The sequence below is a fragment of the Photinus pyralis genome, unplaced genomic scaffold, assembly GCF_008802855.1.
Source record: "Photinus pyralis isolate 1611_PpyrPB1 unplaced genomic scaffold, Ppyr1.3 Ppyr1.4_LG2, whole genome shotgun sequence".
Lineage (NCBI taxonomy): Eukaryota > Metazoa > Arthropoda > Insecta > Coleoptera > Lampyridae > Photinus > Photinus pyralis.
Genome location: NW_022170403.1, coordinates 2,038,783 through 2,103,785, shown reverse-complemented (window position 1 = coordinate 2,103,785; position 65,003 = coordinate 2,038,783). Strand labels below are relative to the sequence as shown.

Sequence of the window (65,003 nt, the reverse complement as noted above, 5' to 3'; positions counted from 1 at the left end):
TTGTATAATGCAGAAAATTGATTTTTCATGAATTGTAAACGTATGCCTATCGTTTAACAAATGTAAATATGTAACTGCGCACAATGAAATGTTTCTGAGTTCAAACCCTAGTGTGGTAAATATCATGATTCATGAAGATAAGATTTTTCCGTTAAATTGATATAAGATTACTACTCGATTGTAAAAGCCTGGAACTTGGAAACCAACCTTTCGCATTATAGACCTCTTTCATTACAGGCATCTTTGATCTTGAGAACCGAAGGTCACATTAGGTTCAATGGATGCGAGTTGTTAGAGGAGGCGACACCCTGGCGAAACTTGTTCTTGAATTCATTTGAATATGCTAATACTGGAACATGATTGAGTTAAACCCCGACAATACATAATCAAAAATGACAAAGAGGCGTGACATTACACTTGATATGGTACTGGCTATGCCCACTTTGAATTTCATGCAATTCAGTTCATAAATGACCTTATGTGAAATTGAAGGGACTTGTATTTGGCTGCAATTTTGACGTTTTGTGATTAAGTACTGTATCAACCGCTGTGAATCGTAAGTTCAATATTGTGGCTTTAATTAGACAGCTTCAGCCAATTAATCTGTGAAATTTAGCAGTTATATGATGGATGCCGGCTTACCAGTTACCACACCACCAGAGCGATGAGTTAAAAAGCTCGAGGCCGATAGGCCCGAGAGTTTTTTAGTCGTCCGAGAGTATAAACATCATTTTATGCCCGTGGTACAATACAAAATTTTGTCTTACAAATAGTTTTCTTCGTCAAAGTAAATATTCATTTACAAAACAATTCATTATGTTTGATCAAGTATGCGTGGTTCAAATTTGTTAAGGTGATTGAAACCATCCAAACGTCAAACGCAATTTTAAATAATTCAGTTCATCATGAATGAGGAAGTAGTTCCAGAAACTATTCGAAATAAGGCCAATCTTGTTAGTTAGTAGGTATTGACATTTAACAATCTTCAATCTTCAATGAATGTTTGTTTTGTCATTAAGTATAAATAAGTTACTATGGTGATACTTAATGCTCTGGGGCATAAAATGGTACTTTATGCCCGCATATCACAGATATAAAATGTGCTATGATATGTTAGTAAGACATAAATAAATATTTAAATGGGTACCTAATTGTAATTTTGCGCCTAGGTCATTTTAGTGAATGACTGGTGCTATGAGAGGAAGTTCTTTATTAATTTTCAAAGGGAAAAATGTACTGGTCAGGTCATTGGAATAGACAAAATTGGAAAAATTTCATTCAAATTTGTCAGTCCAAAATATGATTCGTAACACTGCTACTAAAAACAGTGTCATGGTACCAAACGTAGAAGTTAACAACCCGTTTCTGTGATTAAAATGTTAGTTCCATAAAAAGTTACTTTGTTATATGTATAGTCACATATCTCTGTGGTATAGTCATAGAAAAAGTATAGTGTGTAACACGTGCGTGAAGGATTTTTTACACTTACTTTTTACTCCACGCTCGTGTAAAAAACCTCACTTCACGCACTTGCTGCACAATATACTATATGTTTCATTATATTTATTACTGTATAGATTTGATTAAATAATTTAAGTGATAACGTTACATCACATATGGTAACAGTTTATTTGTTTGGTAAATGTTTGTTAATGCTATATTGAAGGTGATGCTTGTAACTACGCCTAACTCTTTGACGAGGGAGTTGTAAAACACTGATCTACACACTCATATAGTTTTACCCTTTTTCGTTAAATTGAACTTTAGACATTCGGCGTTGTGTTCATATTCGCCAGTACCTTGGTTATTAAACCATGTACCTACATAATTTCAAGTTTGTAAGATACTTTAGCAAGATATAGCAGCGCAGCGAACTTTCTGGTCATTGATCATCGTATTATCGGGCGACTGTAGTCCATAGTAGAAACTTTTAAAGAGATCTCAATCAGGGTGGATTTTGATCCACATTGCATGTACTCAATATTGCAATAAAATTACAACAAAAAAACTCGCTGGACAATGCATATGTAACCTTGACCTATACTGTTAGTTTTAATTTATTTATAAGTGATGGCGAAATCGATGTAAAAATAAAATTGTTGCAGATAGCATCTACAATTCATCGCATAATATCGTGAGAAATATTTAATCAACGATAAATGATAACCATTGACGTCAAAAGCGAACTCATTCCATAGGTGTTGAAACTTTTTAAGGGGACGTAATCGATATAATCAATTAAATAAAAGAAGAGTGCTCACAGTTAATACATTTATCACAAGTACTGAATTAATATTTACGTAAATTATAAAGTCAGTCGGTGACTAACTGTTATCAAACTCGTACAGTTTACAGTTTTACCTATCATTAAAATGTTCATTAATAAAATGAATGTATTAACCCCGTTCTTTTTCGCATTAAACTATTTATAGCATTAGTGTAATTGTACGTTTTAGTGCAGTTTTAATTAAACGCGTCCAAGATGGGTGGAAAGTATTATAGTGATGTACAAATAGATTTAAAATCCCACAAACTATTAATGGAAAGTGAAAGCGAGAGGCTACCCCTCTTGGGAAACTCTACCGAAAAGTATTACGAAAAACCCTCATGTTTGTCGAATTGTAGTTCCTCGTCGCTATTTGTGGTTTATTTGTTCGGATTCTGTGTCTTTTTAATTAGTGGTGCTGCAATTTTTAGTATTTTGGAATCACCGGCCGAAGAACGTTTCGTTGAGAGACTACGGATGGCTAGGCAAAACTTCCTGGACACTCATCCTTCTGTATCTGGTATTTTCTTTTTTTAAATATTTTTTGTGTGTTTTCATAAAATTGCTATATTTACGCGGTTTACGATGGACTTCAAATTACGAGATACCTGTAGTCATTATAACGTAAACTGATAACAGTCAACTGGGTTAGATTTGCATTACTGGCGGGTCAATTAAAATTAATAATTAATTTCAGTTGCCCTCTGGCAATTTTGAGCAGCATAAGTCAATTTGATTTATTCATCATCGATCACCTAAATATGAAAGGTTCGTACATTCTCTTATAGTGACAGAATATTGATTTGCTCGTTAATATTAATGTATAGGTACTTACGTATAGGTAGGTACAATAGATTTGAGGTCGTATTGAATAATATTAGTTGTCCGTATTTCGGCCGACAGTTGTTTGAATAATTTTGGATGTTACACAATCGGAGAAGTGCTAATTACATTTCCTGCTAGCACATCATAACTCTCAGCCGCCACTGCATTGAAAATTGAAAATCGTCTTTAATTATTAATTATGGATTACGGGGATATTTGAAATAGATCGTTAATATAAGTTTAAGAACAATTCTCCCTCAAATCAATTTCTTTTTCTTCGATTATGTACTCTGGTTCCGGAAAATGATAAACAAATAGTATCCGATGCAGATGCAGCACTACATTCTCTAAAAAAACATTACCCCATAGACGCTTTTTCTTGCATCGCCGTCGGTTAGTTGAAACAGAATTAAATATCAAAATCGTTCGACGTCAAACAACGATAACTTAAATGCGATGCGCTTCTAGTTTGTTGAAAGATTCCAAAGCACCACTGATTTATAAAAATGTAATTTTTTATTATGTCGATTTCTACGGTTTTGAAAAATGGAAAATATTAACTAATAGTATGAACAGATTCAGTATTTTTTTTCTCTAAAAGAAACGTATTTAGACTTTTGCTCTAAAATAATTAGGGGAGCTAGTAATTGACTATACAGAAATTACCATTGAAATCCCTATGCTGCGTCGCGCTAGCCACCACACTCTTTGGGGCGGATGATAAAAACGCTAAAAAAAGTGGATCATTACTGTTCTGTTCTTGGTGTTATTAATTGTTACCTTAACGGGCACCAGAGCAACATTTGTTACATGTATACGGCTGCCTGTGTCGCTTTGCAAAATGCACTCTTTTTTGAAGGTGCACATTGCACAACTGCCCCAAAAGGTAAAAGACGATAATAGGATAGAAACTAGAGATAAGAAAGAACTCACTCCATCAAGTCCTGCTATACAATAATCGTACATGGTGTACCAATAATTACCAAATTAAATCTGTAACCACTTTAAAAATAATCATACCTACTTGTGATACAATGTTAAAAATCTCCACGGCCCAATAAAATTTTTTTAGTTGGAGTAGGTGGGGCTTAGGGGTTTCATGTGGGCGAGTTGTTTCTTACGTCATTTTAAGTCATCTGTGGTTTACTACATATAGCTTATTGTATGTTTAGAAATGGTCACTGTATTACACAACTACAAAAATGAATGCCGATCTGTGCAATTTAAATAGAAATAGTCGCATGGGCACAGATTTATACACTAATATCTGCGACACAGGTACCGTACAAATAGCCAGTGGCGTACTCGGTGGCGTAGCAATGGGAATTGCATCCTCGTGTGGCTGTGGAAATCAATTTTGTTAATCAACTCATGTTCCATCCACAAAATTGTGAGATCTTAAAATCTCACGTCATCATTTTTCCACTTTTTTTAGTTCATTTAAGTTGGAAACCCTTGTACCACATTCACTCCAAGAATCAAGGTCTAGGCTCGGGTCTAGGTGCGAAAGTGTGATTTGGACAGGGTGACTAATTTTCACAGCATTGAGATCTTGATCATTCCGAAAGAAACTTAGCAGTGCGCAGTGTGCGAGGTGTTTGCCTTTACCACAAGAATCACATTGCGTAGTGGGCGCATCTCATTTTTACAATTTGCTTGTCTGTTTTCACGAGTTTTTAGTCTAAGTAGCCATGGACTATGTTTTTCTTTTATCATAGTCCATGGCTACTTAGACTAAAAACTCGTGAAAACAGAATCTTTATAATTGATTTTTTCGCGTATAAGAAGAGGTAGAATAATCGTTTCACATGATTTAGATGCAGAATTTAATCTCTATAACTTTTATTTGAAGTATTTTTGCGTAAAATAATTAGGAAACGTTTGCGCAAAGAAAAAGTAATTTCCCATGTGAAACGCCAATGTTGCACTTTTCGATTTACACCCTGTACAAAATGATTTCCAATGGTATAAATATAAATTATAATTGTACAGGTACAGGTACAAGTATCAATAAATGCCAAATTCAATATTTAACAATTCTATAAACATACCCTACCTGTGATTTATTTATTTATTTATTTATTATCCCTCTCTTGTTCTGGGCCTAATTACAGAGTGACCCGCATAATGCTTTTTAGAGGTGCCTCTGCAGAAGGTCTTAAGTTGTTCTATACTACTCCGGTATTTACCTTACGAATTAGGAAAACTGCAGGAAAACCTAATTGGGAGTAGCCGGCAGAATGTTCGAAACTGGTCTAAAGTAATTCCCATTTTTACCACAGATGAAAAATTCAACCCAGGTTCGAACACCCGACCTCCGGATTTATAGTCCAAGGCTCTACCACTGAACCATAAAGCCGGCTTTATATAAGTTAATCAGCTAGAGGGGATCTTTGCCTTTTGCATCTTTTATCTTTGGTATTTTAACCGAAACGTAAAATCTTTTTGCTAGTCTTAAGTACATTAATTTATCGAGCTAATTTTTACGAAACCGTACCGCCCAAAGTTATAAAGCAAACGATATTTCTCTCTGCTTTCTGTTCTTTCGCATGCTACTTTTTGTAAGCACCGCAGTAAGTACCTATACCTATATAGGTATATAGATCGAGGTCCACCATACCTACCGTTTCTGAGCTATTTCATCTGATCCAACATCTCAAAGCACCGTATCTTCGGAAGCAATTGCCATAGTAAGTTTCCGGATGAGATAGGTTCAAATAAGTAGCTCTTTGTTAATCCCAATTCTTTGTGATACAATGTTAAAAAGCATTAAGGGCACATAATACCTTATTTTCAATGAGAAGTGCCCGTAAATACAATTTGTAAAAAACTTTAATTTGCCGTTTTGACAACTCAATTTGTAAAACTAAAAATGGTAAAAACTAAATTATGAACAGTAGGGAACGCACCGCCGCGCCGCTCACTTGCTTCTCATCGCTCAAATAGGACGGAGGGTTAAAAGCCTGACAGCGTTCGCTGCTTCATTATTGTTTGCTGTATGAACTATTTTATTTCATTTTTTGGTACTCTCGGACTATCTTGTGTTATGGATATACAATACCTACGTCTACTACGAGGTCTACTACCTCGCAGCAATTCGTTCAAATGTGAATAGAAACACTTCCAACTGTGAAATTTTCATTTAGTTGCCCCCAAGTGTAGGGTTGCCAGATCTCCTATGTTGAGTTTTATAGTTTTTAAATGAATTATCTACTGTAATTGAAACATAGGATACTGTGGCCTATAGAAACACGAAAAAAGTAAATAACAGTAACTTAGATCGTCGTTAATATTTTTTTTATACTTTAAATAAAACCCCCATCTTTTTCAATAATCTGTGATGCCATGGAATTTGATAATACAAAAACTACGCCAATATCGGTCATGCCATGGAATGTCTGCTATAAAACAAATCCAATTTTATGATAATAGTACATTATATATCAAGGTAGAGAAGTCCATTATTATTGCCTGAGCACCAAGATTACGTCTCGAGGCGCTTGCGCCGAGGGGTGTAAGGTGCGAAGGCAATAATAGACTTCTCTACCGTGGTATATATACTATTTTTGTCACTACTGGCACTTGAAATCCTCTAAATTAACATATATTGATAAGAGAGTTAACGGTTGGACAGAATTGTTTGTTTCTTAATTTAACTTGTCAATCAAGTACGTGGAAGTACAAGTCAAACAGGCCGTATTTTGTTCTGTCATTGAGATTTTTCAAAGAGTAATTTCGTTCGAATTTTTTCAAAATATGATAATTTTAGGTATGTAATTTCTCTGGAAATTGCGAATGGTGGCAATTATTCGTTTTAGAGAACTTGTCTAAACGTTCATTGAGCGAAATTTCGGGTTGTGTTTTCTAAAAGTGACAGCGTGACAGTTCTCATTATTGACTACTAGTTAATAATAAAAAATTATTAACCACTTTGAACAAATGCCGAGAAAGCCTACTTTACAAGTGGAAAAAAGGTTAATAATCATGTCATCAGACGCTAGTAGTGAAAAATGTATTATAACGGGCGATCCAAAATGAGTTGCTGTCGAGTCGCCTTTGGAAGTTCAAGTTAAATACGATTTCTATGTAAACAAAAGTTCCAAAGGTGACTCGACAGCAACTCATTTTTGATCGCACAGTGTTTAGAACAGCGAATTCAACATAAAGAAAGGCCAAATTACTAAAAACGGTTTCCTAATATAACAATTAACACTAAATGTTCGAATAAGTCTCCACTCGCTTCCGAAATCTATACCTACGCTTGAAGTCGCAAAAAAACTACCCTACATATGTATTCATTAAAATTAAATTCCATATGTCAATATTCTAATGATCTAGAGTTAATAGGGTTATCAAATATCTGGCATCCCTACTCAAATGATAGGTATGAATTATCATGAATTACTTTCAACATTCCTATATTGAATCTTATCAATGATAGGTAGTTAAAATACGAATGTTAAAAATGTCAATAAATGCACATGGAAAGGTGCGTTGAAAATTAGCAGATCCCAATGAACTATCTAACCTTTCACTTGATTGATGATAACCTTATGCTTTTTTAGTCGTCAACTTCGATTCGCATGCATGTGACGTTGACACTGATTAGATCGTGACTCAGTTGATGAAATATTAAACAAAAATTGTTTTCTTTTTCACACGTGCTATAATAATGAGACATGATTAATTGGTTTATTTTATTCTTTGACCGTGTAATAAAAAGGGCAATGTTGTTTTAAGGTAACAACCGACACCGACCAACTAAAATTTACAAAAGAACGAATTTAGTCTTTTTTCCTTCACTGGCTTCACTTGAGGTAATTTATGAAATTGAGAAGAAAAAAAAGGAGGGGAAACATGACGTAACGCAACTTACAAGATGTCCAACTGCCGACCAAGACTTCTTGGGCAAATCAACTGTTGAGTCCAATAAATTCCCGTCGGCGTTTAAGGGAATATCAGAATTTTGCGTCGATATTTTGGACATTCGGCGTTTTGTCGACACGTGTATTACAAATGACGAAAAATAAGTCAGTACAATTGACTTGGCTGGTGAAAGGCCTGTCCAAAATAGTCGGCGGGGTGTGTTTCTGCCATACGTAAGTACTACCTACACTTTACCTGAAAATAAAAATTCCATTGCGGATAAATTCTTTCGTCTAAAACAAGGTAAACAATCGTAGGTACTTATTCTAACTGCACCCAATCTCGAAAGTAAATGATGAACCATGAACGCTTTTCTTATGTAGGTAGGTATATTTTACTTCAATTTAATTAGCCTTGACATCTTCCTCACTTTACAACGCAACAAGATAATTTTCTCAATTCCTAGATAAGTTTGAACGAATCGGAAAGCGGAGTAGGTAACAATTAAATCTTATGTTAATTTTAATTCTAAACTAGAAATAATAGTGAAAACAAAAACATATTGACGTAAAGGTTTGATTGTAATAATCTGTGTAGGTAAGTGATTGATAAACTGTTGGAAAAAATACGCTAGATAATATCGAACAAATTTAAAAATAGTGTTTTCTATCTAAATACGATATAAATTGCCGGTGGAGCTTCTGCAATTTCATTTCGATAGTAATTCCTAGTACGCTTTTAGTACCTAAATCATAATCCTATATTTGGGTGAATGTACGAATGGTGAGTAAAATTTCGAGTAAATTTTTCCAAGCAAATAAGATAAACATATCATATGAATTGGTAAAAAAAGATACCTAATCATTGAAAGGTTTGAAGTTTTGGGATGTCCCTTTATTATTAATTTTGGTTCAGGAAAAACTTCTAGTATCTGATTATCTTATGAATATAAGAAACATCATCTTCCTTGCCTCACTTAAATGTACTACGATTATACAATCAGGTAATTATTGGAAAAAGGCTACTTGGATTTCACCACCTTGAAAATCTATTTGACAGAAACTTTTTTGTTAACACTTTTTAGTGCTAGTATTTACCTAATATTTTTAGACACGAATTTTTTTGCAAAAAATTATCTTGAAGCATTTCGAAATTTTTATACCTTTAAATATAATATTTAAAGAACCAAAAAATCAACAAGTCAGATTGTTGAGTTGGGTTTATTGATTTTTTGGCTCTTTAAATATTATATTTAAAGGTATAAAAATTTCGAAATGCTTCAAGATCATTTTTTGCAAAAAAATTCGTGTCTAAAAATATAAGGTAAATACTAGCACTAAAAAGTGTTAACAAAAAAGTTTCTGTCAAATAGATTTTCAAGGTGGTGAAATCCAAGTAGCCTACACTTCGCCAGGCGCTTGTCAAGCTTGAAACAATCATTGTTTTAGATGACGAAAAGTATTTCACTTTCAGTAATTCTGAAATGAAGCGAAACGAAACGATGGATTTTTACGGATAACGTGGAGGAATGCCCTAACAATAACAATGGTAGATACAAACAAAGCGAAATTTGCAGATAAAATCCTTGTCTGGTGCGCAATTTCTAACAGGGCTGTAACCCAACCTTTTGTGGGAAGAGTGGGGGGTGAAGCTTTGCATAGTCAGAGCTATATAACTGCCTTTCCAAATTCTAGCGGCTTAGTTACATTTATAAGGGTTGGAAACCCCACCATTTGTATAAAATGAATTTCAACCTCTACGCAACGGTAAAAATTTTACTGTAATTTTTTGGTAACGAAATAGATAATACCACGGCTAGCTCAGTAATGATGACTCTTAACTTGCGATAAGTTAGTTCTTTATTTCCTGCACTTATACTCTGAAAATTAAAACTCGATGCTCGAGTTTGATCATTGAAATAAATACTTACGTCAATTAAAGTGCTTGAATATATTAATGGTAATATCGTTCCAACTCCACTCTCCTTTACATCGTCTGTGGTATTTTGACTCTTATTCGCTTGTACACTCGTTGCTTACCGGAAAGCTGATTCTCTCACATAACATTTTCTATACCGGCAATTTTGTAAAATTTAAAACCAAAGTTTGTTAAGCCCAAAGCGACCACCAGATCTAGCTAATAAGAGGAAAATCATCCTCTGAATCTTCACAGGAAAGAAATCCGGTGTCAAAAGGATTACAAAAATCTATACGCACAAGACATGAAACACTTTTCAACTAAGCTTGTTGTATAAAAGTATAAACGTTAAATACAAAAAAATACAACAGCAATACAATCTAATTAATTCAAAATGTAACTTAAAATTGTAGATAACGGTCTCGGACCAAGCCTCGGTAACTTCAAAAACGAATTTACAAAGCAATGTAACTAATATCAACAAACAAAATTAATATAAAGATATGGAACGTAGTTAAGCAAATTACAAGATCGATAATCTCCAAATGGTTTCGTTACATACTTGCGGTTAAGACTATATTGTAATCTCCAGGTATAAACTTCGAGTAGGTAGTAATGCTGATAGGATGAGGTAGAAGTCAGTAATGTAGAAATTCATCCATCGCCATTCGCCAATATCAACCCTAATAAGATAGTCCAGTCGAATTACGGTTTGGGCTGGATGTTGTCATGTCACTCAATGAAACCAAGTGTATTCTATGTAAAAAAAAAATCCACTGAATCCGAAAATCATACCTAGTCCCCCTGGCCGGAAACTCCCGGAACATATTGTTATAAATAAAAAACGAAGAAAAAACGGAAAAATGACGTTTCTTTTCGCATTTGACTTTAATTATTTCGTTAAACTATTGCTCTGAGCGAAAAAATGAATGATCCAGGAGATGCGTATGATTCTAATAAAAAATCTCCATGGCTGTTTGCTTCTTTGATAGACGATAGTTCTTGGAATTCTCCTTCCCTTTTTTTCTTATTTGACGTTGTTCTTTGGGAGTCATGTCTTCAACGCTTACTTTAGATTTAAATAAAACCCAAAGGGGCCTCGTACTTCAATATTTCCTCGCCAGCAATGTGTCATTTTCCTGACTTATGTAAATAACTTTTTCCTATACGTCAAATTAATTTTCATTTTAATTAAAGTAGAAACACGGTCCTACCTCTCATGTATGGAAGTATGTAATTACATGACCCATAATTATTAATTTCCTCCACTTTATGGAGACTAATTGCTTATATTGATTAAGTACTTCGAAAGTAAACATCCTGAAAATAGCATTTACCTTAGACACACTGTTGTGAGAGTTTCAGTTTATAATGAAATTTTCCTATTACCTTGCAGGTATACAACCGTAACACCAAAATTGCGTTTCCCTTTATTATCGATGATGATTCAATTACCAAGTTCAATGAATTAGTTTCCGCATTATGAACTATTGAAAATAGTAAGTGATTTCGTTTCATTAAACAGTATAAAGCGTGGATTAAATATAGATAGTGGACTTCCTTGGGCTAAAAATTGACTACTTCATTTTTCAAAATTCTTCTAGGTAAATTAAAATATGTACGGGGAGATACTTTTAGGAAAAATTTTTTATGTCCACCTTCAGTGTTGAAACTGTCTTGACTTGCTTGTGGGAAATGTGTTTTAAGCTTGGAGAAATGGGCGAAGGTCGTTGTTCCGCGCCACTTTTGGTCAAAACTATGTTCTTGGTTACCGTTCAATTGTTCGCGGAGGCCCGGACCATGGGCGAAGGGACTTTGGCACATTTGTGTGTAGCAGATCACTATTATATTAGCTAGTTTTGACTCTGTAGGCGGAAACAAAATCAATTTTGACTTTAAAGTTTTGGCTATACATACAGTTGTTTTGCGTTGTTGTTGACTAAAAATCGGTAAAGGGAGTTTCGTTCAACAGAATTTTATTTCATGTGCAAAAGAACGAGTATGTATCTGAATTGCTCAACGGCAGAAGTAAATCTTTGCTCATTTGAAAAAATTACTAAGTTTAATACATTCTTACGGTCAAAGGTGAAAAAAGTATGAGAAATAAAAATAAGGGATGATTTTGTACCGTGTCTGAGGTATCTTGTCGGTCTATATTCAAGTGTTCTTTATGCAGATAATTCTCAATTGCAACTTTATCATTTTGATTGTGTGAAGTTATTCAAGATTGCTCAAATCTCTAATGCGATCTAGATAACGTTGTTAATCTTTTCAGAAGTACAATGCTGGATAGAAACAAAACCTCTTTATAGATAGGTAGTGGATATATAAATCTTTCGATGTTACTAAGTTTTCTAATTATAACGTTTACACACAAACTTCAATTTTTCTTTTATTTTTTATCTTTTGAGAAAATTTTAATTCCGAACGTAGCCAAGCCGAGTGCATTTATTTATATTTCAATCATATGGTATAATTTGAAGATCCTTTTACGACAATAAACGAATCTAATTCTGCTGATGGATCGTTTAGTTAATAGTGATAAACACCTACGCAGTGTGACCATCTTCAACATTCCGTTTCCTTTCGTCGTTACGCTACATTGTTACGGTTAAATTATAAAATTGTGTTATACATGCACCCTTTCGATACATTTTACCGTTACCTTGTCTTTGTTTCTATCTGATTTATAAATAAAAAGTTAAAAAGTAATCGTAAACGATTTACATAAAGCGCATTTCCACTTGCATTCATTTCCCATTTGTAAGATGCAACTTCTGTTAAAATCGTAAAAATCCGGCCACAAATATGAAAGATAGCGTTGCACATGGGCAATCCATTTTTGACGTGCTACTTCAATTTCAGTTTATGAGAAGAATTTCATTTCAATGCTTTTCTAAATAAGAAAGTTGGAACTGCGCATGCGCAAACCTAAATTTTAAAACTAATGTTAGATTTTCCTTTGTTCCAAGCGCCTAAGTATCAAATTTCACTTAAATAGTTCCATAGATAAAAAAGTTGGCACTGCGCATGCGCAAAATAAAATTTTGAAACTGGCGCTAGATTTTCCTTTATTCCAAGTGCCTATGTATCACATTTCATTTAAATTCTTCCACAAATAAAAAAGTTGGCACTGCGCATGCGCAAAGCCAAATTTTGAAACTGGCGTTTGATTTTCCTTATCCCAAGTGCCTATGTATCAAATTTCGTTTAAATTCTTCCATAAATAAAAAAGTTGGCACTGCGCATGCGCAAAACCAAATTTTGAAATTGGCGTTTGATTTTCCTTTATCCCAAGTGCCTATGTATCAAATTTCGTTTAAATTCTTCCATAAATAAAAAAGTTGGCACTGCGCATGCGCAAAACCAAATTTTGAAATTGGCGTTTGATTTTCCTTTATCCCAAGTGCCTATGTATCAAATTTCGTTTAAATTCTTCCATAAATAAAAAAGTTGGCACTGCGCATGCGCAAAACCAAATTTTGAAATTGGCGTTTGATTTTCCTTTATTCCAAGTGCCTATGTATCAAATTTCATTCAAATACTTTTATAAGTAAAAAAGTTTGCAATTCGGTTTATAAATGGTCGAGATGCGAAAAGGGCACTGTGAATTTTGAATCGATTCGATTCAACTTTTGGCATTGCGTATTATATGGCTAAAGCTATGCCCATATTGAATTTCATGCAATTCAGTTCATAACTAACGGAGATGTAAAAGCGATCGAACATTTCTAAACAAAGTTATCGTTCACACGGACAGATAGATGGACAGACAGACAAAGGAACAGACGGAGAGACCAACCGGCAGGCGACAGATAGCAATGCAAAATTATAAAACGATCTCTAGGATCGTTAATAAACGGCAAAAGTGTAAAATTATGGAACATGTAAAAAACGGTTTTTTGTTTTTTTTTACAATAACTTTTTTTGTAAGCGGTACAGAAAAAATTCCTTCCTTGGTACAAGACTCGACACCATAACGAACCAAATAGCGAAAAAAGTAGAACAATAGCTCTTAAGATAAAGAACTAGTAGCGTCGCAAAACGAGCGGACGGACGGACGGACGGACAAAGTGGCCACAATAGCGCATTTTTTTTTTATTTTTGTGGAAATGCGCTAAAAAGGAAATCAGTAATTTACACGGAATTAAAACAACTCACACATGTTGGCATAAAAAACTAGCTCACATCCATCCATCGAGGGGAAAAAGAAATGGCATTCCTCTAACGCTAAAAAATGCATGGTTATAACCCAAAGAATGTAGGGTATTGCGGTATTGGTCGAAAAGAAAGAACTTGTAGAGTTCAAAAAACCGCGAAACCCTCGAAGCCTCTTTAACAAGGGCAAAGAGTTTAAAATCGCATCAGATACGGAGCATAATTAATGAAAAATAAAGGTACCTACATCAGTAAATGCACGTTGTATAGCCGTTTAAAATAAAGAGCTTTTTGTGTAACACATTTCCTGTTTTCTCATGCGAAAATTTGAAATTATGGGGGAAACGTGAGCAACAGGTTTCTTTCAGGAAGTATATATTACAGCCGAAAATTACACCTAGTTCAAGTTCTCAAACTTCTAAATAAACGTAAAGCTCATTATATTTAATTCATAATACCTAGCTACGATTTGGTATCGATATTCTTTGCGCGTATTGATGTATTATTTATGCTAGTAAAAACAACTGATACAATTCTGGGGCTACTGAAAAGTAACGTACCTACTAAAAAGAGGAGGTTTATGTAACATTAGAAGTGAAGAAACTTCTCTTCGATGGAACACATACGTACAGTTCTCCTTTAAAGAATTTCGAACCTAATCTCTTTATTTAAATACGTTCAAATCACTACCTACAAAATACACAGAAGGGCGGTACACTTTCACGACTGCAATAGAATTCTAATTGTTTTTGTGTCTTGGATTTTCTCTCCTTATTATTTAGGTACATGCAACCACTGACTGAAAAGTTCTTTGCGCGTACCTAAGACGTACACAAATTGTCTAATGATTAAAAATCCATGAGTACAATTATCAACGCGAGTACTAGAATCTTTAAATTTAAGATTAACAAAGTAATGGGGATTTTATCATTGTTTAAGGGAGATTTTAATTAGAAAATTGCGCCCAAACACGTAGTTTCAAAATTGGAATTTCAGACGCATTTTTTTAACAAAACACCCTCCTGTCCATCGATAAAAATTTTTGCTCCTTGTTTATTTTCCACCTAATGGACGAACTTGTTTTTATCAGATAGTTACTTGTATACGTATTTTTTAGTCACAATCATTGTTCTCAAAACTTTATATGGAATGTTATTTCTGTTGTTTTGAGCAAACACCTAAATAAATAAATAAATAAATAAATATCAGTCCCATCACTAACAAACAAGGTGTCTAACTAACTGAGTGGATTACTATGTGGCAAACTAATGCAAATAGATATCTTAAAAGTTATACATTGCTGTATTCAATGACTTGTGGTCACTACACCACCTTCAAAACACCTGTCCAGATAGCTCAAAACAAATCTAAATTGAAGCTTAAGAATTATATAATCTATCCTCGTACACATCCTGCATTTCCTATACGCAAAATCCTAATACTGACCTAAATTTCTCAATTTGAGAGACTCGGTGACCTCGCTCGGCCTCCGAAACACCTAAAATAACTCTTGGGCATCAATAGAAAAGTTTCAGAGAAAAATTCTATCCGGATCGCACAATGGATTCAAATAAATACACTATTAATTGGTTGAAAATTACGAACATTTATTCCGAAACATAAAAAAGAATTAAAACAAAACTCCTGAAAGAAAAGAAAGCTTACTAAGCTTGTTTGGGCATATTACTCCGCACGCGGACGGTCGATAAATAAAATGATAAATCTTAATTAGTTTTTTTTTAATAATCCAAATAATCTGGTCAGACAAGGTTTGAGATATTCAGGCGCACTTAACTCACACACAAACGCTGAACGCTTTTTCATTTTGCTTTATAACACAGAATGTGGGTTGTTGAATTTGATGACAAATTGTCGGTAGCTGTTCGGACGGTATAAACTTTTAATAAGACAAGAAGCTAAACAAAACGCCTCATTGTACTAGGTACTACTTTTTTTTACTCGACAAAACTTTATCCGTGATCGGGCGGCACGTGTTAAACTTCCCATACAATTTTGGTTAACGTGCGTGTGCACAAATTTATTATAAAAAAGACGAACTGCGTCTTCAACAAAACAAATCGGGCTGAGTGCCTGTTATTTGACGTAAAAAAGTACACGCTTTTTAACCGTCTTAGTATTTAAAGAAGTGCCGCTTACACCATAAAATAAACGCCTTCTTTAAGGAACTTTCAAATAAAACTCCAACTCTAACGCCAAAAATAACGCGCACAGCGTAAAACACCTACATCTCTTAACAGCAATAAGAACATGGGGGTTAATTAAATTTCGTCTCAAAAAAACTCATCGCAAACGACCAGATCAAATTCCTTAAACTCCAAAAAGGTCACTTACCAAATTTTGAAGGTACTTGAAATGAAGTTTGGGCGCGGATCAACAAAATTAAACGTAATTGAGCATGAGACATTTATCTGTGTCGTTAAAGAGATCGAATAAATGCACGACTTGCACGATTTTAAATAAACAAAATTTATTCTGCGAGCACACATGAAATTAAACATAAAATCACACTTACTACATCTCGCTGAACACAAAAATACACCACCGATAACTCGGATGGCTGTCCGATTTAACCTGGACGCGATAATTTCAATGAGAAACTGCTATCCACAGAACGTATTGGATTAACTTCAACAAAACAACGAATTTACTTAGAGCAACAAACTGTTAATAACTTAGCCACCAACTCAAATGTAGACACGGGAGTCTTCTCGAATTTCAAAAACAAAATCAAATTTCGCCTCATAACGTAACGAAAAGCTATCACTTGTCAACCCCAATGTAATGAATGAACTGTAACCCATCCAGGTCTCAACACCAAGGAGTGGCACGACAAGGTTCGTTACTACTTATATTGCATTGCTATTGTAAATTCTGATCTACAGCTTTATTTTCTTTTAAGAAAACAAATTTTGAACTATTACTATAGAGAAATCAAATTCAGAAGATCATAAAGGTGTATATATTTTCTGTATTCTCATCGAAAGAAATCTCTGAGTTTGGGACCAGTCGTTACAGGCTTTTTAAGTTTTTCTGAAATGCAACCAAATTCAAATTAAAACTCATGTTGAGGAAATCAAACTTGGAAGGTTTCCACTATTTATTGCGTCAATATAAAACAAAATAAGCTGATGCTTTTGCAGTGCAAACTATTGAACCCCATAAATTTAAGAACGAGATGGCCATTTCTCCTTAGGAAGGACTCATGTCCGTGCTAGGTAGGAATTTCGGGTTTAAGTCATTTCATTAAAAATTACTATAGTCGAGGAGATGCATACTTAAGTATCCTAATATTTATATGTCTTTGTTTGTTTAATATCTTTGTTATGAATTTTTGCATTCTTTAGGTGTTGATTAATTGCAGGTCAATGTTTAGTAAATAAAGTTTTTACTATTTTCCCGGAAGCTTCAGCCTCTGTCTCACGCAACTCGCAGTTTGTTTTTTCCATGAAATTTTTTGTTTATTTTAATTTGCAGCTTCCAATAGTCACTATTGCATAAACACTTCCATTTCTAGAAACCACGATCTTCTGCCTTGATGATTATAAGCCAAGACAAGCTTGGTTAATGATTGCCAGCACATGGATACACAATCATAAGCACCCAGTATACTAGATATAATTTAAAGTTTTACTTCAACAAGGAAAAGAACCGGAAACAAACGGCAGACGCGACAACGCAAACAAATTGGAATGCACTCATAGCACATATAATAGTGCCCAGAATTTCCTTGTGATATAAGCTCTTTGTTAACAGAGTTCAGTATTCAGTTAGCGAAGCCTTTGTGTAGTCGCAACGCTGTGCCGTTAACAGAAGTTTGAAAGAATTACTGCATTTCATAATGCAATTCCACGTTTACTTATAAAGCCAGTAATGCACCTGCTTAATTTTGAATCTCATCTGAATATTATGGACGATCAATACCAAACAAAAATCGAAACTGAAATAAAATTTTGAAAGTGTAGGTATTTTTTAAGCATTTGATCCAATTATACAGAAAGTAAGTTGAAAACTTTTCATCGTCTCGGCCACGTTTATATTCGCGTTGTCTACCTGGGCATGCCTCCACAAGGCCTACAAAACCGACATGACAGAAAATCAATATAAGCCTGCTTACCTGCTCATCTCCCCGGCTGTCAAGTACGAAGTTTTGTTTATTCCTTTGTGAAATAATTACCTCTACGGGAACAATAAAACATTGGCCAGAAACTCAGTTCGCGTTTAATTGGCGTGATCGAATTTTTTTTTCCGAAATGAAATTTAGCAGACACGCCATATCAATGTCTTTATGATTGCAGCTATTTCAGTGTAATTACTGTAATGCACTGCAGATGATGACAAAATTAATATATACGTATATCATTTTTTACATGAAACAGGATCCAGAAGTTTCTCGTTATATCATGTCATCTCAAAGAGGAGAACTCTATTTGCCTTTCCGGATTCGGTCGCTTTGATGTAGGTACATAAAACCGTTAAAGAAATGTATATTAATGCCAGCATTTTCATCGGATCACCTACTATGGGCACAGAAAGATAATTGAACAAAATCAATCAAGCACAACCTTCTTTCTAGTTAGGATAAGAAAAGTAAGTTGTAAGTCGACAGTGTAGTAACAAGTAGAGTAACAACCAGCAACCCTTTCACACGGTTATAAATTTAATCAAAGGGGTAAGAGGAAAAATCCTTTTGTGTACAACGCTTTCATCCGTTTCCTGTCTCTACGTCAAAAAAGGAGAAAATAAATGTACCTAATGTCAATTTAGAAGGCACATATATCTACTGAAAATTTTGATGTTCTTGACTAAGTGCTGTGTTGTAACAGAGGTTGCATTTAGGGATGGGGGACCCTGATCGTTTTATTTAATGTTGACTGTATACGGTATTGTTAGGCTTTTGCCAAAAACATATCCACGGCTAGCTCAACTTTGCTTACCTCAATACAATCTTCTTAGTGAAATGGACTTATTTATTTCCAACCTGAAAATTCAAAATGATCTCTTCCGCCCTCGACCACCTTGAGAACCACCAGAGAATCAGTTTCATTGAAATATCCAGTACCTACCAATTTGTACTGTTTATACTATGTTTGCTATGTTAAACAACACCCTTAAATAAATAATGGAGAATTACGGATAACCGCGGCTGTAGTGTCTTCTGATTGTTAGAGTTGGCAGTACGGGGGTGACAATAAAAACATTGCGGGATAAACTACCATGTTGTTAGGCTAACAATGTTGTTAAGGCATGTGATTGGATGATTTTCCAAGGAATGATGTTAATCTTTGAAAAGACATGCATTTTAATAACATTGTTAGCCTGAAAACATAGTTAACTATGCTTTATACAACCGGACGAATATTTGTTTTTTTATGGCTTACTGATCCTATCATAGCACATTTTATATCTGTGATACGCGGACATAAAAGTACCACTTTATGCCCTAGGGCATTAAGTATCACCATAGTAACTCATTTATACTTAATGACAAAACAAACAAATATTTGCAGGTCATTGAAAATTAAAAACGGCAATTATTAATGGTCAATAGGTACCTATACTAAATCACAAGATTGGCCTTATTTCGAATAGTTTCTGAAACTTCTTCCCTTATTCAGGATGTATTGAATTATTTAAAATTACGTTTGACGTTTACGATTTACGCGACTTTGTATCTTCTACTATTAGATGCCCATACTAAACATCGGGAAAAACTCACCCTGCATTAACACACTTCCAGTACTGATTATTGAACTTGAAATAGAAACTGTTTTAACGTTCTTCTAATCGAGTTCATACGCAAATTTTAGTTACAACAGAAAAATCCTTTTGAGCGTTTCCATCTAAACTTTAAAATTCAAATTTCTTGAAAGACGCAGTCCGTAAAGAACACAAATACAAAAATTTACACTTTACCTTATTTATACGGCGTCTAAATCTACTCCTTGAGCAGTTCAACCTCGGAAAACTGGATTACCCTCTATTTAGAATTCGTGGAATTGAACCAAAAATTGCTAACATTAAACTCTGGCTCGTAGATGCTGTTTGCAAAATCCCAAGAAATACTCGATGTTGCGCAATCCAAATGAGATAAAAAGTTAGCATTGCACATGCGTTAAACCAAATTTTTGACACTGTGCATGCGAAAAACCAAAAAATATCAGTATACACGGGATTCTTGGACTAAGCCCTTTCAAATGAGCCCCATATCGCCCAAATCGGTTCAGTGGTCTAGAAGGAGTACGTGTGACGGCCGGAAGGACGGACAGATGACAGTGCAGCCAATAGCGATTTTTCATTTTGAGGAAAATACGCTAAAAACGATCAATCGAATCAAGTTCAAAACACATTTATTTTGAATCGATTTAAGATTTTTGGCTGCATATCGTGTCCACCATGATAATGGTGTTTTTACACGATCAATCACACATAACTTATTTTGAATAAATTAAACCTCGAATGCATTCAATGTTTTTGTAATATGTACTCTCCTATTAATGGTATGTTGAACTAAGGCTATTAAATATAACACGACTGCTCATGAAAAAGAGTTAATTTTAAAAATTATTGACGATAGTATGCTCCCCTTCAATATATACTCCCCTCCCCTTGCTACACACCGTTCCGTTCATTTTTTCCACCGCTGAAAGCAATGCTGGAAGTCTTCTTTTGTAAGAGCGTTTAGGAGCTCTGCCGGTTTTCCCTTCACGTCGCCCATCGACCAAAACTGGGTTCCTTTTACGGCAGGCTTAATCTTTGAAAACAGGAAAGAGTCACAAGTGATGATGTGTTCAAGTCGGCCTGACCGTTGATTATCTTTGGTGCTCTCTCGGTCTTCAGAAAATCATTTATACCACTCGAAAACACGCGCAACAGATAGAGAACTCTCACCATAGGCCTCTTTCAACAGCTTATAGCACTCAGTCGGAGTTTTTTTTTAATTTAATGAGAAATTTGATATTGATGCGTTGCTCGTGTTTTTCGTCACGCATTGTAATCCGCACGAGAAAAAAACGCGTTCGTTAGTAACCCCTATAGAAAAAATACTACCACAGTGACCAAAGCGAGTTTTCGTACTGATACTGAAATAGTAGACTGTACACTTTCAGCTAGCCAAGCCTGCATTTGTTTCTCCCACTAACCCTCTCAACGCCTTCTGCGAGTGCAGTCTCATTATTTAATAGCATCTCTTTGTGAGTGTAGCAATCGGGAGCCGCCAAAGTGAAATACTTGCTATAACAGATCCTTTGAAACTTAGAAAGATAACACATAAACAGGTGCTCAAGTAGGTACCTACTACAAATGAGTTTGAAACTTCTGAACGTTCGGAGCAGGGAATATACCATAAAATTAGTATAAAAGTCCCTATATTTTATACACTCCCTCACAATCCTGCCAGTTGGGCACACAAGTACATTGCAGAACCCACTGTCTCTGTTAAATATTATTAACTTATGATCATGTCATCTCACAAGATCGACAAGGCGTATTGCCAACATTTACCACTGAAACAGGTCTTACCGAAATTTCACATCATTAGCATTTTTCGGTAAGTAGATGGGCTGACGAAAATTAAGCGTACACAATAGTTACTTTTCCATTTGGGATAATTTAGGGACCTACTAAAAATAGTACAAGTAATAACAGTAACAAATTTATTCATTTATAGGTAATAAGAAATAATACAGCAAGGTAAACTCATTTTCAATAAATAATTTTGTACAAATAATTTTAAAATGCTTTACGTAAAGAGATTGAGCGTAAATATTTGTTGATAGTCTATATTTTACTACACATACGCTAAAAAATCATTAGATAAATTCATCACTAATACCTAATTACTAAATGATTGAAATTAAACACTTCACTGTGGAAGTCTATTCGATACACTAAACTTCGGGAAACATAAACCAAATTTAGATTCAATTCCTGAGAAGATAGGCACGGCAACTGAGTATCCTCCAATATGGTCTGGATTTGTAGGTTTCTTTGCAGCTAAGCCTACCGCTGGGATGGTTAGCTCTGAACCAGCTGGTCTCCTAGAATCATATAGTTTAAGTCCCCATAGAAAAAATTGTTTTATACTTACGTTCCTCCAAAATCAACATAGAATAACCTTTGCAGAACTTCGTATGTCAGTAAAGTAACGCCAAACTGAGGTGATGATCGACAAACTCGAGCTGCAGAGAATAATAAAAATTCGGTTAGAAAAATTTGGCTCTTCCTTATATAGCTTGCCCACATCCTCAGTTTTAAGCAAAAACGTTGCATAAAAAATCACTAATTAGATGTATCGTCCAGTTCTGGTTGCAGGAACTTGTGCAAAAATAAACATTTTTGCTTAAATGACTATTTATTGATGAATATGGATAGTCTGTAATTGATTTGATTCTTGTGTCTTTTACATAGAAAACATTGTAACATTCCAGAAAAGTTGTTGACTGCTTTTGCATCTCAGCATACAGAGGACAAATGATTTAGAATAGGTATACACAAAATGTAAAGCCAACTCCCAGATTGCCACTTACTCATAGTGAAATAGGCAAATGAGGTTTCTGCCTTAAAAAACAAGTCTATCATGCAAACACAGTGAAAAAGTCAGAGTTCCAGGTTCGGTTAATTTTTTTTGAATATCACCAAATTATGATAATTCATACTGCCTTCCTACAAATATTGATTTTCCATATGTTACTAGAAATTAAATCATTTGGAAATAACAAGACGTCAGGATAATCCAAGAATTCTATAGAAACTGCCCACCACACTTGCAACATTAGGTGTGACTGATAAAGTAACTGCAGTAAATGAATGAAAAATGGTACATACCGACCGTGCCTTTCCAGAATGCTTTGGGCCCTTCTTCTGCCATAATCTTCCTAGCTGCGTCAAATACGCCCGAATATGTAGTCTGGCCCGTTCGGGCTACAACCTGTAATCTAGTTTTTATAACGTCGGCGGGCGTAACTAAGGATGCTGCCGGAATACCAGCAATTGCACCCGCCAAAAGTAACGTTAGCGGGTGATTGTAACCATTTTCGTCTGCCAATTTTGCTTTCGTATGTGCGTAAGCGGGGAAATAAATAGCGCTAAAAGGAACATCTCTTAATAAACAAGCTTTAGCACCTTTGTATAAACCAAAAAGTCCTAGATCTTTCACAACAGCCCACGCTCTAACTTTCTCACCACCCGCAATTTCTCCTGCGACTTGCAGACGAATTTTTACTATTTCTAATGGATTGGTGAACACAACCTGAGACCCTCCGGCCTGGAAATAGTAAAATTAGCAAAATAGTAGTAAAATTGAATGCTACACGTACGCATGCGCCCGCAATTATTTCACCATGGAACGCTATATTTCCCTTTTTGTCTACAAACTTATCTCGTACTAAATCGTTTACCTGAAACAGTTCGTGCAAAACACCCCCACTGGTCTATGTAAAAACCTTACAGTCAATTTAATAGCTTTTTCGGGAGCTACACCCATTAATTGTGGCACTAAACCACGATATAAACCTAGCACACCTTCATGGCGAATAACTTTTTTGAAACAATCGATACTATTTCTGTACATCAACTCCCCAATGAAGGACCCAGACCTCTGGTTTTGCATTCTCGTTTTAACTAAATCTATTGGATAAACGGCAGTTGCTCCTACCGCTGAAACATATTTTCTTTTAATTCAATTGTCCAACAAAAACCAATCAAATACCTCCTGCAATGGAGCCTAAAGCGAAACGATATACGCTTTCCAAAATTGAAATGAACACGCTTCTATCTTCAGGTCTCTAAAATTTTGATAAAATTACTTGAACAACGCACAATTTTCCAAAACATACAGAAACTGCCTTCAATTCTGCTAATCTCATGGTAATTTGTTTAAAGTATTGTTCCGGAGCTATCGAGTACAAATCACTGTATATTATCCGCCTATAAACAAATATTAAAATTAGTAAATCAAAGATAAAAAAAGGAAAAAGGATAACCAACCCATTCCAAGCTCCCTCCTTAGACAAAAGTCTTTAGAAAGCCGCGTGTACAAAGGTTAATAAGTATTTGCTTATTAATGAACTGCATTTTCTTAATAGTTCATTGAACACTACAATGATCAAGAAAATGCCTTACATAAACTAGCAGTTGCTAAAGAAAAATGTCGCGTTCATAGCACCAAATTAGCAAACTACTGTATGGACATTAGGGACGCAACTACTTGTTCGGTTTCCAAGATGATGAATTGACATTTAAACAATGATGATCAGTACGAAAGCGACACATTTCCCTGAGCAATAATTTAGAACAGTGTATTACCCTGTTTGATGTAAAATATCACATAATTGAAACAAAATATCAACTTCCAACGGCGTCATCTGCGACATCGCTTGTGCTGAATGCATAAATTCTTCTTTAGAAACTTCTTGTTGGCGATTCCCAAAGGTGACGTTTAAATAAATTCGTTTAACCAGTTCCATGTTATTGAGTAGAGAATTAAAAGCTATAAAATATGGGAAGCTAATCCGTCTACCACCCTCTCCTCCAGATGCTACCTAAAAATATACGACTGGTTTAAAATTTCAGAATGGAGATGATTCAATACCTCAACAAGATGCGATTGAACTTGTGGTGTCAGCAGGTGACTCTTAATGCTAAGCATAATATCATGAAAATCTGTTACAGAAATAAAACCACTACCAGCTGCATCTACCCGTCTAAATCCCTCAATAGCATACTCTTCATGAAAATCGTGTAAAAATTGACTGAATTCGTTATAACTTATTACTCGTTCTTTATTTCTGCCAAAGTACAACTCGACGAATGGCGACTTCATATTGAATGGTATTCTTTTGTTCAGTTCGGTTTTGGCCATCACCTCCACAAACTCAGCTAGGATTACAATTAATATTGGATAGTATAAGACAAACCGCGCACATACCAAAACTAACCATTCCGTTTCCGTTCGTGTCGAAAAGTTGAAAAGCTGTTTTATAAAGGGCATCTGGATAACACAATAATCCTTCAAACGCTTGAAATTCTGTGTAAGATATAAGTCCATCTTTGTTCGTATCCAAAATAGCAGCCAGTAGTTTAACTGATTCAGCATTATAATTATCGGAGGGAAAAAGGCCAATATATTTCCTAAGAAAATCATCGGAAGTCATGAACCTTTCCCCATTCTTTTCTATAGATGCGTATCGATCGAACACTTCATGAAGCTGGGTAGGATTGGCTCGTTTGAGGTGACCACCACCCTGTAATTTCAAAAGAAATTATTTTAGAACTAAATAGATACTGTTGTATGTAAAACTGTAAGTAATTAAGATCCCTTTAGTTAGTTGATTGTCGAACGTCTGCGTGCGTGGTATGTGTCAACACACGCTGTTTTTCTTCCAGCGTTATTTTTTAATGTTTTTTGTTTGCCAAATAAATTTGTGTTATTGTCAATTTATTAGATGTGTCTTTAATCGAACCCATTGTACTACCCAGATAGTTTTCATGTTAGATTTTTTAAATCAAATTTTTGGGAATTGTCGAAAGTTGATCGAGGCCACTGTGTCTCCGAAAGTTAATAAAATTCAAGTCAGTATTGGGATGAAAGCCGGATGCGTACGAGGAAAATAATAAAATTGAACTTTGGTTGGTTTTGAGCTACATAGTAATTTTCTAAATATCGTTATTTGATATTTCTTCGCTGTATCTGTTACTTTCTTACTTGTGGCTCGCGGCCGGACGGTACGAGAAAGAGAGGTTCTTTAATTTGATGTTTCTGTGCATGAGTCGTTCAACTGTTTCGGTGGGGTAAGTAACATTTCCTCCATTTAAGATATTGTTTACTTGGGCGATAATGGACTTTGACATGAATACTTACTATTGGCACATGTACATACTTTCCGTGTTAAATTAATAGAAGTTAATGCTTGTAGTAGAGCAACGATTTTGATGTTTTTTTTTTTGTACATGCAATTTATCATTTTACGAGGTATACATGTGTTTTTGTATTAAATTGATTTATCATGTTTTCCACTGTGTGGTGTCTTGTGTGTGTTTTTTTATGAATTTGTTTAACTGTATTTGATTCAATTCGATTTTATTCGATTTATTTCCTAGACCCTAGATGCGTAACGAAAATAGTAGATGTGCAAATAATTAAAAAAATTGTGGTTATTCGGAATGAAATTTTTTTCCTAAGCCCCACCTACGAGAATAAGTACCACTATCGCAACGTAATCCTAGACTACATTATGAAAAAAAGATTTAAAAAAACAAAGCACTTTTCTAAACATAACGAAGCATGTTGCCAAGTAGGTCAAATTATCTCAAAATGAACAGGAAGCGAACCTACAACAACGATTATTTATCTCAAGTATAATATCAACTCAAAATAAATTTGACCGTTGTCAATATTATTTATAAGTGATTATCTAAAGGTTGTCATTTTTGATAACCGAATTACAACATTTGTTAATCTCTTACAAGTATATTATGAGATTTTATAGTTTTAAATCAGTTAGGTACTGATTCTAAATGAAGCTGTGTTTAAAACATTTTGAGTTCTCGAATTTTTTTACAAATTTCAAATACGCAACCCTATATTGGATAATATAATAGGTACCATTTTTATATTAATAGTGAAAGTTAAGTGACTTCAAACAACTTCTAGACAAAGTTTAAACCGGGTATGGCATACATTTTCTTAAAATTTTAACTTGCAATTTCAATTATTAAGAAGGGAAACCTTCTTTATAAAACCATACTTTCTGTCTTCGAATGCGGAGAAAGATCTTTGAAATTGTATTCTGCAAAGGATTGCTTGAGGTTGGACGACTAGATTAGTTCATAAATGAACAAAATCCGATTGACCAAACAATTTCAAAATCATTATTTGTGCAACAAAATGTCGAAATTCACTTACAACATCTGTTTCGTCATCGAAGACTATCGAGAAGATTTTTGGTATAGGTATATCACGTCAATTTTGACAAAAAGAACCGTAAACTTGGGCGAATTAAATCAAGGTCCAAAAATTGAACATTTTCGATCAGGTACCGCAATGCCTCAAAATCGCGTGTGTAGGACTTTAATTGGGAGAACAAGCGCAGGGCAGGAGCACGTGCCTAAATTACTTTTTGTCTGTGGTTCGTTTTTTGCGCATTTTCAAAAATTAAACAGAAAAATGGTTAGGTGTCTAACATTTTTTGTAACATACAGAGTGATCAACGAGAAGAGTCGGTTTTACGATGTCTTCAAATGACATCAAATGTTAAGATTTTCAAAAATGCTTCGTTGAACTTATACAGTGCTATTTATTAAGAAGTAGAGATAGGGATTTACGCTCGGATTTACGTGTATTGTTTTTCCCTGGCTCCATTGAAGCGTTTTTAAGGATTTGGATTTGCCGAGGGATTTGCATATAAACCGAGATATAAACAGTACGAGGTATGTTAGATGATTACGCAGCATTTTTCTTAATAAGTTTTTTCAAGGCTGTACATTCCTTCAACCCTCAAGTTGTTTACCTTTCCTTCACAATTTTCTTTTAAGTTTTCATCGTTCTTTCTGTTGGATTAACCTTTACATTTGCTTTATTTTTGCTAGTGTACAAGAACACTAGCAAAATTAAAGCAAACGGGAAAAGTCGGAGTGAATATCGGGATACAAGAACTTCGATATTCCCCCCGACTCACCTTCTACTTTTCCTGATCTTGCCGTGTCCTTATGTCAAGGTAATTTGCCCAAAGTGAACGTAACAACACGATTCCTTAGTTTACCCTACCTTAATCCTTAATGTACGTCTACCGAGCCATGTAATTAACTGTAGGACGGGGCTACAAACTTGGTGGGTTTCGCGACATCTGGGCCACCTACTAACGTGGTGATTTTTCAATTTTTTTCAAATCTTGTACAGTTTTGGTTCGATTGTTTTCAAACTGGTGCCGTCGGAAAGATCTTGTAAACGCGCTCAATTCAACAATCTGTCTGCCGGAATTTTGTTTTTTTTCCTACGGCTGAAACATTTTGCCAGGCGCGCGTTGTCGAGGTGTAATCCACTTCGGGCACCCAAAAGTTACTTTCCGCTGCAAATATTAAGAAAATGGCCACCTCTATTTTTCGTGCCCCCAATAGAAGCTTGAACTATGCAAAGCACTCCAAATTGAGTACTATTTTGTGGAGGGTTTTTAGCGAAATCCATCAAAATGGCGCATTTATGTGACCGTGGGGGCGTCAGAAGTGGGTAATGACAAAGGGAATGTGGTAACCCCGGAGAAGATGTGACTGATAGTGGAGTCAAAACTTCAAACGCGATTTACGAACGAACGGACCGTCGGAAGTAGATGCCGACAAAAGGAATGTGGTGGCCTTCGACAAAATCTTATTGATGGTGGAGTTAAAACTGACTAATTGAATCCTGATCTGCCACACAAATATGCGCTGAAGTCCCTTCGGTCTCACACGAGGACTTGGATAATTTGTTTTCCCTTAAAATCTTTAACTTTGCCTTATAAGGAAAAATTTGCTGCATTAGGATTTGGGGTGGATTACATTGTATGCTCGGTTGTATGGTAGGGTTTACGGTAGGGTAGAGTAAGGAATCGTATTTGCATTTTCTCTTATTGTAGGATAGATTAAGGGATGATATTTCGTTTTTGCTTAAATTCTGTCTCAATATTTTGTTACATGATTTGCACATTTGCTCATATTTATTACTGAACGATATACTTAGGGGTTGATTTCAAGTGTTCAAGTGGTGAACAACTTATTTTAACAAACAGCTACAACGCCTACACACAGTAACCCAGTGACAACTCATATGGGCCAGGAAAGCAAACTACAGACGGAGCGAAATTTGCCATTTTTTTAATTACCTACCTTTTAATTAATATCTTAAAACTTTTCATAAATGAGTAAAATCATATGCTTTTGGTTCATTTTCTAATTGGAAAACCCTAAGACACCAAATTTTGCCCATACCGCCCTTTTTTGACATTACCACCGATGGGCACTCGTATTAATATTGTATTCACACAGATCATTCTTCTTCACATAGGATTAGGTACGCGTTTTACTTATGTTTTCAGATATGGTGTGATATCTTGGATGAGTTGAGTAGCGTCATTTTTGGATTTCCATTTACTCAAAGTAAATGCCCGGTAAAATATTTAAATTAATGCCAACAACAATTAATAACCTCCACTTAATCAACTTACACGGTCAACTTTAATAAATAAACAAAAAGATACCCACTAATCATTAAACCCTGTATCTAAACAGCCTTTTGCCTTGCTTGGGCACATAATGTTGAAAAGGCAATATCTATAAAGGTAGATAAATGAGTGGAAAAAATTTGAAGAACGAACGATCGGTCCGCAATAGCTGCTTTTTAACTAAGAACATGCTACAAAATTCATACTTACACAATTTTGATTAAAACGGTCCTGAATACCATATTTTTACCTAAGTGTGTTATGTAGGGACCTATTACTTCTGGCAAAGTTTTTCCTAAAGCAATTGCTTTAATTAAACCCATCAAAAGTTTGGACAATTCACAATTTTGGATTTCTCATCATCAAACAAAAACTATTATTTAAGGAATAATTGCCAATTAAACCGAATTTTTTGTCAATTCCATTTCATAATTTGGTGTTGGTTGTGTTTTTACCTCGAAAGCAGTAGTTAATTTTTCATAGATAGAATGTAATTTGATTCGCAAAATATAAAAGTACCTACTTATATCAGCTCTTACCTACTAAAAGTTGAAAGTATAGACATCCTAGACTTCAAAGTCATGAAACACACTGACCAAATTGTCCGGAAATTAAACTAATTCACCTGACCTAGCTTGACAATGACCAGAAATAAAAATAAATGCCCGACGTATGACCGCCAAATGTTTTCTCATTAAATGCAGACAGTTTCCCCAAAGAAAAAACATACGTTGGAAGACTTCCTTTTTGAGGGTTTCCACAGCTCCATTTTTTATATAGGTGCCGATCAACTATGAACAAATTTGAAAAAGTCAAAGGCAAGGGCGAAACCTCCAGTATACTACTAAAGCATCGCTAGTTAGGTCGTTAGAAAGAAATTAAGATCTTGAGTATACCTAATTAGACATTTCAATTGCAAAACGGCAAATGTAGAGTAATTATGTAACTTTTTTCTATGAGAATTGTGTATCTTTTTGCATACCCGACAATTTTCTCGCTTACTTTTTACTTAAGTATGTAAGATTTAAGTAGGTACCTGTTCACTGCTGGGATCTTTACGTGCACTTCCAGACTTTGTTTTAGCTTCCGACATTTATGCGCAAATGTATGAAACTATTTTCATATACCGCGAATCGCACTAAAAGAAGCGAGCGGACTGCCCCGAATTTCCTACTGGCGCACTGTTGTGAACAAAAATAAACTTTAGTTACTCGCTATAAAGTACAATGTGTAGTGTTTGAGTGTTTTTACCGATCCAGTAATTGACCACCTGCTCGTACCGTGACGGCGCTGATTTTTGAATTTTTTATTAAATTAAAGACCGCTTTGGCTGTGGTGTTGTTTGTAAGGGTCTTGGTGTGGGGCAAAATTAGGTTTTGTTTGTGCCTGAATCGACATGCCTAGGGTTTTTTTGGCGAATAACATTACAGGAAGTGAACCAATGACATTGGTTAAATCTTCGACTCCACTGGTTTCAAAAGCTTTACGTAAACTTCAGCCTAAACACCAATAGCTTAGTAAAGACACTAGCTTCTAAGGTCCTTTCAAGGTTCGGTTATATTAACCACCCTTAAACACTGCATGTCTAAAACCCTCTTGGAGACTTCGGAAATTGTCTGAAACTCTTAAAAATAAATACCTTCGAAGGGGTTCTTAAGGCTGTCTTCAAAGACTACTGCAAGACTCACGAAGATAGAATGTTAAGGATTCTCAAAACTCTTTCAAAATGTTGAGAAGTTTGCCATTCGCTTGATTAAAAATGTATAAAGGTTTTACGATTACGAACCATTTCGGATGACCAAGTAGCAATGTAGTAAACCTATTAGTGATGTATTGCCGTTGGATTAAAATAACCACACACTGATCGAAGATAACGATTGGTGTTGGGGACCCATCCTACATTTTTCTCATTAGGGCATAATAAATGATTCCGGCTCGGCTTGGAGTGACGGACATATACCCATCCATAAATTTCCTCTAGCTAGGTACTTGCCCAGATGACGTTCTTCATGTTCATTGTTAAAGTTTGCGATAAATGCAAAATCTATATAAGAAACTTTAACAAGATATTAAGAATTGCATACGATTTTCAGAAGGGGACTTTTTTAGAGACGGGCTTTGTCGATAATTTTTCTCTTCCGACCCCTCTTTCACCAGATATTCACGTTTGAAGTCGTTTCCTTACTTAGGCATGTTTGACGTTTGAGATCAATCGACCCTTATCGACCCATATTGGAAAGGGCTACTGGATATATCACTGGCAGAAAATTCTGCACTTGTGCACAACTCACTCGACTCTTGTTAAGTTATGGTTATGCGATGTTCGATATAAATTATCGATTCGTCTGTATATTTAAAAACTGTTAGGTACCTACTATAATTTCATAACAATTCTTCATACCCTCATACTTCGCGCGACCCGACCGGCAACCCCTATCCTTTGTTTTGAAAGAAAAAGATATTCCACTTATCTAGTACCTATGTAGTCAGTAGATGAGAGTGGGCTAAGATTCAAAGGTAGATATCTCACAGTGTGAGAAAAGAATTCTCCTAATCTACTCAGAACCCTCACAAAAACCCAAAAGGACACATAATCTGTGTTCGTTTTGTGCGTCAATATTAATGTAGATGCTGGGGTAACAACTTGTTGGGAAGAATGGGTAATAGATGGCGGATGGAACCAAAGCAGATTGTTCCCAAATAAATCAAGTGTTGAAATGTTTCGTTTATGAAATACGCCCACAAAATTTGCGTTTTTAATCTTTTCTCGGCAAAATTTGATGTTTTGAGGTTTTTGACCACGAACTTGAAAATTTGACACAGTTGTCCACTGCAATTCTTGTAAAGTCAACCAAAAAATCCTAATATTCCAGTTAACTCCTAGAGACGCATTGTGCTAAACAGTTTTTGATCTCGTTTGTGATATTCTAACTACTTCGTTGACCGCATTCGGATTTTTAAGAACTGATAGCTCGACTGATAGGGTATGACATTTTTTTTAAATCATAATATTGTTTCCTACTTTTGTTTAGAAATTCGCCGTTTAGGGTGTGGATGTTGGTTTGCATAATTCGTATAGAATGGTAAAGGGTTCATTCAAACCATGTAAATTTAAAAATATTTTGGGAGCTTGTCTTAGGTGAAAAAAAAATGTTTACTTTGACTCCCTCTATCGTTCCTACAAAAGATTTTATAGTTTTAATCTCGGTTTTAATGGCTTCATTTGTTGCCCAATATGACTATTCTACGCCCCTCCCCCGAGGGAGGTGTACTTAAGTAGTGGGGGGTACAAATGACTATACAAAACGTGGCTGCTGGCTGGCAGCAAATGTGGGCGCGTAGAAGAACTCTTGTAGAAAGGCAACGGGTGTACGTGTATCTACAAGGCCGTGTAATTTGTCAACCTTAAGGACAGGGCTACATGATGTGGGGTTGGCGACATCTTGGCGTCATCCTCGAGCGTAGTTTACTGACAGGAAGGTTTTTCAGTTTTTTCCTATCTTCTACTATACAGTTTTTGTCCGATTCTTTTCAAATTTGTGTCGTCGGAATGATGTTGAAAACGCGCACAACTCCTGCGTGGTGGAATTTTGTTTTTGTCCTAGGGGCGAAATTAACGAACTTTTAGAGCTTTGTGCATCCTAAAATTGTCGTGTAGCAGTCTGATCTTAAGCCCGTTGGTAACGTTCACTTATTTAGGACAAGTTTTAATCAATTTTTTAGGAACATGAAAGTTGTACGTTTTAAACAGCACTTTCGGTCATTTGTAACAGGTGGTCTCTTTAGACTTAGAAAGATTTTGTTTTGAATATAGGAAATTTTACACGTGTACCGCTTCATAGCGAAAAAGAACAGAACTGAAATGCAGTACAATGAAGCGCTTTCAGATAAGAAGCAAGTGTGCAAGCAAATAAGACCCAGTGAAGCCGGTTCTAAAGACCGTTCTTACGGAGCATGAGGGACAAATTTTCTGTTATACCTCTACATGTATAAAAAACGTGACCGAAGCGTCTGAACCTGCAAGGCGAACCTATGTAAGTCGAGCGCGGCATTTTAGATCGCGTAACATTTAAGTATTTTCAACTGAAAGTTTCCAGACAAATTCGTATAATCGAGGAATACGGAAAATTTACACAGGCGCGTAAACGTAGATGAGATTTTTCTTGCGAAAGTTAAAATTAATTGCTTTTAAATTCATTGCGAGTTACCATCATGAGTAAAACTAATATAGAGTGGCGTATTAATTTACATAAGCCAACATTTTCGTTTTGTTGCAATGTGATAAGCAGGATAGCGCTTAAATAAATTTTACCACGAAAGCATTGTGGTCAAAAGTAGAGAACGTTTCATTGCGTTTATACTGGGAGTGGTTAGTTACGATTAAAAATAAGTTTACTAACCAAATGTGTGCACCTCTCGTGTTTATACGGGGTGATAATAACGTTCTAATTTAAACTTAACCGGTAACAAGTTTAAAGACGATTAAGTAATTAGTGTGTTTGCTGGCTGTTCAAATCATAAGTATACAAGAAGAAAAAAATTCGTTAAGTGCACTTTCAAGTTTGTTTTTTCGATTTTAATAGCCCTTATAAACATTTCATGCCGTAACGAAAATACAAACCTTAAATTAATAATTTTTAATTTCTAATCGAATGACACCAATACCAAGTCTGTAAGTGGTGTAGTTCCGGATCCTTTGTGACTCAGACAGACAGACAGACAGACATGAAGAGCGCAAAAGTGCACTTTTTATTTTTTGAAAGTGAAAGTGCACTAAAAGTTGACATTTCCATACTGCGGAACTACTAAATTTCAAGAAACCTGAAGATCAGTTTGCTCCTGATTCAAATCGTCACCTGTCAAAATTCACTTCCAACGAGTAGTCAAACTTACCCTCGAACTTACCAGGCGATACATAAGGTCCAATTCTATTGCACAAGACGTTCCACCATCCAATTTTCCGAATTGCTGCTACCTTTTAATGAATCCAAATGTTCCTGACAAGAGAGAATCCATCTCCATCTCCATATCTTGGTGTAAAATGTACAAATCTGTGGTCTGTGATATGTGCACTTCGCTTGCAATAACTTAAACTTTAATTCTTCGATCTGTCAACATCATTTTTTCTTTATTCTCCTGTTTATTGCCTCATTGGATCATCTTGTATGGATTTTCGACCTGAATTTTACTTGATAATGTGATGTAGCATTCTCACCATATTCATCATTCGTTCGTGGACAATTTTTGGGTCACAGATGCAATCATGCAATAATGCTTTTGTGTTTTACATCGCCCATTTTCCAACCGCTACCAAAATTACAAACATTTTGCATTTTACACTTATAAATGCTGAAGCTGTTTGACGGTCAAAAATCATTGTGTTTCGTCATCACCGAATACCTCGCCGAATACATAAAAAACTCCCCTCGTATGTCACGACTAGGGCTGGGCGATTACGGGTTTGAATAATCGATAATCGATTATGAAAAATAATCGATTACACTGATTAATCGATTAATCAAATAATCGATTAATCACCTAATCGTTTAATCAAAAGTCGATTGTCACATACAAGGAGTGATAAATATCTGTATGCATTAATACGTTAATTATTTAATAATAAAAATAAAAATAATTCCATTACTCTTTCATCAAATCGTTCATTACTAGGCAGATCGATTAATCAATAATCAACAAAGTGTCCCTGGTTCGAATCCGAGTTCGGGCATGGATATTTGCAAATGCATAGTGGGTTGGTTGGTAGAACAGCCTTGGGTGAAACCCTGCCCATTTGAAAATGAAGGTCAAAAATAAAAATAAATAAATAAAAATAAATGATTAGGCAGCTTACTCTCCGATGAGGTGTGCTTTAGTTTTGATGATACAATCTTAATTCATTTTAGCTGCTTAAAGTAACGTTTTAACATCCGCTATAAAATAAAATCATACTTGTGAGCTGTGAGTGCTCCTTTTTGCGTAAACTGATGATCCAGCTAATAATAATCAATTAAAATTTACTTAATGATTGATTAATCAAACAATCGATTAATCAAATAACCGATTAATCAAATAATCGATTAATCAAATAATCGATTAATCAAATAATCGATTAATCGATAATTTAATAGAAATCAAACCCGATTATCGATTATCGTTTGATTATAATCGATTAATCGATTTTTGCCCAACGCTAACTCACGACATTTAAATTTGGGAGTGTGAACAACTACTTTGTATGGTGTAAATGCATTAATCGGATCAAATAAAGAAAAATGTTGGTACATTCTCACTCAAGATTAGCCAAATACCTATACGTCCCTATCTTGTATTGAACTTCCTATTTGTTATTTCAATTGTTAAACTGGCCTTCCGCCAGATCAATACAACACAATGCCAAAACTATTTTCAAATTTAAATTGTGCTACGTTTCGGCAGTAATGCCGATTAATGGCGACTGCAACGTACTGTACCTATATACTTGTTCAAATAATGAACAGCAAGTTAACATGGGTTTGATTTTCAAAAGAAAAATACTTCATCACTCATATGTAAGTAAAACAATTTATATAATCAATGGGTACAGCTACTGCTTTTGAGGTAGCCTCAAAATGTACGACCTAGTAAATAATCAAATTTTATTAGGTATGTGTCCAAACCAAGGTCCAAACCAATATGTGCACCCCCTAGTTAGTTTGTATTCTTCAAAACGTGTGAGAAGGCTCGGAGAGGGAGACCATTATCATTCGCGTGGCTGCGTGGACCTAAATTATTTGTTCCTTTTGCAAGGTGTTTATACACACTCGAGTACAAACTATTAAATCATTCAACTTCATATTGCGTAACGATCTTAAGTAAATTTATACCAATGTAATTAAACAATAATAGCCTATATTATTATGCGATGGAATCCCACTCTCTTTAATATACTCGTACTTAAATGTAATATTTAAAAAAATCTGGAAAGTATAAGTTAAAAGCACCAATCAAAATTTATTGCTGTTCCGCTTATCTGTAATGATGGCTGTAAAGTTTCTGAGCTCCAGAGTATCAGTTTTAACTTAAATTTGGCTACTTTTCAGTATTTGTGTAACTCTTGTGCAAACTATTAGCGTCAGAGAGAATATAGAAGACATTTGAAAGTTAAAGAACGAACTTTTGTAAGTACTGATTGGCACTTTTTTTTTAAATTAATTTTGGATTCGTTATTTTCATGTTGAAAACCGCGCGTAGATACCAAATTTCGTAGAGATCTAAATAGATTATACACCCCGTTTAAAAGGGGAGAAAAATTTAGCAAAAAACTTTACACTTTCACTTTCATCCCCTGATATTTTGATTATAAAATATTGTTTCTTAGACACGACAAGAAATGAGACTTTATTGGGGGGCGTAGTTCAAAAGCGAAACATTTTGCACCCGTGATTTATTCGAAAAACATTCCACCCAATTTTTTATGACACACTATACAGGCTGATATAAGAAATAGGTAGGTAGTTTAAATTTGGCAAAGTTTAACCATCTGCAAATTCGAATATTTGGGGGGGGGGTATAATTGTTGTAGAATATAATGAAATAATCTCCGAAATAATCAATAGAAATTAGCATTAAATAGATGCTGATTTTAGAAAATATATCCAATCATTTTTCGTAATTTTGTTTATTTTTTATACCACGTACAGGGCGTCACGAGGGGCATCATTAATAACAAAAAAATTAAGAAATATTTAAACTTAATAATTTTTAATTCGTTTTATTTGGTAAGTATGTTATTTTTTACATATAAACAATTAATGGTGTTGCGGTGGCAGTGGCGGTTTCTCAATAAGTGCACATGAGCACGTGCACTCCCAAAAATAATTTTAAAAAAACGAAAACAATAGCAATTCTATTTATGTATTTAACATTCTTGCACGTTCGTATCTCGCAATAAAAATAGTTCACTTATCTTATCTGAAATGCAAAACCTAACGGGTACATTGACACACCGCTAAACGTGTATTAAGAATTATTCCCATTCCGCCTTCCTGTGCAGTGCACGATTAGCTACGATCTCTGATTCGTTCAAACGCTACGTCGCCTTTCCCCGTGCGCCCCGCGAAGGTCCAAGTTGTAAAGTATAGCAAGAGCACACTCTCATTGTGAACCAGTATTCGCCGGACTGCGAAGTAGAGCGTGTTGATCGTTTCGGTTTTAACAAGTAACGTTGCGACGTTACCGTTCATTATTTAAAGACAATTATTAAATTTAATTTACTAAAATTAGAAGATCAAATTAAAATTAAAAATGCGGGTCGCCCAAAACCGAGTCGATATCGAAAATCAATAAAGGAAGTCGGGATTATAAACGATCGTTTAAAATAGACATGTATGAAAAAACTGACTGGTTATGCAGTTGTAACTTTAACAATAGTCTGTATTGTTTTCCGTGTTTGTTGTTTGGGGATGAGCTCGGTGATGACGATGAGGCATCAGAATGGACAAAGAATGGCGTTACAGACTTAGTGCATTTATCCGAATAAATTAAAAAATATCAATCTTCAAAGGCACATCATATATCTATGGAACGCCGTTTTAGTATTTATACCAACATTTTATCATGTATCATTTTAAATAACAGTCAATCTTATGTCTCTAAATTTTTCGTTTGTTGTTTTTATCTTACGTATTAAGAGATTGATTAAAAAAATGTTGATTAATAAAGATGATACATGAATTAAAATGTTTGTTGATAATTTTAATTAGGCGCTAGTATACACGTAGTCAAATAGACTAAACTGTAGTTCCTGAAACTTCCGCACAATCAGAGATACGAATTAAAATTATCAACAATCATTTTAATTAATGTAACATTTTAATTCAACAATCACTTTAAATAATTCTTGCCGATTTTAACAGCATGAATTCATATGATTGTTGAATTAAAATGTTCTCTGAAAATATTTGTACAATTTTATTCCAAAATTTTACAATGTGCCATTTTAAATAACAGTCAATCGTATGCTTCTACTTTTTACGTTTGTTGTTATTGTCTTACGTATTAAATATGATTGTTTAAAAAATGTTACTTAATAAAAATATGAAATGAATTATATTGTTATATTGAATGAGTGTATATGAAACTGTATTTCAACAAACAATTAATAACAAACAATTAAATTGAATTGCAAGAAATACTTCGATTAATAAAACGATTTTGTCCAACAAACATAAAAATTCATTCATTTTAAATGTGGAATTAAAATTATCAACAAACATTTTAATTCATCAGTCATATAAATTCGACGATTTGAAAATTGAAGCCGAATATTTTCAACAATCACTTTAATTCAACAAACAAATAAATTTTTATTGTTAGACGTAGTAAAAGAATCTTTTAAAATGATTGTTGAATTAATATGATTGTTGAATTAAAATGTTACATGAATTAAAATGTTTGTTGATAATTTTAATTAGGCGCTAGTATACACGTAGCCAAATACACTAAACTGTAGTTCCTGAAACTTCCGCACAATCACAGATACGAATTAAAATTATCAACGAACATTTTAATTCATGTAACATTTTAATTCAACAATCATTTTAAATAATGCTTTCCGATTTTAACAGCACGAATTAATATGATTGTTGAATTAAAATGATTGTTGGGAATATTTGTACAACACTTCAATAATTGAATTAATATGATTGTTGAATTAAAATGTTTGTTCATAATTTTAATCCCACATTTAATATGAATAAATTTTTATGTTTGTTGAATTAGTTCTAGTTAGTTATATTACTGTTCGTTTATGTATTCGTTTGTTGATTTGTATTGTTAAACTTTCGTTATACACATTGCTATATAATTCATACATCATTTCAATTAAGTGAAGTTTTTTAAACAAACATATTTAATGTTTCACATAAAAACAACCAACATAATAAATCGGGAAATAAAATTAACTGTTGTTTATAATGTTACATTGTAAACTTTCGTACCTAATAAAAAGTAAAACGGCGTTCCATATATATCTGCTAAATTGATAATTAGGTAAGCAAGATATACGGCAACAGTTAAATAGTGCATACCGTTTGAGTATCGAAAAACGTAATGAGGAAGTAAAAAAGAACAGGTATGTTTTATCCAAAATTATAGACCGTATAAAATTTTGTGGTGCTTTGGAACTTGCTCTCCGCAACCATTGACAAAACGGAGAAAATTCAATAAACCCTGGAGGTCTCATCAATAAGCTTTTTTATGCCATTTAATAGGCCCAAAAAACTTCGTGTTGCGGTGACACTCAAAAAATTTTCGCCAACGGCGTTTTGCCAGTGGCCCTATTTTTCCTCCTTTTTTTTAAATTGTGCACCCCCAAGACGCACCACTACGCGCCGCCACTATGCGGTGGATCCTTCACATCCCTGGGGTGAGGGGGAGGGGATTGGGCCCTCACCAACGGTTTTAACAAAATGTTGCTTATACATTTATTCACACTTTCTAATACCGTTAAGAAAAGACATATACAGTCGGACAATTTTACTCAACTATGTAAATTGCATAATAGATAAAATAGCTTATCATATGACCTGCACAAATTAAAAATGTAACTAAATAATATATAATGCATATCTTAATAATTGATAATAAATAGGAATAATTGTGGCGTAAATATTTGACGCAATAGTTTCATTAAAATTAAAAAAATTGCCCCCATAATTAGGGAAAATTCTTAATTGATAATTCAATAAATCATTTTTGAAGTGGGGAGTATTATTCTCATTAAAAAGCAACCAATCACAGGTAGGTAATCAAAACCTAACCAAAAATTTACTCCGTTTGCCGTAGGTACTGGGGCGTTCCATAGATTACATCACCACATAAGAATTGCTTTATCAATATACTTTAGAAGGAAATAAGTTGCAAAATATATCAAATTTTATTATATCATTAAAACTTACCTACCTCTTGACAAGCAACCCTCGTCCCAAATAGACCACCTATACCAAAAAGGGTTGCGTTCATTCCTAAATCAGGTGGCTTGATTTACTATGAAATTACTGAAGGTCACCTCTAATGTTCTAACCACTTAAATTATTGGATTAAATTTTATGAATTACACTTTGTTACACAGGTAGATACTATTCTTGAGATAGAACACAAAAGGAAAAATTATTTATTAAACAATAATTACGAGTTTTGGAAAATTATTGAATCAACTCTAGGAGACATCTAGTGCACGTTTCATGGGATATACTCTATTTCTTTGGTTTTTACAGAGAATGGAAATATGACTAACCTGCAGTGGCGTAACTACAGTAAGGAAAATTATTCTAAAGTGGGGAATTATGCTCGAGATTAAGAATTGGATAAGATATATTGTCCTTAGTATTTAAATTACATTTAAGAATAATAGAGCAATCTCAGGCAGAATTAATAGCAGTTAAATTGCAAAACTGTAGCATAGGCAACCAAGACAACAGCAACTCTGACCGTTAAAAATCGATTTGTTGAAATGACGCGGAAACTATTCTAAAGAAGGAAGTTTACGATTATTTTTGTATGTACCATATCTATAGCGGCGCGTCCGAATAAAATACTTGTATGTTTGGAAACAACTTCTGATTTTGATTTGTAAAAGCTAATAGCAAAGACTATCCTCCTCCATAGTCTTTGCTATAATAGCAATTCGAAAGTATACGGCATGTTATAAGGCGGAAGAGTGACAGATGCCATGTAATCATTGTTGCAATGTTAGAGAGCCGTGGTGTTTATGTACATTCTTTATTAAATATGGGGGCTTGCTTTTTCTGAAGGAATAATAAAGGATTCATATGCAATTGACTAAAATGAGATTATCTCATTTAAACTTTGAATACGTGTGGATCAATTAATAATTACATTAATAATGTACTATTTAATACTCTGTTTTAAATGTGTCTGGATATCGGCAATGGACGAAATATGGAAATTCGACAATGATAACCCTCCCCTCAAAGAAGGAAAGGCTATATCTTTAAAATTTATAGGTGTTAGGTATAGTTATAGGTCATAGAGCATATATGAAAGTCCGCTTAATATTGCTAGTTCTTTATAGAGTAAAGTAGAGCATCTATTAAAAATCTATTCGCATTGGTTTTCATGTTAGCCTAAAAATTCCTACACCTCATCCAACCCCTGTAATTTACCAAAGAAATTCATTCATTATAAGGTAACAAAGAAATTGTAATTTTACCAACTGTAATAACGATAGACATTTAAGAGAGGATGCGGTCAATTATGGGTAATGGGGTGCAACAAATTTCTTCTATGATTGCTTCCAATAAATTTTCTTTACTTTATTATTTTATCTAAATTAGAAAGCTTCTTATTTAGTCCTCAGGCGACTCAAGTAAAACCGCCCTTGAAATATTTTTATATTTTACATATTCTATTCTTTGCCACCTTTATTTATTTATGTTTCTTTTTATTTTTTGTTTTTATGTATTATTTTACATAATAAAATTTAGTTTTAGGCTATTACTATTGACTCGATCCTGGTGATAATCCGAATATTTAACGATAACATGAAAGTCCGGTCCCCAAAGGGTCAGTTTGTCTGCCTTTTCTTAAATTTAACACACATTAATTCCTATGGTAGCAATAAGTTGACCTCAATCTTAGTTATAACTCACTGACATTAAAGAGCGTAACAAAACTGGGCTCTAGTAAAATAAATATGGTTGTATACCATGCTATAAAAGGTACATTGTTTCACTTGCAGCGATTAATCTCTTTTGAGCATTGGATTTTAATTATGGATATTAATAATTAGTTTCCGTAGACGATCGAGACGAAAATTAATTGAACTGTTTTATGAGGAGAAGATGCACCAAACATATTTCTTAAAACCGTTCAAAATAAGTTAGTGCTCTCTTTTTATAATCGAATCCTTAAAGTCTAAGGAATTTTCTGAGTGACCGTTGAAAGTCTTGAAAAATGTTCCAGGCATGCTGCCATTTTTATTTATTGAAAATTTCAGTTGGATAAAACTTTTGCCTATATGCATCTTTAAACCGGTAATTAGGAATGTCAGTTGTTTACACAGTTGAAGTTGAAGAGGTACGGTGTTTTTTAAGATCAGATGTGGTGGTAATAAGATGTTTTAGTAACAGTGTGAAATTATCAGTCCAAAAGTGGAGGCCAGCTTCACACGACATTTCTCTTGCTAGCTTTATATAGATTTTTTTGAAAAGGTTTTACAAACTAACGATGTTAGAAACTAACTAAGAAGTTTAATACCTATTTCAAAGTTTGAATTTTCGCCTGAGGTTCTACGTACTAAAACTAGTTATATAGGCCTAGACAATTTTCAGAATCGGTGTATGATTGATAACTTTGGACTGCAGCCATTCTCAATATCCAAAATCCGAAAATTTCAATTTAGACCTACTACAAATCTAGTTATATTTTAGCTATTGTTCCGTTTATTTCCGATTATTAATTGAGATAATTACAATTTAAGGAATAAGAGGTGTCAAATTCTTATTGTACCTCTTTTTTAAAAACCTGTACTATGTATGTATACTTAAAGACGCATGGAATAGATGGCTATACTGCCCTACTATGAAAGAACCCCGTATATCCAAAAATGTCAGAAAAAGAGATATTGGTATATTTGGAATCGTTATGGTCTCTTTTATTTATTTACCTAATAAAATCCTTGCATTTACCGAATTTTAACCTATTTTATTCATACCCCTTCATTTAGTGCAGCAAAACTAAGTTAAATCATCGCATGTGACCATTCCTAGCTAAAGACCCCGCATCTGTATGCTACATTGGGACGCAATATACACTTAACGGTGTTATAAATATTAATCATCAACTTCATCAACCCCCAAATCCATTTTCAGATATTAAAAAATTGTAATTAGCTTTTCAAATGGTTATTTGGCCTAGAACACCTAGTTAAGGACAATCATTTTTGGAAAATTTATTACAAGAACGTACCAGACAGTCGCGATTTTCTCTGGAGTTACGGGAGAATTAAGTAGGAGGGCAGAATAGGCAACCAACTCTACACGAATTGGTTTTAAATGATAAATCTGCGTCTGCTATGGAAACTTGATTTTATTTTTAGCAACAAATTGTTAGTTTTTAAAACGAAGATGTATAGCAAAGGCGATAAGGTTGAAATGGTGTCGAGGTGGTAACAGTTAGTAAAAACAGCGTTAGTTTGTCGTGTGTAATGTTGGTTGCCTACAGCCATCTATTCCATATATAGTGACACCATTGTATATAATTTACAATGGTGATACAATAATTGTATTATTCGGGTTAGTTAGATTCAATTTTCAATACCACAATATCAACATATGTAAGTACATATTGTATTCGCCATTTTATGTGTGCTCTCAGTGTTTTAGACTATTTGTGGACCCTTATCCATCACACATATGTACGCCGCTGCTTTCTGCAAATCCTGCGCTGGTACTGGGGAAGGATTGACTGATTGACAACACTGTTGAATTCATGTAAATAGATATTTCCATATCTCATTATCATTCATTAATGTATATAGATCTTTTCAAACAATAGTGCATTCGTTTATATCTCAATGAATAAAATTATAGGAAATTGTAAATAAAGAAGCCAGAGAAAACTATGAGTAATTGCAAATATTATTCTACATTGTCATAACCTGCACTTGCCAAACCAGTATGATCTAAAAAACAATTGAAATGGCAGAAAATTACTCCATTAAACCTTCAAATGAGGTAAAAGCATATTCTTGACCCACAAAACTAATGGAATTTTTATAGGACTCTTTATTGAAGCATATAGATATATCGGTGTTGGAATCGGAAAAACGTACCAATGGTGCTCTTAACTTACGGGATTACTATATGGTTTACTTACTCGAAGTGAGGTACGTGAATAGTAACTTTGTATTAACATTTGTCATTAGTTCACTGCACACTCTATACAACGGCCATTACTCAGACTTAGACAGGGAATACGGTTCAAGTACTATTGAGATAAGATTACAATATTGGTCAAATTACTAGTGGCTCATACAACTATTAAAGTTGTTTACCAAAACTATGCAACTTCTTTTTGCTCCACATTCTTATCACTTAAACTTAAGTGCTTTCACTAACCTGTAACCTTATTACGTTAATTCAATGAGATTAAATGAATAGGTAAAACAAATTGTGTCAACGATTCTATAGCAACATTCACCAACTCGGTGAACTCAGGTGAATTATCATAAAACTCATATAAATAAATAATTTTTTTCTCAGCAACCTCGTCAGCAACCATCACATAGGCGAATGAAATTAACAGATTTACCTGGATTTTTGAATGTGTCTCTTCTGATTTTGTAAAAATATTTTCAAAATTCTTATTTTGATCACAAAATTTGGTTTCTGAGGGTTGTCCAACATGAAAATAGTAAATCCAAAATTAGTTTTTGAAAATTTACAAAAGACTGTCCAAAGCCGAGACCAAAGCACAAAAAATACACAGTTTCATGACATTTTATTGGGACACTCATTGACATTGTGCAGTTAAGACTATAATTTTCAAAAATTCAGCTCTATTTTCATGGTGAAAGGTACCCAGATAGGTGCTAAATTTTGCTGAGATTGCTTTTGTTGTCGCTCCTCATTTTAGGGGTAGAAATTTTGAATAAAAGGTTTATTTATTTATACTACTCCGGTATTTACCTTACGAATTAGGAAAACTGCAGGAAAACTTAATTTGGAGTGGCCGACTGAATGCTGGAAACTGATCTAAGGAAATTCTCAGCACCCGACCTTCCGGTTATGTAGCCCAATGCTCCACCACTGAGACACATAGTCGGGTCATGCCCAGGCAAATCTGTTTATTTCATTCTCCTATCTGATGGTTGCTCAGAAAAAAATAATGAAGGAATTCAAATTTTGATAGGTAGAAACTTTTTCCACTTTCAGCTTATTTGTAGGTAACACAACACAAATTAACGACATTGTTAGCTGGTTCACCCTGTATCTTGTGAAAAACTAATCTTTGATTTATAGCAAATGCTTTACATGAAATGTATTATAATTGTTAATATTCATTTATTTTTATGCAACCAGAACAACTAAGGCAAAGTAAGTATTTCATATTATTATTTACTATTTTTGTATTGTATTGTAATAAATGTTTTTTTATAGTCGTTATTATACAGTCCGATCATGCTTGTGCCTATATTTTTGTCCTTAGGTGGCTTTCCTAATACTGAGGCCCTTTTGAGGTTACTGGGGTTTCTGACATAGTCTTTGCTGCTTTTCTGTTGTTGCAGAATCTCATTGTTTATGCAGACAATCACCAAAATGTCAACCCAGTTTCAGCCCGAAAGTGTAGCGCCTTTTGTAAATATTTGGAATGATTTTGAATCAACCAAAAATTATTGTTTTGCCAATTTGTTTTAAATCTTCCAAGAGTTATCGTTTAATGACAAAAAATTTGAGTTGATCTCAAGTTCTCAAGCGCCCATTTTGTTGAAACACTCCCCTACCAATTTGGTACCCATTATTCGAGTGCTATGAGTAGAAATTATAAACTCCCATTAATTTGGGGTAGGTAAGTGAAATACAATAGTGTATCGTAAATTTAATTACGTTATTTAATATTTATTTACAATTAACTAACATTAAAAGTATAACTCTTGAAATGGATTAATTTATCACAGTAATTATTATTTATCACTAATAATTTATAGCATAACACGGGCGGGAGCTTAATACTTCACTTCGCATCGATGTTGGAACTACCTGAAACAGTAGATTTGGTTATATAATAATAATAATAATATTTATTTACAGGGAAACCCCAAAAAAGAACAACAATAATAAATTACCTATATAACAATAACAAGTTTAAAGTGTACATTACATATAAAATAAAAACATGATATACAATATTAATTAAAGTAAATAAATATAATAACTCACAATAATAATATACATTACCGTTTATACCTATAACATACTCTTAATAAACAAACATGCTACATTATCATTCCAAAAGTGCTATGGTTAACGTTTCTTATAAAAATCCATATCAACATATGTGAGATGTAATTTTAACTTTTGTTTGAGTAAATTTAGAGAAACATTGAATAGATCAATATATGGATAACTATTAGCTAAACACATAAATCTCTCAATGGGTAGGTTTTTGAGATAGTTAGTTTTGGAGGATTTAATAGAGAAAAGGTGAGTCATTGTTTAATTTAAACAATGGGTGAGTGTATCTAATATGTTTCTCGGGTACATTAAAGTTTATTGATTGAAGCAGCAAGGAATTATCACAATGACCATTAATCAGTTTAAAGAGAAAAATCAAATCGAAACATCTTCTTCGAGCAAATAAAGTGTTGCTGTTCAATTTTTGCAGAGCAACGATATGCGAAAAGTTTTCAGCAAGATAACCCATTTTATACCAAAAATAACGGAGGAATTTAATAGCGAGCTCCCCTCTTTCTCGAAAGTTCGCAAACACCCCGCTAGAGGGCGTTTCAATCATTTTTATTTTTAATAATAAGAAAGTTAATGGGCTATTAAAGAAATAGACGAAATTCAAGAAACACCCGGTAAAATTAAAAAGAGTGCATTGTTGCATTCTGCATTAATTATACAGTACAAGTAACTTAAAACACAACTAAGCAATGTTTACAAGAATACATTTAGTAAAATTCCTTTTTACAATTTTTATCGGTTAAACAGGATGTAATTACCAATTATAATCCTGAAAAGACCCCTAAGGTAATTAAGGAATTATAGGGCAATACAACAAAATGTAATAAACAAGTATAAATTGTGCACCTAAGGCGCATTTTTTAGCACACCAAGGCAATAGTCTAATAACTGTTACAACACAATTGACGTCTTATTGGAGCAAAAGTGGGCTGGGACTAGATCCCTACCAACACACAGGCTTTTTTCTTTGCCATCCGTCAGGGGTTCCATCGTTTTGCTTGGGGTATTCCACATACCTCTGATCTACATATTATTTTACTTTTGATAGTGTTCAATCAACATCAACATCATTTAACCATAAACGATTAATGGAATTAGAAACCAGTTGTGGGAATCTGAATTTATCTACCAAGATAGAATGGCCTGAGTTTCTTTGGATAATTTTGTTTCATAAGAATATTCTATTAAATATTAATGCTTCATCTTTTTAGGGTGACGGATCCCAAGTTTTGCAATGAATTCACCAATCTCTCCATGGTATGGCGTCGCTATACAGAGTTTGAACAACTGTACAACTACTTAAAAGTCACCTATCCTTACATTGTAACACCACCTTTACCTGAAAAACGTGTGCTATATGGTTGGCAAAAGGTCTCTAATGACGCCTTTGATCCAGATTTCATCGATCGCAGACGGGCCGGTTTGGAAACGTTCCTTTTACGCATTTCTGCCCATAACATCTTAAGTTGGGATAAGCAGTTTTTGCAATTTCTTCAAGATGATTTGTGGAGAGAAGCATATAAGTCTAATGGTTTGTCTTCGCATGGAAACATGCGCAAGTGTTACCGAATTTATTTTTAGGGTACCTTCAGTTGGTAGAAAACAAGTTGAAGGGAATCACAGTTTCCGTCCGACTTAAGACTCCCGATCCACGTTTCTTAGCAATAAAAAATTATAGTAATACTTTACATTTAAATTTAAATAATGTTCTCAGAGTTAGATCGAGAGTAGCTGAAAAACAATATAACATTCACAAGCTACATGCAAATTATGGTCGTGTTTTTAGCGAATGGAGTGCAATTGAAAAGGACATGGGCGACGGATTGCAGAGAATGGGGCATTACTTGGATTCGTTAGCTTCAAGTATCGATTCTGTATTAGAAGATGAAGAGTTGTTGGCGGATCAATTGAAGGAATATTTATTTTTTGCCGAGTCCGTGCAAAATCTTTGCAAACATCAGGAAATGTTGCAAGTTCAGCTGGAGGACGCCGAAAGTTCTGTTGCAAGTAAAAGTAATGAAAAGTCGAAAGCTCAACAGGGAAAGCTAGGAGTCATGTCTAAACTGTTTGGTGCTGTAGACACAGAAGAAGTGAGAGAACTGAAAATTAACTTATTGAATCAGCAGATTCACGATGGATCCGAAGTTGTAGGCTCATCTAAGAGTGAATTGAGGTTACTGTTAACATTACTATGTAAGGATAACTTTGACAATTGTGTTGCAGTAATTTTTGTTCCAATGCTTTAAAGGACGTGGAGAGGTTCCAAAGCCAAAAAGTAATAGATTTAACTGACACATTAGCAGCATACGCGGTGTTGCAGTTAAAAACAACAAAGAAGGTACTTCTTATCATTATTTGATAACAATAACACTTTTTCCTTTTAGAGCCTTCAGACATGGTTTCAAATTCGAGACTGTCTCCAACATATTCCGTAATCACTTCATAACATTCTCAACGCTTTTTAAAAGATGTTTACTTAATGTAGATTTATTTTTGTTGATCTTTAAAGTATATATAATATTAAGTTTACCTTTTTTGTTACTCACGACTGATACCATTGCCGTAAATAAACATTAGAGCAAGGGCCCTCAGTTTGTTAACGTGGCTTTGCTCATCGATGTTACCTTCTTAACGTACCACAGTTCCTTTTGTGGTAAATTAAATTGATTAATTGCACATACAAATCATTGGTGCTATTTTTCTAATAATTTGATTGTTATGCTTTATGGATTTCCAGGGAAATTTTAGGGAAGACAGGAATCTAGGTCACTGAAATCTCCTCATGAGCATATATGTGTTTTGTGATATTATAGGCGAAAATTTATTGCATATGTACCCAATTTGGTGTTCTTATTAAGTCGTTTGTTCATAAATAGTACAACGAATTTAAATTATTTCTGTATGTAAGCACATTTTTGTGATATATTTGATGTACCTTTAGCTTTATTCTACTTCTTAATTAATACATATCCTACAACTATCTTAATAAATGGTGATGAATAAGGCAGTTTTTTGCATGATTTGCTTGTTTCTCTTCTTTCCGCTTTAAATGTTTGTAAAATATTAGCTAACAATTAGGTATAACAAATGATGTAACTATTAAGGGTACAATCATGGCAGAAGTTACAGCTTTAAGTTAGGATCATAGATGCACTGTTGAAGTAGCCAAGTACAGATCTTAGAGGATTTTTTTTGGAATTGCTCAACAGATTTGGTGGCATGCCATTTGTTGAATAATTTGGACTCTAGATACTATTTAAAATAAAGAACCATGAGCGTTGGCGCGTGGGCAGAAGAAGTATTTAAAAAAAAGCTATATGGAAGCGATAGAAAGAGGACGAATATGTGCGAAAATTTGTTAAGAGGCTGGTAAGGATTGGATTGAAATTTCACAGTAAACTTGACAAAAGCTGAATTGAGGCACCGGCTGTATCCGTTTATTTTCGTAGGTATGTAAGTATGGGTTATTTTTGGTACGGTAACTAATCGTTTAGGATTGAGATTGTGGCTGCTCATATGTCCTTATTTATTATTTGTCAATTCGAGAAAATAAATAAATTAGAATTCAGTAGGTACTTGCGTAAACATCGAATTTTTGTTCCAATATAATTTCACGGCACCAGGATTTTTACTCGGTGCCGTGAAATTATTGAAACAAAAATGAATTAATTAATTAATTAATTAATAATTTCTTTAATTTCTTCGATTTCCCGCAACAAAAAATTGCAAATGGTCACATGAATAGACGCAAAATTTTACAATCTACAAAAAAGGAATTTACAACTTCTGTAACATAATTAGGGGAGAAAATATTTCAATCTAAAGAAATTACCATTGAAATACCTATGTCGCGTTAACCGTTTGTTTTGTTAACGTCAACTAATTAGTAATTATTTGCGATAATTCCTCTTAAAGGAAACCAACGACAACTTTTAACGACTGCAGCGTCACTATTTGATGTAATTAATTAATGTCACCCGAATCGATTTTGAACGCGTTATTATTCGGTTGGTGTACGCTGCTTTCTCTCCGAAATGATCATAGTTAACGTACAGAGACGATTATGAAGTTGGCTAGAAGTAGGCCAAAGGCCCTTCGGGCATTAGCACATGAAGAGACTCCAACCACATCGTCAAGTCGAACTGCTACTGGGAAAAAAATGCGCCGTAGAAATACGTACAAGTATAAGCTGAAGATAAAGCATCTAGAAGAGCAGTTGAAAAAGGAAAAGAAAAGAAGCGAAAAATACAAAAAAAGAACACAAAGGCAATCTGCACCATTGGAGTAGGGTAGGTTGGGGAGAGCTAATACACCACCACTCCAAGGTCACCACACGTTCAAGGTCAAGGTCATGATACTTCAAGGTCGAGGTCATGGTTACTTCAAGATTACCACACATTCAAGGTCGAGGTGATTACCACTCTTCAAGTACAGTTAAACGAGTCACCCATCACCAGTATACATAAAACACAAGTAATTTTTAACATATTTATTTTTTAAGATACAGAGCTCATACTTTAAAAAATACAGATATATTGATGTCAAACTGAATATTAAAGAAACACTTTGAAGGTTTTCAATATACGGTGGACAGCTTCGGGATCAGGTGTACCATACTAGTAATTACATATGAAAGTAGCGTTTACTTCACCTCGACATGTCGGCTTTCTCTGTAATAATACTGCGTACACACAATCCTTCGACCAGCGCAGGTGTTCATCTAAAGGAACGTCGCTACTTTTCCACTTGTTGATACGAACGTTACAGAAAATACATTTTACAGTATCACCAACTTGTGTATACACAAATCCAGCACTTGCGAGGGATTTTGGTGATTGCGCTCCTTTCCAAGATTGGTATGATAATAAGCGCTTATCAAAACAGAAGTTGTCGGGCTCCACATCTTCTCCACACATCTTGAAACAATGATTACCACTGCTTGGGCGCTAGCAGCTTTATGTATCCCCTCCACTGTCATCCATCACACTTCAAGGTTAAATCCACCACACAGTCAAGGTTAAATCAATGATTAAATCCACCACACAGTCAAGGTCTCCACACAACCAACGTTACGTGGGGGATTTGGTACTATATAATACACACAATGTAATGCATGGTAGTAGTCACCGATCATGGATAATATCAACTTTTTAAAGCAAACCGTTGATAAATTGAAGAACAATAATACAGTGCCTTTCACGGTTAGTGATGTTAATTTAGTCAATCAATCGCGTTATGAACTTAACAATAGTAAAAGTAAATGGGTGTGTGTTGGACTATCAGTGTACCGTCAATTCACACCAATGGTAAGAATCAGTGGATCCAAGACTGCAGGTGTTTCCTTTGATAAAAGTGAATGGAAATTATTCACAGACAATCAAAACCTTATTACGAATTACTTCTGCTCAACAGAAGGAAAATTGTTACCAATTAAGGTGGGATTCAAAACCATAACGTCTGAAGTGATAAACAATACCAAAGTCATAAAAATCGTTGACAACGGGGAATGTGACATTTATATGGCATTTGGTTCACTTCAACGGTTGTGGTTACTGGCGAATTTAATAACGTACCGTCTGGAAATGTTAACCACATTAGAGTTTGATAATTTTTACAATAAGATTATAAATGCCTCCGCTGAAATGACTGGAGATTACATTGAAAATATAATGAGTATCATTACACCGTTACAGGACTTGCATGACCAGAACACTGCCGTCTTAATGGAAGTGGTACTGTTTGTCAAGGACAAACTCATGTGGGATGCTGAAATTATCAAGTCGTTAAACTAAGTGGGGGAATTGTATATATATTTTGTGCATGTTTCTGTATGAAACACTAGTCATCATGTGGTTTGCTTATAGTCAGCAGAGTTGGCCTGTTGCTTATGATGGATATTCGGCGGTGCAGAGATTACATAGGGAAATGAGGGATTTGTGTTTTGACGCTGAACATGAGCAAGTGTATGGTTTGGGAAGATGGTACAGTGATGAATATTTACATAACCTAGCGGACAAGTACACCAGTGGAGAGAGCTTGTGCCAGGAGTATTTATTAATACACAAGGAAGAAGAAGGAAATGGTTTCACCATCGAAGATCATCCAAGAAACTGCTTTTCGTGCCTTCGACACCTTGTTGAGGATTTAAAATCCAAATCACTTGACAGCTTCGTGAATAACATCGAAAAATATTTACCAAGAGAAGATGTCAACGGGTCGAGTGAAATTTAATGACTCTATAAACACAGTGCGGTATATGGTCGTGTGGAAGTTCGCGCACCATGCAGCTCGGATAGGATTATGGGAACAACATGCAAGAGATACTGAACGTTTTAAAAGGCGAATTATTGAGTTAGACAAAGTTATATCCATTATATTAAGTAAGCAACATAGGGAAGCTATATACATTAGTCGCTTTAGTAATGGTGAATGTATAGAAATGAAACAATAAATTTGTAAAAAAACATTTTATTTTTTATATTATATTACATCTGAGGTAGATATCCAAGAATTATGAGAATTGTCAAATCCTAACCATTTTACAAAGGACTTATCACCTCGTCGACGTATTACACGTTCCACTAAATGAATGTCTGGAAATTTGACAGCCTGCAGTTCTGGTTCGTAAAAGCGACCTTTGATGTCTTGCTGGCGACTATCTCGTAAAATATATGAAATTGGTGTTGATCGTTTTACCATAGCAACTTGAAAAACTTCATAGCTCCAGTTAGGGGTATAACCTTTAGAGAATACACTCCTATGCTTGCTGATACGCACATAATCTCCCACAGCAAACTTGGAGGGTTTGGGATCCATTACTTTACGGTATTTGTAAGATTTACGTAAAATGCTCGCAGAATTTTTATCATTAACTTCATTAGGTTTATATCCAGTAGTTCGATGTTTAGTGGAATTGTACTTTTCAACTATTTGGGGTAAAAGCGATAGCCATTTGTAAGAACCCTGTAAGCTGAATGCCTTCCACATCATTCCTTTAAGAGTTCGATTAACTCGTTCCACAATACTGCTTTTAAGATTAGAATAACTACTATAATGGTTGATGTTGAATTTTTTCATAACGTCACTGAAGTTCTTATTATAAAATTCCTTTCCCATATCAGTTTGTAAATTTTTTGGAAGTTTTCTAAGTCCAGATAACAGTTTATTCATAGCGTCTGCTACGAGTTTTCCATTTTTACGTTTTATAGGATATGCCCAAACAAACTTTGAAAATGCGTTTATAACTACCAAAATGTAGCGAATACCCTTGTTAGTCCCAGCATACGGTATCATTTCAACTAAATCGGCTTGAAATAAATCATTAAGACCTTTGATCACCACAGATCGTCGTGGAAAATTCTTTCTTGTCGGTTTATGTAATTCTTCCACTATCACTTCCTTACTCATTTCTTAAGCTTGGATTGCAATATGACATTCAGATAAAATCCGACACCTACACCAGCAGAGTCGCATGATACACTAAATATATCATTTCTTTTCAATGTCAACCCGATCAACGATGAAGGAGCGTCAAACTTTTTCTCATTTATATTTACTTTACTATCTTTAGGAAACCATGAACAACTAACAACGGTTCCTTCAGTAAGAGGAAATTTATATCTAGTATCTTCTTCACTATGGTAAAGGTAAAACGATGATGCTGTTTTATGCATTATTCCTTTTATTTCAAACTGGTACTCATAAGTATATGTTGACGGGTCATACATATAGTGGTGCGCGTGAATGTGTCGTCCAAATTTGTCGAGAGTCATAATTGTAATGAATTCAAATGCAATAAGAGCGCACCTTTATTCTTCTTGCAAAGGAACATGCAATATGACCTCGAACAAGAATGGCCTCTGTAATTTCTTCTTACAATGTGCTGATATCTGATCATTAAATGTTAACACATGCCCTCTCATTGTAGATGGATCCGTATAGGTTTTTCCAGCAATGTGGACTGTAGCGTCAGATGGAAACCATCTGCACGTTGCAACGATGGCTTTTTTCATTGGGAACAAGTAAATATGGTCTTTTTCCCCATGAATAGTAATTCTACGTGTAAAACTGTGTTGATAACCCATAATTATTAAAGGTAGTTCAAGCGCCATGGTCTTACTGATAAATAAATATACCTTCTCATTGTATTATACCAGAATTACGCAACTCTTCAGTTATGTAAATTATTTCATTATGATTTGCCGTGTTCCCGGCAGACTTAGATCCTAATAACACCCTTAACCAATTCACTAACTTGTTTGGATCATTCCAAGGAACAAATTCTATTTTTTTATTGTTAAGCTGTAGAGTTGATAAAGTACCTCCCCGTTTCGTAGAAAGGGTTAGAGCGCGCTGTCTGAGTGTTGGACCTAGATGTGATGACGAGAATCCGCTTGATGAACTTGATCCTTGCAACAGTGGTTTAATAATTTGAACATACTTTGGTTGACCGTTTCCTTGGATTTGAGCTTTGGCATCATAATGTCGACGTGCTGCACTAGTGCGTATTATAATATCACGATAAGCTTTAGAATCTGCAGATTTAAAGCCAATGGGATTTCTTTTAAAGAGTAGTTCGAATAATCCTGGAGTTCCCTTGTATGTGAAGCGTTCTCCATTAGAAGACACAATCACAATATCTTCCTTAGCAAAATCTAATTCCGAATCACCCACGAAAAATTTGTTTAATGTTGGTTCATAGCGGACGCCATACTTATGGTCATACTCGTTATTCGTGTCCCTAAATATTCCCTCTACATATATCTTTGGCAAACCGTGGTATTGATCGAGAAATTCTTCAAATGCAGGATTCGTTCCTACGTGGGACAATTCCTCGCGCAAGTCGTCAAGTGTCGGTACATCAATATCGTCTTCTGGAGTGGGATCTCCATATTCGCTATCTTCTAAAATGCTAGGCTCATGCAAAACACTGGGTTCATCGATAGAAAAAAGGTTTCTTGCCACCTTTTGGGGAGTGGAAGTTCTCGGAGTTTGTTGGGCAAATATTGGTGATTGACGTTTGACACTTGGTAGTTCTGTTTTGACGGTATCTAACTTAGTAACTGTCAATAGTTGTTTTAGCGGTTGGGTAATGGGTTTAAAGTGTTGCTCTACCATGCGTTCTGTAACCGCCATATCCTGCTTCAAACTGTCATATTTCTGTTTGACAGATTTGCGAGCAAGTATCAGGTCTTTTGCCAAACGCTTTTCCATGATAACTACGATAGACGAAACATAATGGATGTATTTATAGGGATATGTAACAATCGAATCCTTTTCTATATCGGCCAGCGGTAATGTCACTTATTTTATCGAGTACTAGAAATCCATGCTTTTGACTCCAACAATGATGACAAATTTCTTTAAATTGATCAAAAGACATATCTACATTAACGTGATCGTCGTACACGTGCTTTAAGTTGGTTAGGTCTTGCTGAAATAATATAATTAAGTTTGCGTTGTCGCGGATCAGTTGTTTTGGAATCGAGGAGTACGTTTGGCATAAGTAGAAACAGTCATTATTTTGATGTCTACCGAAACAGAAATGTTCACGTATTTCATTCTGTTTATGACACGCTACATCATCAAAGATCATAACCGAATTCTTCCGAGCCAAGTTAGGAGGTATGACATCGGAACTATCATCGTATTCATAAAATCCAATACCCTTCAGTGGCAGTAGTAGTTTACGAAGGTACTCATATTTTGGTTGATATAGGGACTTGCTGTACACATACACGTTTTCAAACCGCAAACCATTCGGATGTTCTAATAACGCTATCATAACATTAGTTTTTCCACATCCTGAAGGACCTACTATTAATCCTCTCCTACATCCCCCCTGCAACAGGTCACTATGTTTTGGATATTGCGTTTCTGTAGAATACGAATCGTAGTTTTTTATAGGTAATTGTATAAGTTGAGGCATAAAGCGGATTGTAGTCATTGTGATACTGAGAGGTTGTTGTCTTGCTCACCACGTATATATACGAGGCTATATAATTGGGAAAAGTGTGTGTGCGATTCGCATATTAAATAAACTCCTTGCAGGAGCAACACCTATCCATGAAGGTTTATTCTCAGAAAATTCATAAAGCTAACCGAAAGGGCAAAGGAGTCCTTAATACTCTTATAAATAAATTACCTGTAGAGTTGCATTTGCCCGGATATCGATATTGTGGTCCAGGAACACGATTACAGAAGCGCCTGGCACGTGGTGACACAGGAGTCAACCCTTTAGACGAAGCTTGTAAGGAACATGATATTGCATACTCAAAGTCTACAGAGTTAAGTGACCGTCATAAGGCGGACAAGGTACTACAACAGAAAGCGTGGACTAGATTTCGCTCCAAAGACGCCAGTTTTGGTGAAAAGGCAGCCGCTCTTACTGTCGCAGGTGCAATGAAGGGAAAGAGAACATTCGGAATGGGTACAAAGGAAAAGAGAAAACGGAACGCTCCTATTACTTTCAATAACGCTATCAAATTAGCTAGAAAACGTATAGGTGGTAAAATACATTCCAATTTACAAACAACCGTCCGAAGAGCTCTCGGTGCATTGAAGAAAAAGAAAATACGTCCCCCAAAACAACGAATTTTACCACTACCTAAGACAGGTGGATTTCTACCCCTTATTCCACTGTTTGCAGCGTTGGGCGCCCTTGGTTCCTTAGGTGGAGGAGCAGCAGCCATAGCAAAAGCAGTAAATTCTGCAAAAGATGCTAGCAAAGCTTTAGAAGAGACGAAACGACATAATCAAGCGATGGAGGCCGCCGCCATTGGAAAAGGTCTTTATCTGAAACCATACAAAAAGGGGCTGGGACTATATTTAAACCCGTATCAAAAAAACTCCCAGTGAAGCTACCACATCGCGCATTAACGGACGTGGACCTTACCAAATATGTCAAAATGCTAAAAATACCAGATTTTCGAGGCATTTACATGCGCAACAGTTTACCATCATCTGTACGTCAAAACGAATGTGGAATCATCAATCTAGATGATAAGGAGAATGAAGGTACACATTGGACGGCATACATCAAACGTGGTAAACACGTCTTGTATTTTGATAGTGTTGGTAATGTGAAACCACCATTAGAACTCGTCCGTTATTTTCGAGGGGTTGGTAGCGGAATTACAATTGAATACAATTATGACCAGCTACAAGCACTCAATACTTACAATTGTGGACATTTAGTGCTACGTTTTTTATACAACAACGCAAGGTGATGTGATTCAGTTACAAAGCAATCGACATGTCGTTCACATTTTCTTTCACTGGAACTAAACCTTTGTTAACGGCAGATTTTAATCCACCTATATTTCTCCATAGTGACAAAGAATACGTTTTGGGTTTAACAAATTTCGAAACGTACAACACAATACAAAACGTAACATCCGCTAATAATCAATTTCAGTTTGGACAAACGACTATAGAAATTCCACCCGGTTGTTATGAAGTAGCTGATTTGGATAAATATATAAAACGCGAGGTTGCAAAATTTGGAGGATTTGTAGATCTGCTCGCTAACAACAATACGCTTAGGGCTACCATTAAGTCAACACAACAAATAGATTTTACAAGTCCTAATTCAATCGGATCGCTCTTGGGATTTGAAAAAATTATTCTCCCTCCAAAAATTACACATACTGCAACAAATCCTGTTGATATTTTGCACATTAATTCGTTACTGGTCGAGTGCAACATTACAACGGGCAACTATAAGAACGGTTCACCTGACCACATCATTTACCAGTTCTTCCCAAACGTTCCTGCAGGTTATAAGATAATAGAGTGTCCACAAAATGTTATTTATTTACCAATAAACGTTACCACCATTTCCAACATAACTCTTAGAATACTCGATCAAGACGGTGCTGTTGTCAATTTCAACGGAGAAGTAATCACGATAGGATTGCACCTCAAGAAAAGTGGATAATGGTGAAATTATATAATCGATGTGGATGTAAACATGAACAAAATAAAAGACCCAAGGTTGCTAGGTTAAAGATTAGTAAACGTCCAACAACCAAACCGTTAACAGCTACCAATAAGGCTTTTCTAAAATCTTTGGGTTTTACCATTTTAAAATGAATATATTAGACGTAAACGAAAAAGTGTTAGTGGACAACAGTATAATAAATTATGAATATCATACACACCAACCGTACACTACGAGATTTGGAAATAATGATGAAATTAGAATTCCAATACAGGAAGACATGTGCACTCTTCCCTCAGAAAGTCACCTCTACATTGAGGGAAGATTACTGCGGCAAGATGGGACTGCATCACTTAACGCAAAATTTGTAAATAATGGCGTTGCATTCCTTTTTAGTGAAATTCGCTATGAAATAAACGGGATAGTCGTCGACTCCATAACTAAAGCAGGGTTATCATCAACTATGAAGGCTTTAGTATCCTTAACTCCTAGTGATAATACGCGTTATCAAAATTGCGGATGGTTCCCGACCAGTACTAGTACAATTACAAACCCAACAGGTCATTTCAACATTTGCATACCGCTAAAGCTTCTATTGGGATTTGCCGAGGACTATAGAAAAGTGATATTAAATATACGACAGGAACTTGTTCTCATACGAAGCAATGCAGATGACGATGCTGTAATATCCACAGTTGCGGATGAAGCTCTTAAAGTAGACATTGAGAAGATCCATTGGAAAGTACCTCACATCATTCCAGCACTTGCGGAAGAATTGGCTTTAACAAAATACATTGATAAAAATTCGGAGACCCAAATCGCGTTTAGAAGTTGGGAAACACACCTATACCCAGCTCTTCCACAAACGGATAAACATACATGGGCTATAAAGACGACAACCAGTTTGGAAACACCTCGATATATCATCATCGGTTTTCAAACAAATCGAGATGGGCAAGTTAGTAAAGATATGAGCCAATTTGATCACTGTGACATTAAAAATGTACGTGTGTTTCTCAATACGGAACGTTATCCTTATGATAATTTAAACATTAATTATGGAAATAATCGGTACGCCACATTATACGACATGTACGCAAAGTTTCAATCGTCTTACTATGGCACAGAAAATCGACCTGTACTAAACCGAAAAGAATTTAAAGAAATCGCTCCTTTAATCGTTGTCGATTGCTCAAATCAAAAAGAAGGTTTGAATTCCAAATCGGTGGTACTGCGAATCGAATTTGAAACTAATGCCAATATCCCAAAAGATACTATAGCCTACTGTTTGATTTTGCACGATCGACTATTTACCTACAACGCATTAACAAAGGCAGTGCGACAAGTTTAAACCTGGTTAGGGAAACTGAAACTATTTTGTCTTATTGTTAGATTAGTATATATATATATATATACCATCTAGAAAACGGAACATTATCAGTCGTAACCTACACTTTACAGAGGAAGCATGGTTGTTGTAGTTGACGTACAAGGATTCAAATCTTCTAAGAATGGTTTTATACCAAAAGAATTAGCAGTTTACAACGGTAATCAATTGGCACATTATGTTTTTAAACCGCCGTTTCCTTGGAGCAACTTGGATGTAGAGTTTCAACGACAAGCCAATTGGTTGATGCATAATCATCATTGCATTAAATGGGAAGAGGGACATACACCACCTCACATGTTTTCCACGATACTGCACCGTCTAATATCGACAAATGAGGATGTGTATGTAAAAGGGAAGGAAAAGGCTGACTTCATCCGTAAAATTTTAACACAAAAAGTTATCGAAGTTGAAGAGGAACCGGCACTACCATCCTTGGAAGCAACATGTTACCATCATTCACGACCAATTTGTCATTGTGCATTGTCAAACGTAACTTATGTTTATAATAATTATATTATGCACTAATTATTGTTGTTGTAAATACTTACATTACAAACTTACTTTTTTAATAAAGACACATCTAAGGTCAATTGTTTTATTCAATATTTTATATTACAGTGGCAAAATATGCAATAAATATACAATAAATAATTACATTAATAAAGACACATTTAAGGTTAATTGTTTTTTACAGTAGTAAAAGTAACAAACTAGAATTACTCTCAAAAATTAACTCATCAAAATATTATAAGCATCGTTTATTATTTCATTAATTTCAATATCTGTACTCGATTCATTTGTAATAACAGGGGTAATTAAATTATTATAAGCATCATTTATTATTTCATTAATTTCTATATCTGTACTCGATGCACTTGTAATAACAGGGGTAACTCTTTCAATTGCTTGTATATCGGCCATAACTACATTTACACTTTCATTTGCTTGTATATCAACCATAACCTCCTTTACACTTTTAATTAAAAAATCTAATCTATCATTTTCAACGTTATCATTGTTTTCACCCAGTACCATCGTTGCAGAGATCAGCCCATTATTGCTTTCATCAAGAGTTGCATATTGTTGAATTTGAAAATGTCCCCAAGCCAAAGTTTTGCAAGTATTTGGGATAATAAACCTTTTATCATCTTTTGAAGAAAGTGAAATTTTATTAATGAGCACAGTGTATATATCATGTAAAGTGGATCGAAATGTAAACATTTTGCAAAATATACTTTTGCTTTCCTGCTGAGCAGCATTTTTATAGTCAAATTCCGTAAGTACTTTTTTGATTACGATTTTCTTTGGCGCCAGCACCATAGAAACATTTAATTGCTTTTCCTGCATATTCATCCTTCATCTTTCCAATAACAGAAATTGAAGTTGGTACCCCATGTAGATTATTAACATAATTTGACGTGTCATATTCGTGTAAATTTTCTCTCATATGTTGATATAAATCATCAGTTTGAACTGCAATAATCAATGAATCAGTGTCCGTATAAAGCAAGGAAACATTACTACCGTATTGAGCACGTAAGACATCATAAAAGAACCTGTATATAACAATTTTGGAAATATCTAATATGGTGAAACCTACATATACGGGCTTATCATAAAGCACTGATAATTTACCCATTTCTACAGCAAATAATTTTTCACTAAATTGAACAAATCTTTTAAAATTGACCTTCGCCACATAGCTCTCCATTCCCAAACGTTTACCGAAATTCTCCCAGTGAGTTAGCAACTTTATTATTTTTCGTCTATCTACATTTTCCATTGTCTTTCCGAAGACGCCATTGTTCATTAGCTTGAAAAAATCTTTTTCAAACTTACTAGGAGAGTTGTTGCGCATTTTTGTATTTAAATCAATGTACCCTCTTAACCAAGGACTTTGATGAAACTTTAATATGCGATGGATTTGTTTTAATACTAAACCGTGATCTAAAGCTTGCTTTAAATTTCTGTAGTGGATAACATAATTTCTTTTATCAAAAAGATTGGGGATTAATTTTTTTTGTCTAGAATTTGGAGGTACAATGTTCTCTGGGCAGAATGGAAGATCATTGTGTAAGGAATGCAAAGACTGAGGGTACTGTAGGTCTACTTCTAATATATAACCCAAATCATCCTCATCACCAACATCAAACAAGTTAAAATTTTGAATTTCTGTTTCACTTAACCATGTAAACCCAGAATGTGGTAAATATTCCCGCATTGCTGATCCATAAAGATTTGTAACATCTAAATACTGAATAAAACTTTTTAAATGTTGGGGATCGTAATCCATAAGATGTTCATTATTGGCAACACTTTTTCTTGTAATACAGGTGCTCACACCACCTCGGATACCTTTTTTGAAGAAATGGTACATATCCATATCTGTGAGTAACTCTAATCGCACTTTGGAATATTTTAACATTGCGTCCCAAGTTAATCCAGGAGCAGTAAAATAGTGCGCGGAATCTAATCCATAAATTTTCATACACAGGTCTCTAAAGTTTTCAAATACATCAGCTAATAATAACACATCACACTTTAAATAAATATCCGAGTATTCTCCTAAATTTTTACAATGGAATACATTATATACATTTAACACTCGATCATACTCCTCCAATGAGATATTTTCCCCCCTCATAATATTATAAAATTGATCATAAGGTGGTATATTTTTTTCATCAAGTTTCTCAAGACAATCTACGTATGAATATGGGAAGCACCCTTTCATTCGTAAAAGCTTAAATTCTTCATCACAATTAAAAAATTTTCTTATTTCAGAGCATTGATCATCTGCTAAATTTCTAGAAAGAACGTCAAGGGATGACGATAAAAATTTGAAGCTATCGAGAAATCGCAAGTTTATAAATTTTTTTTCTTTTTTTCCATTCACTTCAATTTCATCTACAAAGAGGTGTTTGCTAAAAGTTATATAATTTTCAGTGCTAAGAGGGAGAACATTAATTTCATCGGTTTTGTTACCTAAATGCTTAATAAATAAATGAGAATCATATCCACTTAAATTGTGAAAAAATATTGGTATATAATTTTGAAGCTTAAAATTTAAATTGCACCGGGAATGAGCACTTCCGCGATATTTACCGGTAACGTGACAATGATCTCTTACTTTAACATTTTCAGAACCACTGACAAACTCATTTCCACAAATGAAACAAGTTGTGCTATCATCATAACTTTTTTTCTCATTTTTCGATAATGGTTGCATTGGTACTTGATTTTTTAGATGTTTATGATAGATTTCCTTAATATCATTTTCTAAACTGTCTATAAATTTAGTAGCGGCATCTACGCCGCGATATTGTCGAAGGATAGACCATTCATCATTATATGTGGACTTAATGTAATAACACCACGAATATGGTTCATGTTTCTGGGTTTGTATTGAAAACGATTGAAGAGGGTTAGGTTCAACTGTTTGAATGGGTACTATCATTGATTCAAAATCTGCATATACTACAAACGGATGACGTATTTGTTTATGATAATTATTAAAGGTTAAAATATTTTCGGGACAGATGTTCCCAGTTTTATCAACCTTAGGATTAGTACTCGGTAATTTGGTATAAACTTGATTGCAATCTCTTTCTGTGTGGCGTTTCAGAGCGTTCTCTGTCCGGAAGTAATGGATACAAGCATCGCAAAAAATTTTTTTACCATTACTATTACTTAATTGTTTGCTGACTAATTTTGAAAAATCTTTAATTAAACAATAATGCTGATTACCCATGTCATTACTAATATACAACAAATTAATATAATGCTGTTTTTTTAACTTACTGTAGTATAAAGGACCAACAATTTCATATGAAGTTGTTCCATCTTTCAGTATTTTTTCTACACCATAAACGTTAATCGAAATGTTGATGTTGTTAGCTTCAAACGTTGAAATTTGCTTCATAGATACAGGAAATTGGACACCATTCCAGTTGAAAACATCCCTGAAGTTGGGATACGATGAGGGTAATTGGGGTGAACCTTTAGGATTAAATAATGCAGCAACCAAAGAGTATGCAAAGCAGTATTCATCATTGTTTTGTATGTTCAGAACAGCCTTCTTGTTTGAGATGAACGGTGGTAATGGTATATAGGAAGATGCCCGAAGTGCGTTGAATTTAAGAATGTTAATTTCCAGATACAATAGTTGAACCAAAGTCCATCCTGTAACAAACAAAAATTAGTAATATATTAATACACCATCTTTAACTTACCAGAATCCTTTTGTTGAAATTCAGAATTTTTTCGATCCACAATTTCAGATAAAGATTGAAAAAGATCTTCAATGGGATCGGAAATTGTGATTACTTGGTATTTTGATTGGAAAGACTTGATATCGGTGATATTCTTCGTATCCAAGTAATATGCGCCAAATAATTCAAAGTTAATTTTTAAAGGGTTGTGTCTTTTTAACTGATCATTAATCACTTTTACAATTTTCGCTTTTATATCATTCATAAAATCAGAAACATTAACATGAGTTTCGGTTGGAGACATGCGGTAGCTGATTAATCTATTTTTAAAGGCGCATCGAATCACATGAACACCATCATCGACGGCGAAGCAGACATTATTTTTGTGTTTATTGCTGCGCAAATGTCCTTGGTAATTTCGACGGGGTACATATTCCAAACACTCTTTACAGAAAATATTATTACCGCTATTACTGTTGTCGTTATTGCTGCCGCTTTCACCAGGTGAATCAATTTTACAACGTTTGGCCCCTGTCACCCCAGAACAAGATGGTTTTTCTTCATTGGTACTGCTTTCACTAGGTGAATCAATTTTACAACGTTTGGTCTTTCTCACCCCAGAACAAGATGGTTTTTCTTCATCGTGTGGATTCAAATTACGATTGACACAATGGTGACGTTTATGACGTATTAAATGCATCAGTTCGTGAAAAAATTTTATCACACGCTGTGCAGGTAATCATTTCACCACTGTAATAAGATGTACTATGCAACCTTTTATAAAGGCACCTGCTTTTATACAAGTTCAATTTATATACGATTGCATAACACGGAAATAAGAAAAAGATGAACAAAAGAGCTATGTTTCAGTCAATGCTTTCCGTTGCCAAAATAAGTAAAATAAAATTTAGATGTCAAAATATTTTCGCATTGTTCAACGACGGGACGGGAACCCAACATAGCATCGTCGTCAGGAAAAAAGGGAAAGAGGGATGTGTGTAAATGGGGAAAGTGGAAAGAATCTAATATTTATTTATCCGAAACAATATATTTAGTTGATCCATGTTAATATTATTTTTTAATGCAAACTTAAAATTTTGATTATAGTTTGTATTTTTAAATAATCGATGTGCTAGTGCACCCTTCATCCTACCGATCTTCGACACCCTGGAATTCAGACGCCAATAGGCGTCTGAACCAGGGCGTTTTGTCAAACGTGCATTATTGGCATAAATATAATCACAGCCTAG

At 34.6% G+C, this 65,003-nt stretch overlaps 4 protein-coding genes across 13 annotated transcripts; 2 read left to right on the top strand and 2 right to left on the bottom strand.

Annotated features, from left to right (window-relative positions):
- Positions 1-21,737: 21,737 nt before the first annotated feature.
- LOC116162679 (calcium-binding mitochondrial carrier protein Aralar1) lies at positions 21,738-44,257 on the bottom strand. 6 transcript variants are annotated; one of them, XM_031476343.1, is made up of 12 exons: positions 44,122-44,257; positions 24,978-25,293; positions 24,642-24,928; positions 24,356-24,591; positions 24,038-24,067; positions 23,887-23,977; positions 23,760-23,835; positions 23,499-23,707; positions 23,368-23,448; positions 22,877-23,315; positions 22,140-22,230; positions 21,738-22,089 (listed from the first exon to the last, which is right to left on the bottom strand). In XM_031476343.1, exons 1-12 carry the CDS (start codon positions 44,158-44,160, stop codon positions 21,915-21,917), a joined length of 2,070 nt encoding a protein of 689 aa, XP_031332203.1. In that variant the 5' UTR covers positions 44,161-44,257; the 3' UTR covers positions 21,738-21,914. The 6 variants fall into 6 exon arrangements, with proteins under 6 accessions (XP_031332203.1, XP_031332206.1, XP_031332201.1 ...); XM_031476346.1 differs by lacking the exon at positions 44,122-44,257 and adding an exon at positions 40,182-40,484; XM_031476341.1 differs by lacking the exon at positions 44,122-44,257 and adding an exon at positions 40,186-40,484.
- LOC116162688 (sorting nexin-4-like) lies at positions 26,700-49,218 on the top strand. 5 transcript variants are annotated; one of them, XM_031476362.1, is made up of 9 exons: positions 26,700-26,718; positions 43,621-43,736; positions 43,836-43,979; positions 44,025-44,131; positions 45,327-45,341; positions 47,423-47,742; positions 47,793-48,384; positions 48,435-48,549; positions 48,596-49,218. In XM_031476362.1, the coding sequence occupies exons 3-9, from the start codon at positions 43,944-43,946 to the stop codon at positions 48,644-48,646; spliced, it is 1,236 nt and encodes a 411-aa protein (XP_031332222.1). In that variant the 5' UTR covers positions 26,700-26,718; positions 43,621-43,736; positions 43,836-43,943; the 3' UTR covers positions 48,647-49,218. The 5 variants fall into 5 exon arrangements, with proteins under 5 accessions (XP_031332222.1, XP_031332221.1, XP_031332220.1 ...); XM_031476361.1 differs by lacking the exon at positions 26,700-26,718 and adding an exon at positions 35,668-35,792; XM_031476360.1 differs by lacking the exon at positions 26,700-26,718 and adding an exon at positions 36,261-36,401.
- A 5,104-nt stretch (positions 49,219-54,322) lies between these two features.
- On the bottom strand, positions 54,323-55,424 carry LOC116162691. The gene has a single exon (XM_031476367.1). It carries the CDS (start codon positions 55,422-55,424, stop codon positions 54,351-54,353), a length of 1,074 nt encoding a protein of 357 aa, XP_031332227.1. The 3' UTR covers positions 54,323-54,350.
- Positions 55,425-58,300: 2,876 nt separating this feature from the next.
- On the top strand, positions 58,301-59,503 carry LOC116163060. Its single transcript, XM_031476899.1, has one exon. The coding sequence runs from the start codon at positions 58,301-58,303 to the stop codon at positions 59,501-59,503; it is 1,203 nt and encodes a 400-aa protein (XP_031332759.1).
- Positions 59,504-65,003: the final 5,500 nt, after the last annotated feature.

What these genes read in the sequence shown, in the direction of transcription:
- LOC116162688 (XM_031476362.1), top strand. Translation starts at nt 43,944, where the DNA reads ATGGCAGAAAATTACTCCATTAAACCTTCAAATGAG. An exon ending in TCATCTAAGAGTGAATTGAG is followed by an intron (nt 48,385 to 48,434) that starts GTTACTGTTAAC and finishes ATTGTGTTGCAG; the next exon opens with TAATTTTTGTTCCAATGCTT. An exon ending in AGTTAAAAACAACAAAGAAG is followed by an intron (nt 48,550 to 48,595) that starts GTACTTCTTATC and finishes TTTTCCTTTTAG; the next exon opens with AGCCTTCAGACATGGTTTCA.
- LOC116162691 (XM_031476367.1), bottom strand. Translation starts at nt 55,424, where the DNA reads ATGGAAAAGCGTTTGGCAAAAGACCTGATACTTGCTCGCAAATCTGTC.
- LOC116163060 (XM_031476899.1), top strand. Translation starts at nt 58,301, where the DNA reads ATGAATATATTAGACGTAAACGAAAAAGTGTTAGTGGACAACAGTATA.
- LOC116162679 (XM_031476341.1), bottom strand. Translation starts at nt 40,245, where the DNA reads ATGAACGCAACCCTTTTTGGTATAGGTGGTCTATTTGGGACGAGGGTT. An exon ending in AAACGGAATGGTTAGTTTTG is followed by an intron (nt 24,929 to 24,977) that starts GTATGTGCGCGG and finishes TTGTAATCCTAG; the next exon opens with CTGAGTTTGTGGAGGTGATG. An exon ending in GATATTTTACATCAAACAGG is followed by an intron (nt 24,068 to 24,355) that starts GTAATACACTGT and finishes GGCTTTCTAAAG; the next exon opens with ACTTTTGTCTAAGGAGGGAG.